The 58,653-nt window shown below is 47.8% G+C and overlaps 1 protein-coding gene and 1 long non-coding RNA gene across 2 annotated transcripts; one reads left to right on the top strand and one right to left on the bottom strand.

Moving 5' to 3' along the window:
• Positions 1-23,973: 23,973 nt before the first annotated feature.
• Positions 23,974-47,795, bottom strand: Bag3 (BAG cochaperone 3). Its single transcript, NM_001011936.1, has 4 exons — positions 47,509-47,795; positions 30,745-31,074; positions 28,851-29,252; positions 23,974-25,282 (listed from the first exon to the last, which is right to left on the bottom strand). The coding sequence occupies exons 1-4, from the start codon at positions 47,692-47,694 to the stop codon at positions 24,476-24,478; spliced, it is 1,725 nt and encodes a 574-aa protein (NP_001011936.1). The 5' UTR covers positions 47,695-47,795; the 3' UTR covers positions 23,974-24,475.
• A 542-nt stretch (positions 47,796-48,337) lies between these two features.
• LOC134483924 (uncharacterized) lies at positions 48,338-51,583 on the top strand. The gene is made up of 2 exons (XR_010061127.1): positions 48,338-48,660; positions 51,214-51,583. It is a non-coding gene; the product is annotated as an uncharacterized LOC134483924 (long non-coding RNA).
• The last annotated feature ends 7,070 nt before the right edge of the window (positions 51,584-58,653 follow it).

The following is a 58,653-nucleotide window of genomic DNA, read 5'->3' as shown; positions in this document are numbered from 1 at the left end:
CCTAAGAAACTCACCCAACCCTTATTTTTTTCTTTCTCGTCCTGGGGAAAATTGTGATCTCATAGAAGGAGTCATATTTTTCCTGTTTTGCTCTTTTTTTTTTTGGTTCTTTTTTTTCGGAGCTGGGGACTGAACCCAGGGCCTTGCTCTTCCTAGGCAAGCGCTCTACCACTGAGCTAAATCCCCAACCCCCTGTTTTGCTCTTATTCCTTAGAAAAGAACGCAGTCAAAACTAAAGCATGGAGAACAATCACCTTTCCCCCAAAGTCTGGCTTACTTTGCTGGAAAACCTTACAAGTTGTAAGTGTTCCCATGTTGGTATGGTCAATGTCTATTATCAGAATAGATCACTTGCCAGTTTGTGGATTAGATTATTTCTAATCCATTAGTCTGTCCAGCTTTAAAAAATAACAATGTCTCATTGTTCCTGGGTCCTGGAAGTCCTAATAAGCCAGGCTGGGCAACCAGTTCTCAGCTGGCCACTTACGAAAACAAATTAGTAGTGAAAAACAGAAAAAGGAGATTTAGTCAATGTGGTCACCATGGCAAAAGGAACAAGGAGGTCCAGCTCAGTCCAGAACAAGGAGGACCTCCCTGCTCAGTCTGTCTTGGGGGTCCTAGCACCAGGTTATGGCTTAAATAGAGAGCTAGAGGTACACGCCGCTAAGCAGTCCTGGTCAAAGTGTGACTCTTCATCCACCCTTCATCCTTGCCTCAACTTAAGTCGCTCTCGAAAGGTGGTCTGACAGGTTGTCCGTTCCGTGTGAAATTTCCCTCCAGCAGACAAGGTCCCACTCTGGCTGGCGCCATGTTTCATCAGCCTCTTCCTTTTCCCAGCGTGAGATCGCGGAGGAAATCTGCTTGGTGATAGGAGGCATTGTTTCAGTTGTCTGATAACTGGAGGGACTTCTATCTCTTCATTCCTGTAAGGATGGCTATCTCATGTGTTCGTGGACCAAACGAGTGAATGATGCCTGAGTGGGCTGATAGGTCGCCGCTGCATCCTGTGCTTGCTTCCCCTACTTGGTATTCCAGTAAGGTCCTGCTCCTGAGTCACCTCCACTGTGAAAAACACAAAGTGTTTGGGCGATTCATCTGAAATGGAGCCCACCATCACAAGGGTAACGGGGAAAGGGAAGGCAAAGGCTGGATTCGCCCCCTACTGGCAGGTGCGTGGCAATCCCTGGCCTCCAACCTTCATGGTTGAAGTTCTTTACTGAGACTGACAGAACTAAAGAGATTTCATGAACCTAGGGGGAAGCCATCTTCCTGAAACCACGAAGTGAGCTCCGGACAGCAGGGCTCTCCAGGACTCCAGGGCCTAACTTAGCAGTCAAGATTGATCAAGGTCACAGGGACCCTTAATCTATATTCCTAAATCAGTCCACATGGAGACTTCAAGCCTTCAAGTAGCTTTGGTAAAGCCTTAGATGATAGGAAGATGATGACAATGACGATGACAACAATGACGACAACAACGACGACGACGACGACGACACTGCTGCTGTTACTAGTGGATCATAGAAAGAGTATAGTTATCGAAAGGCTGACATTTATCTTTTATACTAATTAATGCTATTTTGAGGACCCAAGCACCATTTTTTTACATCTCTTATATACCCTTTCTGTCATCCTAGATTCTTTAAAATTGTCCATAAAATGGTAAAGATATTTTATTTGTTTGTTTTGATTTGTTCTATTTTTTTATTAGACAGTATTTCTCACATGTAGTCCTCGCTGGCTTAGGACTTGCTTAGACCAAACGGGCCTCAGACTCACAGAGATCCACCTGTTTTTGCTTCCTGTGTGCTGGGATTAAAAGCATGCACCCCTACACCCAACTTTGCCATTTGGAGACAAAGTCTCCCTATGTAGACTAGGCTACCTTCAAACTCCCAATCTATAGGCTGGGTTTTTAGGAGGAAGCCACCACACTCAGCTTCATTTTTTTTAAACATTATTTGCTTTCTAATATCTTGATTATTAAAGTGAAACATAATGAGCAAAAAGTCAAAGTGGAGGGGTTGCAATGTTTTCAGTAGTTTTATATTTTTGCAGGTTTAAAATGTATGTATTTAGGACATTTGTAGATGGTGGGAGGTCCTCCTACTCACACACAGCACTAGGGGAAAATAGGAACATTAAACTCACAGGCTTTCCTCGTCAATGGAAGGGATTTACATCTTTTTCTACCCAGAGAGCTGGGATTGGATATTGTTAATAACCTGGCGATGTTTTGTCTATCTGTAGTGTTGGTATTCTAAGCTCCATCCTCACAGCTACCTGGCAACAGCCAGGTATCCTCCACCCTGCAGTTGCCTGGCAACAGCCAGCTGTGCCTGGCATTATATAAGGGGCTGCTTGCCCCCTCCTCATTCTCTTTGTTCTTCTCTTCTCTGCTTTCTTGCCCTCTCCCCTTTGTCCCTTCTCTCCCCATTCCCCTCCCTGCCTTCCCTCCATGTACCCATGGCCGGCCTCCTTTGCTTCTCCCCTCTTCTACTCTTCTCTCATTAAACCTCTCCACGTGGAACCATGTTGGTTTGGTGTGTTCTGTCTGGGAAGTGAGCCGAGATTTCTACTCCAACATTGGTGGCCCATACCTGACTACCTGGCCTGCCGCCCCGCGGCTATGTGCCATAGGCCACAGCAGCGGCCAACAGCATCGTCTACCTGTGCTGTCTGAGTCGTGATCACTTGCCAAGGGCTGTGCGCTCACACAATGCCACAGCCGGGAGGGAATGAACCGCGTGCACCCACAGCCCACCCTGGGCCCGGGGTGCCGTCGAGGTTGCTGGCCATGGGCCTTGCACTGGTGCAAGGCTATGGCGAGGAGGGATGCCCACGTGCACCATCTGATCTTCGTGCATCCTGCTGTTACATCTACCGCATCGATGCACACCACCCAAATTGGATCGCCCCATCTTCTAGGCCTCCACCGCGCCATTGGACACCCCCAACCTCTGGCTGCTGTGGGACTCAGGACTTCTACCACATGAGTTACTGTTTCAGCTGGCCCACATGCGGACTTCTGTGTGAGCTGCTGCCCACCACGGTTCAACACGTGATGCCATCTCTTGCTGCTTAGACGAGCCCTCCTCAACCACACGGTTCCACTTTTCCTGCTACCAGACTGCAGCTACAATTTCCGCACAAATACCAGCAGATTGGTAAATCTATTCCGCTTGGCAAGGAGGACCCTGATTTCCCAAATAAGGCCTGGCTAACTTTTCTGAGATTTCAGAAATCCCCGTAGCTAACAGACTAGATAGGATCTTGATCATTGGGCATAGTTTCTCTCGAAAGTTCCTCCTTCCCTTCCCTCTCCAGGCTCTTGCAGCAATCACAAAATCCCAGGCCTGGGTAGGAACGCTTTCTGGCAGGTCCGGGACCCATTATTTATAGCCTCCAGGAGTCTAAGTGACAACTCAGACACCTGGCCTGGCAGAGCACTACTGTTATCATTAATTCCTCCTGGGATGCTGGTGCGATTTAATTGGTGACTTCCCCCAATGGATATTTCGAGGTCTCTGAACATACTCCCAAATTCACTGTTAGGATGTCTTTTGGAGAATTTCAAAACTTTAAAATTAACACCTCACCTGAGGACATCAAAACGGATACACCTATGCAATAATGTTTGGACTCGGTACAATGGTTCAAAATGACCACACAATGGCACATTAAATTCCTCAATTTTATGGTATCTTCAAAATTACTGCCAGCAGTCTGGTAAATGGAAGGGGGTTCTTTATACCCAAACATTCATATACCTTTGCTCTAACCCCTCTCTGTATTTCACTTCCCATGACATCCCACTGAGGTAACCTACATCCCAGGTGCTGACTGGCCAATCCAGTAGGCCTCCCCATCGCTATAATGCCCTGCTTGCCGCTGCCTGCCAAGGAGAGCACCCACCTTCTTTAAGCATGAGTTGGTGAGCGGTCCTCTGTGCACTCTCTTTACCTCAGAATTTGACTTTCCATGGTGTACACATGGTGTCAGGGGAGTGTTCTTGAGCTTGGAGCTACCCGTGCTGCCCCTGGGGATGGATCCTCTCACTGACCCTCGTTCTAGGATCTTTTCCCTTGGGTGAGATTTTCCCTTCGTTCTCGTTCTCTCTCTCTCTCTCTCTCTCTCTCTCTCTCTCTCTCTCTCTCTCTCTGTCTCTCTCTCTCTGTCTCTCTCTCTCTCTCTTTCTATCTCTCCAGTTTAAAATGCCAGGCTGGGCCTGGATAAACTGCTCTCTGTCCCAGGAGCACCGATTCTGATAGGGGCAATCAATAATTCCTATTCTCACCCACGGGTCTATCGGTCTTCGCCACCTGTCCCCATTTCCGGGGATGTTTTGGTCTAATTTACACTAAGCAGAAGACAGTATCTCTGTCTGGCCCCAGCCCCAGCCCCCCTCCTCCCTTCCCCATTGCTGCTGCACTGCTGCAGCCCCTGGTTCACAGCAACAGGAAAAGCAGGTCTGTCCCTGTCCTTGTGTCCATCAGGGACTTTGTCTGTGAGACCTGCTTTCCAACATGTGTGTGACCCCTAGGCCTCCCTCTCCTCCTTTCCTCGTTTCTGCTGTACTGCCCCCTGGTCCGTGCTCTGTGAAAAGCAGGTCTGGCTCCATCCCTTGCATCCGCCAGGGAGTCTGTCTGTGAGACCTGCTTTCTCACACTCATGCAACCCTTATACTTAGCGCACTCTGGTGTGGGTCTTCTGTGCTCTGCCTGCCGCTGCAGCCCCTGGTTCTGCAGCTCCTGGTTTTCAGCAGCAGGAAAAGCTAGTCTGACCCTGCCCCTTGCCTCCTGCCAGGTATTATACTTGCTAAGACCCGAGTGCAAGCGAGCTCTCTTTCTGTATGGGACTTTATTCCTGTGCTCAGCCTGCCACAGCCTTGAGGAAAACAGCTTTCACACTCTCTTTTCTAGTGTGCTCACACTGCCACTGCTCACCAGTGCCTCAGCTGCTCAGACACTGCCCAGAACTCCTGGTCTTCTAAGGCTAAGGGACCACCAGGCTCCTGCTACAGATGTGGTCAACAAGGTTACTGGGCGAGGGCTTGCCCTAATCCCTGCAAACCAAGGGGAACATGTCCTAGATGCCATCAAGAGGGACACCGGGCTGTTGATTGCCCTCATGTTGCACAGGACAGGGGGACATCACATCCAGAAAACCCTCCAGTGGATCTCCTAGGCTTGGCTATGGACAATTGAAGGGGCCTGAGTTCCCTGGACCTGACCACTGCCATCACCAGCAGGAAGCCCTGGGTAACCATCATGGTATGTGGGCAAACCATCTCTTTCCTCTTGAACACTAGGGCCACTTACTCAGCTCTAAGAGAGTTTTGGGAACCCACTTCTCTCTCCCGTTTCCCCATTGTTGGGGTAGGGAGTAACCTTACCTTCCTCACCAAACCCCACTACTTGGTTACATTTTTTAGGGGTGTGCCTCTCACCCATTCCTTTTTGGTAGTGCCAGCATGCCCTGTCCCCTTATTGGGAAGGGATCTTCTAGCTAAGTTGGAAGCCTCTATTTACTCCACCCATTTGCCTAAACCCAAGCTCTCCTGCAGCCCTTCTGCTCCTTCTAGCCAACCAACCTATCACATGGACATGTGGCTTCCTTTACCAGCTTTTCAGGTAGACACCTGGGTCTGGGAGGTCCAGAACCCCTCTGTTGCTAAACAGTCTTTCCAAATAGGATCTGGAAACTGCTTCCTCTATCTGTCATTTTTGTCATGGAAAACTGTTTTAAGACATTCAGGACATGTTCTGTAGGACAAATTCTTCCTTTTGCTCCACAAAAAGTTTATCTTAAAGAATTCATGTTGTTAACTCATGTAATCTCTTTTGTAAGCTTACAAGCTACAGGAAACCTCTCATGGACCAAATAGACTCCACCCAGATAAGTACATCTGCCTAAAGTTCCCACTTACTACCTATTCCAAAGGGTGGGATTCCTCTGGGTTTCAAATGTACATCTAAGAAAAAAAATTTCTTTTCCCACAAATGCGCTTAATCTTATTCTCTGCCTATAATAAATATATATGTGTGTGTTTCAGCATCTTGTCAAGTCACTTACTACACCCGGGACAGCTCCAGAGAAGCAACCTCCAATGTTCCAATCTACTCTCACAGACACAGACGCTTCTATTGGACCTGTTCCTTCTGACCTATCCTCAGATGGTTCCACAGGTCCTGGACAACAGGAAACAGTCAGTTCTAAGACTGAACAAACATCCCAGACCCATTTTTCTAGGTTCCCTAGAGTCACATCGCAGAAAGTAGTCAGAGATCACGATGGCTCTATTCCTGCTCCACCATCGCCTCTAATTTTTCTTTTTAATTAAACCAAAATGGGAGAATGTTGGTATTCTGTCTAAGCTCCACCCCCACAGCTACTTGGCAACAGCCAGGTATGCTCCGCCCCACAGTTGTCTGGCAACAGCCAGCTGTGCCTGACTATATAAGGGGCTGCTTGCCCCCTCCTCATTCTCTTTGTTCTTCTGTCTCTGCTCTCTTGCCCTCTCCCCTTTGCCCTTCTCTCCCCATTCCCCTCCCTGCCTTCCCTCCATGTACCCATGGCCGGCCTCCTTTGCTTCTCCCCTCTTCTACTCTTCTTCTCTCATTAAACCTCTCCACGTGGAACCATGTTGGTTTGGTGTGTTGTGTTCGGTCTGGGAAGTGAGCCGAGATTTCTACCCCAACATGTAGAGCCAGGCCTCACCCCAGACTCCTGAGCATTATTTCGCAGTCATTAGAACTCATTTTTACTAAAAAGGTCCCATGTGCTTTGAAAAAGAGTCTACTTTATTGTGCTTATTCCAGACCCTTCCTCCCTAGACCCTTATCCTGAGTATTGGTTTTCAGTCAATAGAACCCATTTTTGTTTGGTTGGTTGGTTTGGGTTTTTTTGAGACAAGGTTTCTCTGTGTAGCTTGGTTGTCCTGGAACTTACTCTGTAAACCCGGCTGGCCTCTAACTCATAGAGATCCACCTGCTCCTGCCTCCCACGTGTTGGGATAAAAGGCATGCATCACCACTGCCTGGCTCAATAGGACCCCTTTTTATGGAAGATATCACAAGTACTTTGCAAAAGGTAAACACTTTGTGAAGGAGTTTGATGTATTCATGCCGTAAGCTTTGTTATGATAGATGACATGAGAAAACTTTTTTCCAAAACTGTAGTGGGCTTAAATATGTTGAAAATAAACTGCTCACACCACCCACACCAGCCAAGTGACGTTGAACTGGATTTCCTTCTCGCCTGATGGAGATCATTTCTCTGAGGTCCATAGCACTTGCAAGGATCCCATTTTTTTTTTTTTTTTTAGTTTTATTTTGTTTTTGCTAAAGGAATTTTATGACTTGATAATTAAGAAAAATTCTCTCCAAAAATGTAATGTTGCTAGGAATGGACTGGGAGTTAATTTTTTTTTTTTTCAGAGCTGGGGACCGAACCCAGGGCCTTGCGCTTGCTAGGCAAGCGCTCTACCACTGAGCTAAATCCCCAACCCCTGGGAGTTAATTTTAAATTGTGCCAACTACTTCTATGTCAGAGGGTGGTGTGACGGCTTATCTTGGTTGTCAAATTGGTTACATCTGGAATCATGCAGAACTCAAGCAGCTGAGCACACCTGTGATGGTTTGAATGCGAATGACCTCCATAGTCCAATATGTTTGAATACTTAATCCCAGTTGCTGCTAGAACTGTTTGGGAAAGATGAGGAGATGTATCAATGGGGGTGAGCTTTTAAGGTTTCAAAAACCCATGCCATTCCCAGTTAGCGCTCTCTCTCTCTCTCTCTCTCTCTCTCTCTCTCTCTCTCTCTCTCTCTCTGTGTGTGTGTGTGTGTGTGTGTGTGTGTGTGTGTGTGTGTGTTTGCAAACCTCATTGCTGCTGTGTCAACATGTAAGCTCTTAGTTATTGTGCCACTGATATTCCTGCCTGCTGCCATGCTCCCTACCATAATGGGCATGGATTCTAACCACCTGGAACCATGAGACCCAAGTTAAATGTTTGTTTGCTTTCTTTTTTGTTTTGTTTTGTTTTGCTTTTGAGAAAGTGTTTCTCTGTATAGCCTTGACTGTCTTGGAACTCATTCTGTAGACCAGGCATTCTGACCTTGAGCTCAGAGATCTGCCTGCCTCTCCCTCCCAAGTGCTGGGATTAAAAGCCAAATGCTTTCTTTTATTAGTTGTCTTGGTCATGGTGTTTTATCACAGCAAAAGAAGTAACCAAGACAATTTTTGTGAGTTATTATTCTGGATTGGATCATTTGAAGTCAGAAATCTGGGTCACATCTTCTGGTGTCAGCCTACATAAAAGGACATGGATGAAGGAAACATTGGCTTTTTGCCTGCTTGCTCTCACTCTCGCTGATAAGGACATCTATTCTGCTGCAGAGGCATTTCTTCACTGGTATTAGAACCTATTTCTTCAGGATTCCAACTTATACTGAAGACCCCTGGGATCTCAGTATAGCAGACTGAGCAACTACTGGATGTTGTAGAAAATTTTAATCCTAATCTGAGGTTTCTACCTTTGACCATTTAGTTCCTGGATAATACACACAAACAGCCTCTATATTTACAATTAAGCCTAAACAGCACAGGAGCTGGGCTGATATCTACCCACTGTGCTGTTAGAATCTACTTTCCTATTGATAACCCTGAGTTATTACTGTGTTTCATCTGGGATGCTCTTAAATCCAATTGGCCAGCCTTCAGGGCTATGTTTTCATGACTCACCTAACCCATGGTGGCTTCTCCTCCATTCATCTTCTTTTCTCCCTCCTGATTCTCCTCCAATTCCCAAAGCCTGGGGACCCTAAAACCCACCTGTGTCTCTTCTGCCTAGCTATTGGCTGTTGGCATCTAGATATCTGATTATTCACCAATCAGAAATAACTTAGTGGCAGGGTCACTTAGCATCACTTGAGTCTATGTGCAGACTCTCTGTCTCTGGGGTAACCACATCTTGAGAAACCAGTATTAGCACTAAAATACAAGCAGCATCAGGTCAACCCACTACAACTGAATTGCCTTTCTATTAGGAGAAAGCCATTGTTCAACTAGTCATATCATAGCCTGTAAGCCACTCTAATAAATTCCCATATATTACTATCAGTTCTGTTCCTCTAGATAAGCCTGACTAATATGGTGCATATAAAGTCATCTTGGAATTTTCATTATCCAGGGGCTGGAGAGGTGACTCAGTGGTTAAGGGTGATTGTTGCTTTTTCAGAGGACCAGAGTTTGGTTCCCAAAACTCATCTCAGACAGCTCACAACTGTCTGCAATTCCAGCTCCAGGGTATCCATTGCCCTCCTCTGATCTCCATGCACAACCCATCCACAGTTGCAATATACTTACAGATACACATAAAATAAATACATAAATTAAATAAATTAAATATTGAAAATAGAATCTGTCTTAATTATTTTATTTTATTTTTGAAAAAGGGTCTCAAGTCTCTCTGTGTAGTCCTGGCTGTCCTAGAACTCATTATGTAGAACAGGCAGGCTTCAAACTCATAGAAACCACCTTCCCCAGCCTCCTGAGGACTGGGATTAAGTTGTGTGCCACTAGGCCAAGCTAAAAGGAAAAAAAAATAAGTGTATGACTCAGTTAAAGGATGTATGGATTCATCCAGTTTTGAAAACAGCGGACAAGTAGATACTCAATTTCTTAGTGAAAAGTCATATTCAAATTTTATGACAGGCTGCTGAAGCCGTCTGTCCCCAGTACTACCCAATGAGTGAGCAAAGCCAGTTGCTGAGGAGGACAATCTGTCTTCTGTCTAGAAAACTCTGGTGAGCAGTCTCCAGACCCTAGCCCTTGTTCTTTGGGACTCTAAGACAGGAAAGCCTGGTGGGGTAGTCAAAGAGTAGAATGCTAGTGGTCCCAATGGAAACCATGATCATGTCTGAACTGGAGTCCAGAGACATGGAAGTGTGGGGATGAAGAGAGGGCAGGGAGGTTAATGGAGATTCATGGGAAGCCATATTGGCCCAAGGGTGGACATTAGTCCACAGGTAAACATTAGTGAGCTATATTCTGTTATGTTATATGAAGATAGCTGTTGCTGGAGCAGATATCTAGCCCAAAACAGAGAGAAGATCTGTGAACTAAACAGTGAACTCCAGCAGCATCTATGAAGAGATGAGCCATCAGTTGAATCTACACTCTTAAGATATAAGAATGAGATGGAGAGAAACGGAAACATCTGTGCTGTTGGTGAGGATGAAAAATTGACCAATCACTTTGGGAAATCGACTAGTAGCTCCTCAAAAGGTTAGATACAGTTCTCACAGGAGCCCACGGTTCTATCCCTCGGTATACCGAAGACACAGAGAAATACGTGACCCCATGAAAACTTGTACAGGAAGCCAGGCATGGGGGTGCACACCTCTGATTCCAGACCTCTGGAGGCAGGGGGTCCAGATCACTGTGAGTTCAAGGCCAGTGTGATCTATAGAGAGAGTTTCAAACCAGACAGAGCTCTGTGTGTGTGTGTGTGTTTGTGTGTGTGTGTGTGTGTGTGTGTGTATGTGTGTGTGTGTGTGCGTGTACTAACAAACGGCTGAAGGATGGAATCAATCCAAATGTCCATCATCCAATGAGTGAACAGAAAAGATGCAATATATCCACACAACACCTGTTACTCAGCAAATACAAGAATAGGATACATTTTAACCAAATGTGAACCTGGAAAATTAAGACTGGATGTGAATGATAATGGCCCCCATAGGCTCCTATATTTGAATACTTGGTCACCCGGCAGTGGAACTATTTGAGGATGGCCTTGACAGAGGGGTGTTGTGGTTGGCCCTGGAGTTATCTGTATTTTGATGCTAATTCCGCTATCTCAAGGATGGCTGCCTGGTGACATACTCAGGACTCACATGACTTCACCAGAACCTTCTCCCCATTTAATTTGTAAAATACAGGTGAGGGCAGGAACAGGATAGAGGGAGGCCTGTCATTGGATGAGAAGGAAGGATGGGCAGGAGAAAAGTTTGAAGGAAGAGGAGGAGACTGGAACGGAAAGAGAGAGAGAGAGGGGGGAGAGAGAGAGTAGCTAGTAGACAACATGGCAGGTGATGTTAAGATTCTGCTCTGTGTATTTACAGATTGTTATTAATGTTCTTAAGGGATGGATGTGTATTGGGCTTTGTATTTTTAGGTGGGCAATTATATCTTATCAATTGGATCTAAGGTTATTGTGTTGTGTGTTCTTTCATGTGTAGATTTAAATGTAATGGAGTGTGGGGCGGCTGGTCTGGGCCCCATGGAGTTGGGATGTGTGTTTCTGGCATGGAAACCTGCCTTGGGAACTAGATAGGTAGAGAAGATTACAGACGGCTCAGAGAGAGGCCTTCGGCAGTGTGATATGGGATGGAGCAAAGCGGGTGAGAGGCTTTGCTGAATGAGACTTAAGATATCTAGCAGATATCTTGGGGCACTGAGGTGCTGGATCTAGAGGGGGATAAAAGAAAGGCAGTTTTATTTTTTATGTTTTTACAACAACAGAGGAGGTATGTTTTGTAGAGCTTTTTGTGGCTTTTTGTCAAAAGGCCATGACAAGCCCAGCCCCCCCCCATACCCCCACCCCTGTCTGCTGCCTTTGAATCAGGATGTAAACCTCTAAGCCACTTCTCCAGCACCATGCATGCCTGCCACCGTGCCTCACACCTTGATGATAATGGACTAATCCTGTGAAACTGTAAGCAAGCCCTCACTTACATGCTTTTTTAAAAAAAATAAGTGTTTCCTTGGCCATGGTCTCTTCACAGCAATAGAACAATAACTAAGACAGAAGTTGGTACCAGAAGTGGGGTATTGCTGTGATAGGCCTGGCCATACTTTTATTTGGATAACTGTAGAACACTTTGGGACTTTGTTCTAGAAAAATGATTGGATGCTTTCAGCAGGGTTAAGAGGTGATACCAGTAGGAAGAGGAAGACAGTGGTGCTGAGGGTGATGTGGTCTGGGGACTTAGCTCTACAAGTTTCAAGTGGAAGAATATTAGTAAATGGCAGAGAGATCATTCTTGTGATATTTTGGCAAAGAACGTGGCTGCTTTATACCTTCATTCTAAAAATCTACCTGAAGCTACACTGATAAGTCATGGATTAATGTCATTGGCAGAGAAGGTTTCAAGGCAACCAAATATTGAGCAGGTCACATGGTATTAGTGGCCACTCTTATGAAGAGCTACAGTGAAAAGGAGTAAGTAGGGTAAAGAGAAATAAAAATGTGCAGTTTGAGGAGAAGGGGAACTAGGAAATGCAATGATGGAGCCAAGTCCTGTGTTCAAAGAGATAAAATAAATAAAAGGAAGGCCCAATTCAAAATAGAATAAAAGGAATAGTGCCCTCCAGACAAGACTCCACACAGCTTTTGGAATGGAATTAAAGGAAACCTTCAGTAGTGACATAAACCAGCAACAATGGGAAGCTGATGCAGATACAGTGGGAGAGGGGTAAGAAGATTCTATATAGAGATGAGGGTTGGAGTGTAACCCAGCAACAGAGCTCTTGCCTAGAACTGGCAGTGCCCTCAGGAGTGAGGATGGGAGGCAGACCGTAGGGAAGGAGAACACTGGTCAAGGAGGGCCTATGCAAGGTGTGAGTGCAGGAGGACTGGTGGAGGTAAGGGATGGGGAGTAGACCAGGATAGCCACTATCATCTCTACAAGTCTAGAACATTCTACCTCATACAGCCACAGGGAAATACACACTTGCCCTCCAGAACTAAAAACAAACACAAAGCAACATCATCAGCACAGTTAATGAGCCACCTCTGCTCTCCACCTTAGTCCCGTGGTGATCATTTGAACCTAAGTGGGAATGTGTGGCTCAAACAGGGGCAAGGTGCAGACATACATGAACTTTCTCTGTGTGCTTCCCATGGAGCAGATCCTGATGACCTCATCCTTTCTGCTTCACTTGCCCAGGAACAGGCTCTGGAACGGTGTATACCTTCCCCATAACACCAGAAGAATGACAGAAAGACACCAAAGCATACCGAGGTTTCTGAGACTAAGTGCATGCATGTGTGTGTGCATGTGTGCATGTGCACGTGTGTGCATGTGTATGTGCATTGTGCATGTGTGCATGTATGCATGTGTTTGAGTGTATACCTATGTGTATATACGTGTGCATGTGTGTGTATATGCTTGCATGTGTTTGAGTGTGTGTGTGTATACCTATGTGTGTATATACGTGTGTGTGTGTGTGTGTGTGTGTGTGTGTGTGCGCGCGCGCGCGCGCGCGCTTGCGCTTGCGCTTTTAAGGTCTTTGGGCAGGAGCTGGCCCTCACAACTTCTCCTTTTAGTTCGACTTTGCACTCAGCTTTGGACTTGATTGAATTTTATTTGGAAATGTGAAGAGGAGTATGTTTGTGCCCTGGCACCCTTAATCATTACCCTCTGGGATGTTAATGTTGTGGCCCCTCACAAGTGACTGATTCTCAGGAGTCACCTGGCCAGGGTTGCTGCTCTTCCAACCCCTGTTACCATGGTCTTCTGTTTACCAATAGTGAGTTCCAGATGCTGGAAGCTGCTGCTTCCCAGGATCCCTTGGCTGAGGTCATTCTTCCAAAAGACACGTCTCTGAAACGGCCAGTGGTGCCAACCTGAGTGCCTCCTCAATGACATCATGCATGCACCCTGGGTCTCTTGTCTTCAGTACTGGTGGAGAAAGAAGCACAGCTCAGGGGAAGTCAGAAGGGCATTTCTTTCTCCTCTTAAGTTCGGGCCTGCCTGCTTCTTGGGCTCCACAGCTGAGACCTTTAAAATAAATAAAATAAAATTAGGTCCTTTAGAGAGGTAATGGTTCCTGTTTCTTGCTTCTGCAAAATCCTTGCCTAGATTACATTCTGATAACATGCCTAGTCAGGTGTGGTGGTGCATACCTGTAATCCCAGCTCTTGGAAGGCAGAATCAGGACAATTAGGAGTTCGCAGTCTTCCTTGATGTCTTGGTCACTGTTCTATTGCTGTGAAGAGACACCATGACCACAGCAATTCTTATAAAGAGAAGCATTTAGCTGGGGTTGGCTTACAGTTTGAGAGGTTTGGTCCATTGTCATCATGGTGGGAAGCATGGCAGTGTGCAGGCAGACACGGTGCTGGAGAAGTAGCCCAAGAATTCTATACTGGGGTCCATAGGCAGCAGGAAGAGACAGACATTTGGACTTGCACATTTTAAACTCCAGAGCCCACCCCCAGTGACACACTTCCTCCAACAAGGCCACACCTCCTAATCCCTGTTAAGTACTGTTACTCCATGATGACCAATCATTCAAACATAAGAGCTATTTAAACCACCACATTAGTTTTGGTTTTTTTTTTTTTTTTTGGTTCTTTTTTTCGGAGCTGGGGACCGAACCCAGGGCCTTGCGCTTCCTAGGTAAGCGCTCTACCACTGAGCTAAATCCCCAGCCCCATAGTTTACAGAGCAAGTTCGAAGTTGGCCTGGACTCCAGCAGACTCTGTTTTATTATGCTTGCGCGCGCCTGTGCATGCACACGCGCACACACACACACACACGCATGCACGCATGCACGCACGCACACACAGGGCCAAAGGCTGTATCTCGGCTGGTAGAGAGCTTGACTAGCATGCAGGATATCCTGGGTTCAATCTCAACCATTGCATAAACTGGGCATGATGTCACACCTGTAATCTTAGTGTTTGGGAGGTGGAACCTTGGTGTGGTAGCTAATCTTGGTTATCAACTTGACACCTGGGAAGAGTGACCCTCAGTTGAGGAATTGCCTTTATCAGATTGGCCTGTGGAGGATCTCTGTGGGACATTTTCTTGATTGCTAACTAGTGTAGGGGTGTCAAGCCCACTGTGGGCAGCACCATCCCTAGGCAGTTCTGCCTGGACATTTAAGAAAGATGGCTGAGCGTGACTCAGGGAGAAGCTAGTAAGGAGAGCTCCTTTGTCATTGTTACTTCAAGCTCTTGCCTTCAGTTCTTGCCTTGGTGTCCTTCCATGATGAATTTTAACCTGTAAGAAAAAATAAACCCCTTTGTCTACAAGTTGCTTTTTTATCATGATGTATATCACAACAACAGAAAACAAACTAGAACGCTAGGAGGTCCATACATTTAAGACCATCCTCAGCTATATAGGGAATTTGAGCCCAGCTTGGGGTACATGAGCCACTGTCTCTAAAAAAATGTTGTCTACTAGACATGAGAGGGAAGGCTATAGACAGGGATGGGCAATAATGACTAGAAGAGGAGAAACAGAGTGCTATGAAGTTGCTCCTGGTCTGAAGCCTGCTGAGATTTGTAGTTGAGCTTCAAAGCAGAAGGATCGACATGTGGGGCCAGCAAGGTGGCTCATGGGTGAAGGCGCTTGCCACCAAGCCTGACCACTTGAGTTTGATTTCTGGACCACACATGGTAGGAGAGAACTGACTCCCACAAATGATCCTCTGAGTTCCTCACAAGCACTGCGAGGCTTACACACACACACACACACACACACACACACACACACTAAATAAAAATCAACAAGGTGTTTGCTTGTTTGTTTTGTTGTGTTTGTGCCTTCTTTCTCCTTGGTCAGTGGCACTGGAAGAGCACAGGCACTAAGACATTCTATTTAACGTTTTTGACCACATGGGCAACTTGTCCTCAGCATGAAATAAGACTTCCTGAAGAGTCACGAGGACTTACTACAAATTGACTAGGGGTGGGGGAACTGAGGCTCTAGAAGGTTAGGCAGGACTGGCTGTTGGGTGAGGAGCTGGCACCAGAGTCCAGGCCACACGACTGTCAGAGCCAACTCTGCCATCAGCCTGTGAGCACTGCTGCTGTGCAGTAAGGGCCAGTGAGGAGAGGATGGCCGGGCTGAGAGAGGTTCAATTTACGTGTAGGATCCTGAGGGCAGCTACAGATACCTGTGGCTATCAAGGGTGTGATGGGGCAGGAGGAGGGGCTAGATTTTAAAAAGGTGTTTGGCAAAGTAGAGAAAACAGTTGAGAGCTAAGTAAACGCCCCCCACTGCCACCGCTCTAGGTTGCTGTCCCACCTCAAGTTGGTGCATGAGAGTCCAAGTTACAGGCTTTGCTCTCAACACTTTCAGGGCTGGGGGCAAACAGTGAGGAATGGAGACAATTAAATATTTACAGAATAGTGGAGCTTGGAACTTGTTTGCTGGCAGCCTCAGGGCCGAATCTGGCTTGCAGACTGATTTTGTTGGGTCTAACTAGTTCTTTTAAAACATTTAAAAAATATTTTTAAACAGAAATCTTACAGAACAGATTTCTTGTCTTTCTCGGAAACTAGAAATCTCTCACAACCCTGGACCATGTTCCCCTTGGCAGTAACCGAGCATCGGTCTCTTCCTCCCCCAACCTGTGGCAGCTGGCGCTGCCTCTCCTCCACCTGGCTGGCCTCTGTGGCCTTGACACTGTCCCCACCGAACGCTGCTGGCCTAAAGCTGGCTTAGTGTGGACCCAGAAGGGCACTCAGGATTTGAACTCTGGGACCCCCGAAGGATGCACCCTCTTGACTGAAGGTATTTGAAATACTGACCAGAGGTGGCTGGGAGCTGAGGAGGCTGGGCACCAGAGTTCCCACTGTCTCTAGAGAAATAAACATCTGTGTTCGTTTGTCACAGGGTCTCATGTAGCCCAGCCTACTGGAGAGCTGAGGATGACTTTAAACTTCTCAGCTCCTCCTTGAACCTCCTGACTTCTGGGATTACAGGTACATACAACTACACCCAATTTTATGTGATTCCGAGGTCAAACCTAGGGCTTCATTTATCCTGGGCAAGTACTTTTATACACAGGGCTGTGTCCTAAGCCCCATCTTACTACATTAGGCACAACGGCATCTTGGGCTTGGTTGAATATGGGCTCTACCTTCCAGCTAAGCTGACACAAAACTCATCTTCTGCCCTGTGGTGAGAGGAAGGGTGCTAGGCAGACTCCGTGGTTCAGAGGGTGGGGAAGACAGTGAGTCACAGTCCACTGGGGAGGATGGTGAGTCACAGTCGAGCGGAGAAGATCTGCAATGATGGCTCAGACGTGCCCACAAGGAGAGGTTTCGGTGGAGTGGGAAGGAGGAATAAGTGGATTGCAGAGGACTGTACGGGTCCTGGGAGTCCAACTAGGGACTGACTTTCAAGATATTCGCTGCTAAAGGGAAGTGAGCTGGGCATGGAGGATTATTCCTCTTGAGGTTGCACTTCTTCTCAACTAAGGAGAAGAAGCAGGAAGCTGAGAGACACGGAAAAGGAGAGAGTGAGAGAAGGATTAGGGATAGAACTTCTCTTGAGGCTAGAAAAGGAGGCCTTCCCTAGCAGCAAGTCTGTAAGAAAAAATGCAGTCTCCATGAGGTCTGCCAGTTCATCAGGGCTGGCACAAGTCGGAACAGCCAAGGAAGAAAACAAATGTTCTAGACACTTCTAGAAAATATTTTTTAGTTTGCTTTGTTTGTTTGTTTGTTTGTTTGTTTGTTTGTTTGTATCATCTTTACTTTGTGGCCTTGTCTGACTTCAAACTCTAGCTTCAGCTTCCTAAGAGCTCAGACTGTAGACACGAGCTCCTTTGGCCAGCTGTTTTCCCAGCCGCTGCACGGCCCTCAGGCTAGCTTCTATTTGCACCTGAAACTTTGCCCCACTGGTCCTAGGCTGCCAGGTCCCAGCACCTGTGACTGCCATACTTGCTATTAGGTACAGAATGGGCACCATGGTGTCCACCTGCCTCTCTATCCCAGGATTCTCCCCCAGCTCAGCACTCTCCCCTGGGGCTGAAGCAGCTCTTCTCAGTTGCTACTGGTTCCAACAATTCGGGTGAGTCTCTGAAGTCCCAGGAAATAGGGACATGCGCTATCATGTGTGTGCGTGCGTCGCTCTCCACCGTGCACAGTCAAGAGTGTGTGCGCGCGCGCACACACACACACACACACACACACACACACACACACACACACACGTACATACCTGGAGAAATATTTTAATTTTGTTAAAGTCAATAAACTTTAACCTGGGAAGCTGAGATCTTTATCCTTCCATTGTTATTACTGTTGTGTTTATTTTGAATTATGTATCGAGGGAGGCCTTTTCCCCATTCCCACTCCGCCCCCATGCTCAGGGCTTCCCAGAGCTAAATGGAGTCCTGTTTCTACACCCTGAGCCAGAGCAGTTTCAGAGCCAGGAGGATGTGGTAGGAGGCACGGGCCCAGCCGCAGGCAGAGCAGTGCAGAAGGGCATGCCACTGGGGAGTGTGTCTGCCCGGGCCTTTTCCACGTTCTCAGAAAGTTCAGAACGTGCTGGAACTTGGGAAGAAAGAAAGGTATTTGCCCTAGTGATTAAGACATGTTCAAGCATTTTCCCACAGACTCCTGCCCAACCCAAAATAAACTGCAGGCCTGGATCTTGGCCACCGGCATGGGATTATATCTGTATAATGTTACAGAGTAGCAGGCAGGCAGGTGGGTTACACTCAGGGGCTTGTAGGGAATGCTCTGCCCACAACGGAGTTCCTGCCTAAGCTTCCAGGCTGGAGCAAAAGGACAAATGGTATAGGCAAATGGCACAGCAGTAACAAGTGTACCCTATCCATTAGGCCAAGGAAAATGCTCACCTAAAAAAATGATCTGTGTGTGTAGGTGTGCACCCTCAAATGTGTGTATAAGTGCCACCTTTCATAGTGGGGAAAGGTCCAGGGAGAGAGAGAGAGAGAGAGAGAGAGAGAGAGAGAGAGAGAGAGAGAAGAGGAGACACATCTGGAGATTGCAAGAACAAGCTGATGAATCAACTATGGTAGCCCAGGCCTGTAGTTCTTGGAAGGTTAAGTCGGGAGGATCGAGTTTAAGGCCAGCCTGCGCTATATAGGGAGACTAAAGGGTTGGTAGTGGGATGGCCCAGTCAGTATAGATGCTCAAAATTAAGGCTGATCACCTGAGTTCCATTCGTTGAACCCACTTGGTGGAAGAAGGGAACAGACTCCCTTAGGTTGTTCTCTGACCTCTACATGTATGCTGCATACACATTTGTGCACACACACAATAAATTAATTTTTTTAAAACTCCACAAACCCAAAGAAATGTACAAAAGGAAGGGATGGAATTTACTTCTGCAGAAATATCTACTTTACCTTGGAACCATAAGATCTAAGTCAAAGGATGTGTGTGTGTGTGTGTGTGTGTGTGTGTGTGTGTGGTCACACATGCACGAGTGCACATTTGTGTTAGCATAGCTGTACCTACAGCCTTGCACATGCTAGGCAGGTTCTCAGGGCCATTGCGTCTGTGTCAGGCTGGGACCACACTTGGAATAAGGAGGTGTCGAGATGGACCTGCCTCCCGTTAGGGAATTAGTCCTACAGTGGATACGAGTAAAGATGTAAATAACTAGTAAATAGTAACTAGTAAGTAACTAGTAAATCTAGATGAAAATAACTAGAAAACCACACCAGGTGATGGCAATTAGGCCAACAGACAAGAGGGGTTTGGAGAAAGCTGGAAAAGGAATGTTAAGGTCCACAAGAGGAGAGATTCATAATGAACTGGGCCTCAGGAGGGGCAAAAGAGCATATGGGTGCAAGGTAGGGAAGGCTGAAGGAAAGAGTGGGAGCAAAGAGGTGAAAGGAAGGAGGGACACAATGAAGCATAGAGCCACACTCACGAGTTCCCATTCAAGCTATCTGTGGCTTTCAGTGTAGACACCATTACTAAAAGATGCTCAACTTAGTACCAGTTACATTCCAGAACACCCATCACATGCTATGTCATGAGCTGAAAACCCAGGGGTTGAAGAGATGACTCAGTAGTTAGGAACACCCATGTCTTGTAGCCTTGCAGCACGCTCTCTCTCTCTCTCTCTCTCTCTCTCTCTCTCTCTCTCTCTCTCTCACTCTCGTTCTCGTGTGTGTGTGTGTGTGTGTGTGTGTGTGTGTGTGTGTGTGTGTTGATATGGGGGGTATGGAGAGACAAGATTGCTGTTTAAATTTTGATTTTCCTTATATGGGTGTTTGCCTGCATTCCTATGTGTAGGGCACTTGCGTGCCTGGTGCCCTGGATTGGATTGCACTGACTTCCCTGGAACTGGAGTGACAGACAGTTTTGAGCCATCACGCATACAGATGCTGGGAATCAAAGCTGGCTCCTCTTAACCTGAGAGCCACCTCCCCAGCCCCCAGATAAATATCTAAAAAGAAAGCATGTTTACATCATCTAGCCTTCTGAACATCATTGCCTAACAACAATATAGAGTGCAGGGCTGACCGGTTTCCTCTTGTGACGGAGTGGCTGACTGGAGCTGTGGCTTCCTAAAGCTGGATCATATCACTGCCAACAACACACCAAATTTGCACCACACACCACTAAGCCAGGAAAAGATCCAGATTCAATATCTGAAGTATATAGCTTCTGCTCAGAGCATCCTGCATCCTAACACTGACTCAGACCACGGTAAGCCAGGGACCGTCTGCAGCCCCGGTTGCTTGCTGCAACTGGGAGATAGGGAAGAATCCCGTAAAATTTCGATGTTATAGATTGAAAAAAAAATAAATCAAATGCTCTGAATTTGGAAGAGGTTAAGAGCTTCTCAAAATTCTGCGGCCCTTAGGAAGTCCTTTGCTGCTTGATTACCGTGATGATTAATCTTGTCAGCTTGAGGAGATTAGAATCACCATGGCAACCAGCCTCCGAGGATGCCTGTGAGGGTTTCTAGGCTCTTTTCACTGAAGTAAGAAACCTACTCTGAAATTGGGTGGCACTATTCCCCGGATTTAAAACCACAAAATGGAGCTCAAATCATCATTAATTATATTTTTTTCTTCCTGATCAACCACCTCAAGAGCCTGCCACCATGCCTTCTCCACCAAGAAAGATTGTATCCCGAATGTGTGAACTAATAGATCCTTCCTTCCTTAAGTCGCTTGTGTATTCCATCAGAGCAGTGAGGAAACTAATCCACCACTGAACCCACTTGGCACCAGATTCTGAGATGCGATGACCTGGATCTCTCTGCAAATCCTGCCTGCTCCTTGCTGCATGGCAGGCATTTGTTCCCTGAATCGAATGAGGGCGTTAATTACAATCAACCTTGTCCTCAGCCGGACATCGCTTGCTGTTCTTTGCAAGTCTGAATCCATTTAACCATTTCCCTATTTTGTAAATGGGGGGCCTGGAGAAGGAAAGCTTCCCTGTAACTGGTCACTGTCTCAAAGCTTTGCACAGACCGCAAAGCTGTGATTTTTTTAGCTTGGAGAGATTCGAGCCTGTTCTCTTAACTACAGTGCTTTCTAACTGGCACCGGGGTTTAGATGAACTGAGCCAAGGTCCCCTGATACCAGATACTCAGCAGTGCTACTGTCCCCCAACTCCTCCTACAGGGCCAAGATAGCTCTATTTCCTTGCAGCCAGCAGAATGCTTGGTCTCCTGCAAGATCCAGGGCTAGAAACCCCTTCCCTGTCTTGATGTGACCATTGTATTTGGTTTGGATGGGCCAAAGTAGGCAACTGTGCTGGAGATCAGCTCACCATGACTTGTGGTAAAGTGAAATACAATAAAAAGGATCCAAGCCAGTTAAAAGTGGAGGCACCTAAATGTCTAGATAAATAATGCAGAAATGACCTTCTCTGTCTCTGGTTCATTCAACCACACGGTCAAACCAGGACTCTCACGCAGTGGAAGGGGCATGTATGACCTCCAGTCCTGGGAGTCGGGTTGGGATGGCGCTCAGCAGGTTTCTTTTCTCTGTTTACATTTGAGTTTCTAGAGTCCCTAGCTTGCTGGCTCCCTCCCTGGGTGAGTTCACTCAGGAATTATGTTGGCTGAATCCCATCAGGATGACTGCAGCCTTTTTCAGCGTGCTAAGAGCGGCAAGTATGGCAGTGGGTATTTTTGTGTAGCATCGTCAGGCACCAATATTAAACTTAGGAGCGTCGTGAGGAATTCGGCTCGGGGCTCTTACGTCAGCACACTTGCACGTTTTGTCTCAGGTCCCTCTCTTCCTTCCCATCCTCATTTGGCAAGGGGCGGGGTGCATGAAGAGAGGAGGTCAGAAATTGGGTGAGGGAGGGGTTGCCTATGGCCTTTCCCAAGATCTTTCAATCGTATAACCTGCTTTTCATTGTTATTACATGCATTCATGCATACACATATACATATGCATTAAATATAAGCTGCCCTGTCTGTGTATTAATGGATAGCAAATTGATGTGCTCTGCCTGTCTCTCTCAGCACTCCTTAGTTGTAGGGTCCAGGCCTCGTGGGCTTTTCCCTGTCTACTTTGTCTGAGTTTGGATCGTCCTGGTGAGACTTCATGGGTACAGCTTCTGACATTACTAAGAGGCACAATGTCACATAAAATTTCCTGATCCTCCGGTTCACACAATCTTTCTGTTCCTCTTCTGCAACAACCATTGAGCCTCAGGTGTGGGAGTGTTCTGTAGATGTAGCCGTTGGGACTGGGCTCCGAAACTGTTCGTTATAATCAACTGAGGTTCTCTGTGGCTGTCTCCTGTTGCAAAGTTTCCTTGCTAATGGGCGAAGACTACACTTACCTATGGGTAAAAGGACAGATATTTAGAACACAGTGCTCTTGTTGGTTTAATGAAACAGTTGTAGATTCTCCTCCAATAACCATGACTTCACTAGTACTGAAGAGTTGGCTGGATTGCCAGTACTGGGCATGGTTTCTCTCTTGTTGAACAGGTCTTAAATTCAGCTAGAGAGCTGTTGGTTATCACCCAGATATGTGTACCACTAACTCACCCTTAGGGTTGTTGTGCTGTGATGATGGTTGATGTGGTTCATGCATCACAGCTGGGTAGGGCTGTTGATGGATGGCCCTGCTACTTTAGACGCTTGCCTTCTGTTTCCATGGAAGCCAGTCCTCTGGGAGGGGGCATTCAGGTCAGTTCCAGCTTAGGGGTCTCTGGGCCCTGTCTCTGAAATGCATGGTGCATTTAGCAATAGGAACTTACCTTCCATTCTGGGGACAACAAAGGGTAATAGCAGTAGATCATATGTTTAGTGAGTCTCTTGGACAGTCAAATCTATTTGGGACTTGTTGTGGTAGATCAGGCTGGCCCGACTCACAAAGATTCACTTGCTTCTGACTCCTGAGTGCTGAAAGGCATGCACCACCATGCCCACCTAATTTTATTACATTATGTGTGCATATGTAAATGTGTATGCACATGTGCCACAGCCTGTGTGTAGAAAGAGAACAGTTTTCTTCTTTAACCTGGGTCCCAGGGGTGGAACTCAGGCTGTCAGACTTAGTGGCAAGTGCCTTTACACACTGAGCCATCTCTACAGCCCCTCCAGAGCTTTAAATTCACTAGCACAGAAACAATAGCATACTCAGTATCCTCTGAGTACACATGACCCCGAATTCTAAAGGCTTCTAAGAACCCAGTATAAGGGGACCCGGTCCTATCCAGCTTGGTGACTCAGAAGTGTCAGATAAAGATACCCCCAAGACTCTCAAGGAACATTTCCAACTCCCAGTGACCCGGACTGCACCCAGCACTTCGGCAGCAATGGGAATTTGCTTCCTCGTGCTCTTGTGAACTATCTCAGCACCGTGGTGAGGCCTGATGCCAGGGATCAGCAGAAGTTCAGCTGATGTAGCATTTGGCTGTTGACAGGGTGAGGTGAAGGGGCAAACAGCAAGCACACTCCAGTACCTAAGTCCACAGCCCCGAGTCCTCTCCTGTTCCAGATAAAAACTGCCTTGCGACTGTGTCTACCATTTGACTAAAGTCGGGGACAATCTATTGCTGTGCTTTCCCGTGTGCACATACAGAGGCCAAGAGGTCAACGTGGGCCGTCGCCCTCGATTGTTCTTTACCTCATATTTTGAGACAAGAACACTCTCACCGAGCTCCTTGATGGGTTATTTGTGCCCAGTTTGTTATATGGGGTCCCCCACTGGAACAACCTTGATGCTATTTGTCACTCTTCAAACTCTTAGAAACCACAAAAACCACTGAGACTTATACAATCGCTTTATTTTCTGTCCCCCTCCCCGAAATGTAACAACATTAAAGCCATTCCAACGTAGATCTATTTCTACGGCTCCTTGCATATCTCATTGTAGCTGAAGTTAGATGTTTCAGTAACGAAATGAAGGTTATCTCATCAAAATGGTGGCACATCTCAAAGACGGGTTTCTTGTTCCTGTAACTCTCTGCCTATCCCTCAAAACCTAAAACCCCCTACGGTCCAGAGCTAACAGGAAGACAGCCCACAGCCAAGGCTAAATCACCATACCCATGCACAGAAAGGGCTCCCAAACAAGCAGAGGGGTTAGACTTCTGGAACGGGCAACTTGTTTATTTATACGGGTAAGAATAGGGAAGAGAAGCCCCCTTGGTTAGCGCTTTGCCTCCACCCCAAGTTACTGCATACCAAGCGGCTATGAATAAAGACAACCAGCTGACTGCAAGTCCCGCAGTGCATGCATCTTAAAAAGTCTCTACAACGCGGACCCTAGGGAGCCACCGGGTTGCCAGCCGAGTCTGCTGTGCTGCTGGGGTTTGGAGGCGTGGCGGCTTTGGCTTCTAGCTGTTGGCTTTCAGTTTGTGGATCTTCGTTTTCAGGACCTTTCTTATCCTTGTCGGCTGCCACGGCGCCCATGATTTCCTGCAGTGGCTGCTCGGGCTCAAGGTTGCTGGGCTGGAGTTCATAGACTTGGACCTGACCCGGGACATCGATTGCTTTCTGCTCCAGTTTTTCCAAGATGGTCTGAACCTTCCTGACGCCATCTCTCCTGGCCTGACGGACATCAGCTCGTCCTTCGGGGTCTACGGAATCCAGGGCCAGCAGCTCTTTGGTCAAATACTCTTCGATCATCAGGTATTTTTTATCAGTCTTCTTGCCTTCAAAGTTGTCGACGGCCTGCTCCAGCCCCTGCACCTTCTCCAAGATGGCTTCCACTTTCAGCACGCCTGGATGCTTATGGGGCGCTTCGGCGTCTCCTGACTTGAGGGATGCAGCCTCTGCAGGGGCAGGGCTGGGGGCTGCCTTCGGTTCTGCAGCCACATTCTTCGGGGAAGAAGGGACAGCCGAAGGGGCGGGGCCGGGAGAAGGACAAGGAATTGGGGCAGAGGAGACCTTCACTTCCACTTTCTCAGCAGGAGGAGGTGGTTTCTGAGAAACAGGCTTAGAGTCGGCCTCCCTGCGGATCACTTGAATGGGGATGTGTCCAGGAGGGAGATCTGGTCCAGCTAGGCCTGGCTTGCTTTCTGGTTTGTTTTCGGGTTGGGTGACAGGGGGAGGCTCTCGATGGGTCATGGGCTGTTGAGAAAGGAGGACACAAACTTTTTGTAACAGCCTAAAGCAATAATTCACAGTTAATAGCAAGCAAAGAAATAAAAAAAAAGGAAATTGGAAATAACTCTTTTAATTGTGTGTTTGCAGGCACTTGTGACCCGTGTACACGTGGATCTCAGGGGACAGCTTCCATTCTACCCTTCCACCTCTCCGTGGGTTCTGGGAACCGAGCTCAGACTGTCAGGCTTGCAAGCTCTTTATCCACAGAGCCTAGAAAATGACGTTCATTAAAAAAAAAAGATTTTTAAAAAATTTTATTTGTATTTATGTATATGCGATCTGTATGTATGTCAATGCCCTTGGAAGGCAGAAGAGGGAGTCAGATCTCCTGGAACTGGAGCTACAGGAAGTTGTGAGGCACCCACACAGGTACTGGGAACCATACTTAATCAAGAGCCGAGCCATTTCTCTATGCCCATATTGAGATCTTTTTGAGGGCAGCCACCAACCAAAATGCAAACTGGATGTTGATCATGAATGTGACCAAATTATCTGCTAAGCTTCCAGTGATTGGCTCACTACCTGCTTGTTCTGTCTTACAGGCAAGGAAAGCCAGCCACTGTCATTTTCAAAAATGAAACAGCATGCTGGCTGCTCAGTGGGGTTTGCTCAGAGTAATTTCTAACTGACTCCACTTCAGCCCTGGGCCGGAGATGCTGCCTCGGGTCTTGCTGTAAAAAGTCTCACTTCCTGGGTACCCTTTCAAGGTGACTTGTAACAGCCTAGTGCTTTCTGCTCGGACCAGTTTGTTTTTTTTAAAATAAAGCAAGATGCTCGAAATAGTTAACCCTGGAAGAATTCAGGCCCTGCATATTGATGCAATGCTGTGATATGATGCTTTACACTGGCATCCGGCTGCAAAGTCCTTCCAGGGGACTGAGGTCAAGGTCATATTTTAAAATACAAACCATGCTCCAAATGGGAACCGAGTGGGGCTCTTCTAGCATCTAAATGATTACCCGGACTCCAAACCCTCTCATGCCCCAGTTTCATCAACTGAGAAGAAATGCTATACTACTCCATCCCAGGTAGAGCTTTAATTCTTTCTACTTTCATGTTCAGATAAGCTAAATCCTTCAACACTCTAAAAAAACGGTTCTTTGAACAAGAAGTAAAAGAAAGGCTACCAAACTCAAGGTCAGTAGAGGTCGAACTAGGATTAAAGGCTCCCTCACTCACTACAGGAAACACGGGGCAGTCCCCAGGGGAATTCTCACCACTCCTTCCGGGATTACTGAATCCCGAGTGGGTGGCTATCTCGCTGGTGTGCTCCATTCCCACCAAGTGCTTCCTGCCCAACATCAACCCTCACCGCTCAGCCCGCCTCCTCGCAGCCATCCCACCGTGGGTTTTAAAAGCAATGGAAAGGCTGTGTAAGGATAAACTTAGGAAAGGGTGTCCTCTGCTCTTCAGAAATGTCAAGGTCATGAAGCATCGAGAGGCTGAGGAACCGTGCCAGAGACTAAAGGGAAGTGACAGCTAAAGTCAGTGTTTGCACTCCTGGATCAGACCCCCAAAGGGGAAAGTGCTGGGTAGGAAATTTGAAAGTGGGTGGTAAACTGGATAATATGCTATTGGAAGAATATTAAATTTCCAGAATCTGGCCATTCTACTCTGGTTGTATTTCTTAGGGAAAATATTTGCTCACGTATCCAGAAAGGCGTGTTAGTTGCAAGCAATTCTCAAGCAATAGTTAGAGTGAGTAGATGATACAGAGAAAGAAGTGACAGGAAGTGAGAGCGGCAAGCATTACTGGGGGTGGCAGGGGCCACTGGGGCTGTAAGTCAACTGCCAGTGTTTGAGCAGTGTGTAAAAGACCTTGGGTTTGACACCAGCACATGAACCCAACTCAGGGGTGCACCGCATAACCCCAGCACCAGGGAAACAAAAGCAGGAGGGTCAGAAGTTCAAAGTCATCCTCAGGCATACAGCAACTTTGGAGCCAGCCTGGGTGCATAAGAGACTGTCTCAACAAAGCAGTGAACTCGGGTGAAGGGCACATGGGACTTCTTCATACGAGTCTTACAGCTCTTCAGAAAGGCTGAAATTGTTTCCAAATAGAAAAGCTAAAGACAGTGCAGGGGAGATGACTCAGCAGGTCAAACACGTGAGTGACGGCCAGAGTTTGGACCTCCAGGGCACACAGGACAGATGCATGGGTGTGGCAGTCCACCTGTAAGCCCAGCACTCAGGAAGCAGAGATAAGATATTCCCCGAAGGGGCTGGAGAGATGGCTCAGCGGTTAAGAGCACCCGACTACTCTTCCAGAGGTCCTGAGTTCAATTCTCAGCAACCACATGGTGGCTCACAACCATCTGTAAAGAGATCCAATGCCCTCTTCTGGTGTATCTGAAGACAGCTACAGTGTACTTATATATGATAAATGAATAAAAAAAAATATTAAAAAAAAAGATATCCCCCGAAGCAAGCTAGCCAGCTGGGTAGACTAGTTGTACCGGCAAGCACTGGGTTCAAGTGAGAGACCCTGCTTCAGTGTAAAAGGTGGTGACAGATCAAGAAAGACTCCCATTGACCATGGGCCTTCATAAGGATGTGCGTGTACATGCACAAAACATGTATCACAGACACATATGCACAATGCATGCAAAAACAAACAAAAGTTGAGGATTTCCTGTTTCCAGGACTGAGATAATATCACTGTAAGAGAAAGACATTCTACATTTGGATCTTTGGAAATATCTCATAGGGAGAGTTCACTTTTAAAACCGTGATAAGGAGTAATTCAGCTGCTCAATGTTACAGCCGGGAGTGAGTGTCCTTTCCTGTCTCTGAGCTGCAGGTGTCTGGTTTCAGTAACATCTCTAGCTTCACTGGAGGATGCGCAGGGCCGTGACCATGATGTCCACCAGACCACAATGGCTTTCCACTACTGTCCACCAATGTGGCCAAGGACCACAATACCCTACTGCAAAAGGGGAATGTCTCAGACAAGGTCCCTTGCTGTCAGGCTCGGAGCTTATGAGATAAGAGGACCATCTGGATTGCACAAGATAATCACGGACTGAACCCGAAGGAACTCGTGCAAGGCATGAAGGGAAAGGAGTTGCTTTTAGAGGAGAGACTAGGTGGGCATCCCTTAGAAGGCAAAGGGATGGGGGACTGCACTGGTCTTTTATTTTATAGAACAGGTCCAGCCTGAGCAAATGCCCCAGAGGGATCAAGAGAATGGCTTGTAGAACAGAAATAGAGAAAGAGAAACAATGCCCCTCTTAAACTGAAGTGCACAGTGTGGTTAGAGTATGTGTTGGGGGGGATGGGGAGAGGAAAGGTGTGGTGCACACTAAGGAACATGGCCATAGAGGTGAGAGTGATAGCACTGAGTGACAGCCTTACCATAGGCTCTCCCTCCCCCTCTGTCCCTGAGCATCAAAGACCAGCAGCTTCTAGAATTCCATTTGTCTCTAGTTGTGCTATGCTGACAAGGCAGGGCTTTGAGGAATCCCAGGGCATCTGCAGAACCTCTCGGCTTGCCTCAGCCACCTGTGTTTCTGTGAACCATGACTCTCCGTACCTGAGGCCTGTCAACCACCGTGTGCACACGGATGGGTGATGGGCAGTGAACCGGTGTGCCGCTTCTGGCTGGAGAGCCCTCCCGGCTGGATGCACCTCTGACAGGTGACCTGAATGGAGATGTGGCCCGAAGAGGCCGGGGCTCCCAGTCGTCCCCCTGGATCTTGTGGTACACAGGCTGCTGGGGCTGGTATTCACCCTGCTGAGCTGGGTAGTGGGTCTTCTGGGCTTGGTGGAAGGAGGGCTGGGCTGCTGGCCGGGTGATGTTCTGCTCATGTATCACGGGGATGGGTATGTAACCCCTGGGGAGCTGATGGCTACCCAGACTGCTCCTGCCAGAGGACGGCAGGCTGGCCGAGGAGGACGAGGATGAGCAGTCAGAGGCAGCTGGAGACTGAGATCGCTGCAAGAGACAAAGGGCAGAGGCACGGTGCCATGAATGAATGACCCTGCTGCCCTGGCACTCCAAATATTCCAGACACCACCTGGCCAGGACAACACATCCCCAAAGCCCAAAGCCACACATTTTCAAAGTGTGAGGATAAGGGCTGTGTGGACTTCTGTGAGGGAGGGAGCAAGTGCTCAGTGTGCTTGAGACCCTGGTTTCACTCTCCAGCACACTCTACTTAACAAATAGAGTATTAAGAACACTGGGACATTGGGAGAGCACCTGCCCAGCATACACAAGGCTCCCAGAGCTCTGAAATAAAAGGGCCAGGGTTTAAATACTTGGAAGCTCGACAGTTCTCGGCACCTTGCCTGAAATATGGGGAAAGGACAGCCTGCCTGCCCACCTCATGGGTTGCTCTGAGGATTAACTGGATGCTCTGTGCCTGTGCGTTGGCAGGCAGCGGCGTGCACAGGAAGGGTGTGGGCCGCTGGGTCTGTTTGTTGTTACTGAATGTCTCCTTTCCGCTTAACCTCTCATTGGAGAATGCAGTGAAGCATCTGGGAGCTGCCTGTGTCTGGGTGCAGGCCAGGTCCCTTGCTCTTCTGATCTATCTTCTAGTCACCTAGAAGGTGAGGAAGATGGCTGCCTAGGTGGTTCCCCACTAACGGCCTTGTTGGCTTACATTTTCTAAGATCTCTGACCGATGTGTTGTTTTGACTTGTACTGGAGAAACATTACCTACATAGGAAACACATCTCCAAGAAAGGAGAGAGATTTCCAGTATCCCACATTAACTACAGTGAAAGTGAACACAAGTAGAGGTCAAAAACAATCAGGACTCTGACGCAGGCAGGAAATGTGGACTCATCCTCAAGAACAATGCCAGTGACCCAGGGGACGAGCTGCCGAGAGGACGACGACGAAAAAGGAAGGCATAACTACTTAGCAACCCTACCCAGTCTGTTGGCCACAACCTCAGCTCAGAACCGAGTGAGCAACACACTTTCACTAGTAACAAACCTCAAAATGGCAAACGTCAGGGTTCAAGCCTAAAGCTGTTGCCCTTCTGACTTAATGCTGGATTCCCTTTAACGGCACACCTGAAGACAGAGATCTATGGCACCCTGATTTCATTCCCAGCATAGGTCCAAATGGTTGCTGTCCATCTGAAGGGACCAGAGTAACTCAGCTCTCTCTGAAGCAGAGAGCCCAGTGTGCATAGGAACACTGATATAGGAAGCCAGGCAGTTGCTCCAAGCTGTGAGGCCTCTACCTCTATGCACTTTGGTCACTCAGTTACCCTGTTGGTGCCAATTCTTCTACTACAAAAATAAGTCATGTGCTCTCTGGCCATCTGAAAAAAATCTTACACCTACAGGTGTAAGATACAGGGACCATGTGAGGCTGCCAACCATCTCTGCAGCAAGAACCCCTGAGGCTGCAGGCCGTGAACCCCGTGTACTACCAGGTCGGTTTCTGGCCCAGCATGAACTGGGTCTCTTACCTCAGGTCCGTGGGCAGTCGGGGGCTGGGCTGTTGCAGCTGCCGGCACCTGTCCACACTGTTTATCTGTCTGAGTGGTTTCTGTCACGCCCCCACGCAAAGGAGACTGGGACCTCTGCGGGGCGGCGGCTGCTGCCTCGGTTCGAAATCGCTGCACCCCAGGCTGGGAGTAGGCATGGAAAAGGTGCGGCTGCCGGTTTTCCGAGCCTTCATGGTGGACGGGAATGGGAATGTAACCTGGTCGGAGCTGGGGGTATATGGGGTGGCCTTCCCTAGCGGGCAGCAGCCTGGAGCCATCACGGGAAGGGCCGTTGGCAGATGATGCAGTTTCCTAACGTGAAGGAAGGAGAAACAAAGACTGGTTAAAAACAGGGCTGAGAAGGAGGGTGGTGCTGAGGGGCTCTGATCTTCCTGAATGACTTGGGCCTCACAGTTCAACCAAGCTAGCTGAGCACAGGGGACCAGAACTCTTCACTGTCTCTGCTTTCTCCAGATTTCCAGTCTACTGTGTGAGCGACACTTTAAGATTTAGGGGGACAGGGAATGGTGGTCATGCCTTTAATCCCAGGACTGAGAAGTAGAAGCGGGTGGGTTTCTGTGACTCTGAGGCCGTTCTGGTCTACAAAGTGAGTTCCAGGCTGGCTGGTCAGGGTTATATAATAAAACCTGTCGCCGGGCACACCAAGAAGTCAAAGTATCAGTTTGAAGTACAAGAGAGGTTTGCTTCCCACAGTGGTGAGACAGGTGTTTCTTTTTTCTGGTTGACGGCAGTGTAGACAGCAGACAGTGGCCAATGGCCCCTGCACATCTTCAGAGACTGAAGCCAGTGATCCCTGGAAGACTCAACTCCAGTTACTAAACGTCAGCAGCAAACTTCCTTCTGGAAAAGCATGTGTGTTTGTGTGCTGTGTGTGTGTTGTCTGTGCTCCGTTCTGTGTGTTCTATGTGCTCTGTGTGTGTGTGTGTGTGTGTGTGTGTGTGTGTGTGTGTGTGTGTGTGTGAGTGCGGCGCGAGCATGTGTGCGCACGCACGCTGTAGCTGTCTGTGCTGTGTTGTGTGTGTTTGAGTGCTCTGTTCTGTGTTGTGTATGCTCTGTGTGTGTTGTCTGTGCCCTGTTTTGTGTGTTGTATGTGCTTTGTGTGTGTGTGTCATTTATGTGCTATGTGTGTGCTGTGTGTGTTGTCTGTGCCCTGTTTTGTGTGTTGTATGTGCTTTGTGTGTGTGTGTCATTTATGTGCTATGTGTGTGCTGTGTGTGTTGTCTGTGCCCTGTTTTGTGTGTTGTATGTGCTTTCTGGGTGCTCTGTTCTCTGTGTTGTGCTCTCTCTCTTCTCTCTCTCTCTCTCTCTCTCTCTCTCTCTCTCTCTCTGTGTGTGTGTGTGTGTGTGTGTGTGTGTGTGTGTGTGTGTGTGTGTGTTTCAGAGGCTAGCTCCTTGGAATTATTTTTAGAACAAGCTGCAAGAAAGGGAGATACCCTGGAATGCAGAAGTGGTGTAAGAAGAGAACAAAGCCCAGGGATTACGCGTGCCAGTCTTAGACGGCCAACTCCTAAGAGTCTCCGCCTGGCTAAACTTTACAGCAAGGCTACTGGGCTTTCTCCTAGGCCCATCTGTGTGTTTCCTTGTAAAATCCAGCTATTGCAAAAGAGCAGCTAAATCAAGTCAACCAGAACCCCTTATTCCAAGCCCACCATCATGGACACCCCAGCTCTATCCACCTCCCATCCTCCCCAGATGTCTGTCCACCGCCCTTGGCTTGTCAGAATCCCGTTAGGTTAGCTTGGTTAGAACCCCTTTTGCCTTTGATCAGTTTTTCCCTTTAAATACTATCCACACGTCCCACACTGTGCTTTGTCTGTGCTCAACAGGGAGCTGAGCTCCTCTCCTTACACTAGCAGCAGTATTCTGTCTCAGTGGTTCCAGTAAACTTTTCCTTGACTCGAAGGAAGAGTCACAGAGCCTCTCCCCCTTCAATACAATAAACCCTGTTTAGGCCAAGAACAGTTGGGGGGTCCTTCTTGTGTCCTCTCATGAAGTTGTTCCTTTAGAGGCCTGGCTATTTTGGGACCCTTGAGAAGGCCAAGTTCCAGATGTACCTCTGGGCAGATCTTATTTCAGACACCGAGGCCAGTCAGCCATTCACTGGGCAATGACATATCTCTCCAACCAGAGGCTGTGCACTCAGCCTCCAACTGTCTCCTGAACAGGAGTCCTCTCACAGACGAGGGGATATCTGACTAGGCTGGTGTTTAGGAGAGTAAGCCTTCTTTAGTGAGGTAGCTCTCCAAATGGCAAACAAATGTCAAAAGCTGGGAATCTGTGAGTCCAGAGTGTTAATTTCTCCAGCTGCTGAACTGGGCAAAGGTTAAGGACAGACCCTGAGAGTTGGTTTGCATTTTGAGTGAAAATAATCATTAATTCTGCCATGTTTTATATTTATGTATAGGTCTGGACACCAGGTGGCTGGCCCTGCAATGCAACCCTTTCAGGCTTATGTGCTGCCTACCTCCTGCTGAGACCTCACCCCTGGAGGGCCTCCAAAACACAGGAAAGGCAAGGGTGTCACTGTGTCCTTGGGGAGAGGGGCAGACAGGCACTTGGTACTCTCAGATTAGAATGTCCACGTGCTCAGGACATCAGCATTATTTTAGCTTGCTCAACTCTCAGGTCACCCAAGAGCTGGGAGTGGATCCAGGCCTCACACAGAGAAAAGAAACCCAGTTCTAGCCATGAGACGTGCACCATAGGGAAATGGCAGGAGACAACAAAGAATCCTGTCATAACATATGTTCTACGCAATGTGCCTACACTTGGGGACAGGGCCCTTCTTTCCAGTTGAAATCAGATTTTGCACAGTGCTGTCATATGTTTTGGGGGAACTGCCTGGAGTTTGCTGTTTGTTCTGGCTATGAACAAAGCCTCAGCCACTACCTACTCTTCAGAGCTGGGCACTTAGTAGGTCTGAGCTAGCCTCACCTACAGTTCCCGGCGAACATCAAGCTACTACTCAGACAGGCCCAGGGGTCATCAAACCAACAAGATATGAGCCTTGCAAATAAGGAGTTTATAAGACAAGGTAAGGGGTGGGGACGTAGCTCACTTGGTAGACTGCGCACCTAGCATGCAAGGACATCCTGGGTCCAACTCCAACTATCGTATGAAACCAGACACAGTGGTGCACATGTACATCCCAGCACTTAGTACGTAGCAGCCGGAGGATCACAAGTTCAAGGTTATCTCCAGCTACATACTGAGTTTGAGGTCAGCCTGGACTTCATGAGACCCTGTTCAAAAACTAGACAAGTCAATGCCTGGGACAAACAGGAAACACCTGAAAAGCGGGGGTGGCTGAGGTACAAGGAATATGGGGGACTGTCCCTCAGGGGAGGCTAACCCAGAGGACCCAAGCTTATTTCTACTACCATTAATTAACAGTGGGCATGGATAATCCCTTACCCCTATAAACCTTCATTTCCTTTTCCATAAAACAAAACAGGCCACAAGCACCCTGTAGAACCATGGGGAGGCTGTTTGTGACAGGGTCTCACATGTAGCCCAGGCTGACCTCAAATTTCTGATCTCCTTGCTTGAGCCACCAGGGTACAGAATTTCAGGTGTGACTCCAGGCCTGACTTTCTGATTTTTTTTTTCCATTTAAAAAAAATGTTTCAGAATTTATACTTCTCGCATGAATGTGCACCATGTGTACACGGCTCTCAGAGACCAGAGGAAAGCACTGGATACGCAGGGACTGAGGTCACACACAGTTGTGGGCCACCATGTGGGGCGCTGGGAATTAATGACTATTCTCTGAAAGTGTATCCGGTGCTCTTAACTGCACAGCCATCTCTCCAGGCCTGAAGATTTTTGTTGTTTTTGTTTGTTTGAGATAAGATTTCTTAATGTTGCCCTGGCTGTCCTCGAATTCAGAACTCAGAGATCTGATTGCCTTGCCTCTTGAGTCCTGGGATTAAAGGTGTGCACTGTTTTTAAAAAAATGTGGGAGGCCCGAAGAAGGCATCGGATCCCATTGAGCTGTAGTACAGGCAGTTGTAAGCCGCCCTACATAGGTGCTGGGAACTGAATGTGGGTCCTCCCCAAAAGCAGTAGGTGGTCATAACTCCCGAGCCATCTCTGCAGCCCTTGGGGGAAGGTTTATAAGACACACTTAAGAGAGACACACAGAAGGCCTGGAACAAATTAAGAATTCCCTTCCCAAAGAGACACAAGAGACCCCAAAGCGACAAAGGAACCCAGAGTGAAGGACAAAACTAACCAATGGGGACAGAAATCTGCACGGTCATCTATGAAAGTGGCTTGGGAGATTATGGAAGGAGCCTTGAGTTAATGAAATCTTCTCTGTATCTGGGTGGTGTCTATTCCTGGGTATGTAAACACCCCCCCCCCCAATGCTACACTCTTCTGCAGGCCCTTACTGCTCACCCCGTCACCGCATACCCACTCCACCAGCCTTATGCCCCTCACAGTCAGACCTGATGGCGGGAGCCTCTCCTAGGGCAGCCTATATATCAAAGGCACTGAAGACCTTGCATCTTCCACAGCTCACTTGTGCTTTGTACCTCAGCTGAAAAAGCACAGGGAAAGGGGAGGAAGCCCCATCCAACTCACACAGGGACCACACAGGAGAGGCAAGACACAACCTGAGTCTAGAAGTGCTGGGTCTGAGTCCGGGGAGGAAGGCCTATTATCATAGCAAGAGCAGATGCTAAACTGCAGAAGACGAGGGCTGGAGGAACAGGCTTATGAGCAGACGCCTTCACAGGATAGGAGGAACCGAACAGGAGAAATGAAGGTGTGGACGAAAAGGAGAAACTAAGGCACACCAAGCCTCATAGGAAGAAGTCAGAGACCAGTGAGGACTGAAAGTAGGCAGGGCAGGGGTGGGAAAGAGAAGCGAACAGGAGTCAGGAAGCCCTCTGTGGTCGAAAGGACATGAGCAGAGTGGGGGCCTCCCCCAGATGCTGGTCTTCAGCTTGGAGTCAGTTGAAAATGGCGGGGCTGGGGCTGCTTTTCCTTCCAGTCCTGAGTCTCTTGGATCTGTACGGAGTCACCTACATATCCCAAATGATAGAGAACCATCATCACTGAGAGCCCTGGGCTCCCCTTTATCCCTCTGTTGGGTTTTGTTTGGGGGGAAATAGTGTTTTGAAAAGCCAACTGAATTCACAGGACAGGTCAATAATAAATCCACTTCAGCAATAATTACAGCCATAGCAGGGTCCGCACTGAGTGCCCTCTTTGGTCTTGTGTGTGTGTGTGTGTGTGTGTGTGTGTGTGTGTGTGTGTGTGTGTCTGTGTCTGTGTCTGTGTCTGTGTGTGTGTGTGTGTTGTATCTGTTGTCTGTGCATGAAACTGGGGACCCCAGGAATCTCCTCTCTCTGGGTTGGGAGAAGTGGCCGGTACTTGTGACATCACACGACAGGGACAGGGCACTCAGCACAGCTACCAAGCAGGTGCCTGTGAATCTCCCCCTCTTTCTGGTGATTTCCATGCAGACCAAGCTAATTATTCTTATCTTGGCTGAGGACGTCAGGAAGACACACAAAGTCTGATTAGGTAATGAGAGCCTCAGGGTCCGACTTTCTTATCTGACTGCATTAACTGATAAATGAGTGTTGTTAATTTCACTGGTGTTTGCATACTGCATTAAAATCCCGAGGCTATCTGAGGGCACCAAACAACTCGGAGAGAAAGCCAGAATAATCAGGGGGGGGAATCAATACCAAGTGAGTCAAAATGCGCCATTTTAGGCACAAGGCATTATCACTAGAGGATAAGTCTGGAGATAAGGCCAGGTTCTGTGAGTCTTGTTCAGCTTGTCTGCAGGTCTGCAGTAAGTGCAAAATTACTGACAAGAAGACTGCCCTTGGTCTGCCTCCTGCCCCACCCATGTGCTACATGAGCAGTTCACACCCTCCTAGACACCTGCTTTCTTAGCTATAAAACTCAGGGGCAGCCCGGGAATAGTCTACAGACTATTGGTTCTCAGACTGTAGGAGACAATGGAGCACCCAGGAAAAAGTAAAAATAATGGAGGTTCTACCTCCATCCCAAGCACGTCTTACTTGACTGGGATGAGAGGGCTTAGGGGGCTGGCATGAAGAAGTAAGGATCTGAGGTGAGCACCGAAATTGCTAGAACTCGTCTATGGCCATGCCACCATGAGCATGCCTGAATTTGTCAGAAATCGCAAGAACTCAAAGTTCCCCAAAGGTTTATACCCCAAATAAAGACGACGCCCAACCCCAGCCCCGCCCCCATATCTTAGAAGCATGCTGGGGAACAGCTCTTGGGTACCCCTTAGGAAGGTGTTCAGCAAACCCTGAGCTGGTGCACTCCCTTTTACAGACAACAGGAAGAGTTGACCTTTGAACCAGCTGTAACTGGTTCCCTAAATGCAGAGTAGGTGGCCCTCCAAACCCTGGGAATGGGCTTAATAACCCTCTGGCTCTTTAAAAAAGTGGGCTTGAAAAAAAAAGCAAAAAACAAAACAGAACAAAAGCTGGCTTGATGGCTACAAACCACAGCTCCCGTTACCATGGTAACGGTAGCAATGGCGGTGATCAGCACTTCCAACTCGAGCCCTGGAGTTTTAAGTGGAACACCGATTCCATTAACTGGGTTTTTAGGCCAGAAGAGCTCTCACCCAGGTCAGCTGTTGAGTTTCACTAACAATACTTCGAAACTTCTAACACCGACGGGAGTGACAGAGCCTTGAAAGAGAGGCTGTGTAACTCCCGGTGGAGTCAGGAGCAGGGCAGAAATGAAGCAGCTTGGCGTGCGCCTCTATCAGGCAGGAGTCACAGAACAAAACTTTCACCTCCACAGACACTCGAGCTTCAATAACCCAGCCCAGCCTTTTGTTTGGTCCAAGAGGCTACATAAATGACTCATTACCAATGTGATCCATAAGCAGCCATGCAGTCCCCACAACCAAGCTCAGGATAATTCCTGAGTTGTTACACTGGCTCTCTACCACTTCTGGGGGGTTTAAGAGATTTGGGACAGATTCGGAATAAGAAGCCAGACCCACACGCCCCTCAAGTCCACTCACAGCACTTCCAGTCAGATAGGTTTTGTCCTGGGACTCTTGGTAAGTCAAAGAAGGTCACGGGACTGAAGAGATGACTTGGCAGTTAGAGTCCTTACCGCTACCGAGGACCAGGGTCCAGTTCCCAGCAGCCTCAGCTAGCATCACATAATAGCCTGTAATTCCAGCCCCGAGGGATCCAGTGCCCTCTTACGGCCTCTGCAAGTGAGTGGACTCACACGCACCAACACACACTCACACACATGTATAATTAAAACCAACAAGTATGAATGAATCTTTTAAAAAATAAGACAGCAGGTCTGTGTTGGCCACAAAACTGCGAGTCACGGGTCACCATGAGTCCCAAGTGATTAGAGGCCTGCTCTGATGTGCCAGTTATTCAAACAGAAACACTTTATCCTGGGATTAATAAAAGGGATGTCCCTGTGTTTTAGAACACGAAACCCACAGTGCTTATCTTTGCAGCTGTGTCTACATAAACAGAAATGAATGGGCATGAGCCCTGGTCTACAAGCTGCCATCCCGGGCTCCAACACTTCCCTGTGGCTCACCAGCCTTGGGCAGAGTTTGCTATAACAGACTCAGCTTCCCAGCCACGAAATTCCCTCACCTTCCAAGGGGTTCTGATGGTTTGTGTTATGTTTTAAGTAGATTCTCACATAGTTCGGGTTGCCCTCCTGAACTCAACATCTTCCTGCCTCTTATCTCCCGAGCCGCCTCAACTGGCTGTTTTTGAAAGACGTGGTGAAATAAGGCATGAGAAAGTTTTTGTAAACACTGAACTACTCCCTGCCCCACACCATCACGTGCCTTCATTCCACAGCTATTGGTGGACTAAGAGGTTGGGCCTAGCATTGCAAAACCCAGTGCCTTGGTGGCTCTTATCAGATTGGTAATGAGTCTGTTAAGAGTTAGAAGCCCTTTTGTCTCAGCCTTTAGGGAACCAACTGGGAAGTAAACAGGGCCAACTAAGTACCCTAAAAACCTAAGCCCTGAACTCTCCTCTTTCAAAGAGGCTAGTCAGCTACTGGGCGGGGAGGAGCTTGCTACTTGGGGGAGGAGCTTACACACAGAAAACCTCCCTGCTGGGCAACAGCATGTAGATGCATGGACCAGGCTGCCTCGCACATCCTGAAACTGAGGGAAGGTTGTCTTGGATGCATCTGCTGGCATCCTCAACGCCCTTACTCTATCCCTCAGCGGAGCCCACGCATGGTCCTAGGACAAGGATAAGCATTAGCAGCTGCTGGAGGGAGTGCTGGGGATCCACAGCCTCCAGCCTCTTTACTCTCCCAACCCTGGCCCTCTCCCCTGGCATTCCATCTGGCAGATACAGGAATGAGATGGACCTCAAGTCACAGGGGAAGCTGGGGCACAGCTGTGTGGAGAAGCCCAATCAAGGGGCACTTGGCTCCTAAACTCACAGCTTCAGGGGAAAAAAACCAAAAATCAGGTACTTACTTCCTGTTAGGGAAAAAAAGGAAAAGAAAGACCACTTGCTTTAGTCAATGCAGATGGAAAAGTATCTGAATCTCCAGGCTGGGAGCAAATTGAATTTAAAGAGATCAATAACGGCCCCTCCTTGTGCCTGGAACATTTCCACAGCCTTCCCTTGGTCTTGTTCCAGACAAAAAGAAAACACAGTAGTCTCTGTCACAGAGCCTTTAGCCTCATCTGACACTAACACCCCCAGCCCCTTATTCCCAGCCATCAACTGGGCCCCTGGTTCCTGCCTGACGACTGCAGACGACCTCTTCTTAAGGAACTAGGGCTGAGCAATGGAGAGTCCCATGCAGCACACGATTGTGCCCTCCTCTTGTCCGTCCCTGGCGTAAATCAACATGTCTGTCCCTGGTGTAGATCAACATGCCTACCTATTAAGCAAAGGGGCCCGATGAAGGCTCCAGAAAGTCCAGAAGCCTTCACCTGATCCCCTACTGTGTTCCAAGTCACTGTGCACCTGAATACAACCCTCACAGGGACAGGAAGTCCGGGTCAGGCTTCTGAAGGCTATCTGGACACCAAGGGAGAATCAGCTAAATTTGGGACAAGCTTGTCAGAGACAGGACTTCAGGCCTATCTGCTGTCCGAGTCATGCATGGCCAGGTCTGCTGTAAGGTCAGCTGGATGCCTATCTACAAAGACCTTCCTACTTCATGGTAAGCATCTCTAGGAATGATACGTGGGCTTCAGGTCAAGCTTTGAAAGAAGCGCTCTCCACGCACACTCTATCTCCGGTGAGTCTCTCAACCCTGCAAGGGTGGCACTTGCTGTGCCCACTAACAGAAGAAACATGCCCGTGGGGGCATGCAGTCTGCTCAAGATCTCCAGAGCCCAGGTCTGTCAGGCGAGGCTGGCCACATAACTCTTTCCCTAGCATTTGCCTGCCACTCCTGGGATGCTGTGTGTTGACATTTGTGTGTGACCTCTCCAAACCCTTCATCTTCCCCAGGAGAAAAAGCAAGAGGAACAGCATCTGTCTCTTCCTGGGCTGAAGCTCAGACCTGAAACATCCAGTTTGGATGTGCTCCAAGTCAGGGAAGCGACAGCTCAGTGCTGAGTCACTGGCCCAGCCAAGGCAGGACCAGCAAGCAAAGACCTCTGGCTCCACTCTGAGTCACCCTGGCCTGAAGACTTCACCATCACCAGGCACAGGGGTGCTATGGAAGGAGACGTCCCAGCTGCACCTCAGATGAGGGGGCCTTGCTTGGATGTAAACAGAATGACAACCCAACCTGGAAGGCGAAACCATACCCCAATGACTTTGTTCCCCACACTCAGCTTGCCTTCCCATTCTCCCACCATTTGCCTTCCAAAACTATCTATTCCTTACTTACTCAGTGACCAAGAAAAAATTTCCTAAATAACAAGAGGGATGTGTGTGTGGGGTGGGGGTACCACACTGCTACTCTGACAAATACTGATTAAGTTCCTTTGGTGTAGGGAGAACTGCTTTTCAAGGAAATGCTAAGGAATTTTCAGTAGGAAGCTTTAGTTCAAAGGACCCACCCAGCCTTGTGCTGGGAACTCAGGAAAACTGATGGGGTATACAGGCTTCCTCTGATGCAGACAGGTAGAAATCTGTGATTCTCGGTGGTTCTGGGAGACAGTAAAGAATTTCTGTAGGCAGGGTGTCTGCTCTTACTGCCAGCCACAAGAGAAAATAATTAGACTCCTTTGCCAGGGCCATGGATGCTGTCTGCTCAGCTCCAGACCTGCAGTGTCTGGCTGCTGCCGGCTCCCAGCCCCCTCCTAGAGAGCTGATGAAGATGCTGTGTCACGGATAGGAACAAAACAGCCTCCCCAGAGCGGTAAGGATGGACTCGGGGAGTCAAGCACTGACCTCTGTACAGAAAAGGCCATTCAGAAAGTGACTAACAGGACAAGCCTCTGGGGGACATCTGGGAGCCTCGGGACAACACGGCTGTGCTGAGGGACTGCCGAAGAGCTTCTAAAGATCCACTTTGTGTTTATACTCATTGAGACATTGCCCTGTGCCTACAGATTCTGCTAGGCAAAAAAGCAAGGCTGCTGAGAAGAAACAGACTCTACCTGGAACGATCAACAGGGTTGTGAGTCAAAAGGGCAAAGCCAGAGAGCCCACCACTTAGAAAAGATCCAAACTAGAGCAGCATCGAGTCTATCCAGAGCAGGGACACACTGCTTCTAGTCTGAGAAAGGCGAGGCAAGTAAATATGCCGGACGCTTCTACAGGACCAGGAGCAGGAACACCAGGTCAGCCTTTCTAAGGAGCCAGAGGCTAGGGACATCCTTCTGCAACATGAAATCGTTTTTACCTCTGAGAGCTACCTGGGGTATTTAAAGACATACACACACACACACACACACACACACACACACACACACACACACACACACACACGGCACTACCTGGCTTCCTCCAAAGCTACCAAAGCCCTAAAGATTTTTTTTTTATATATAAATAAGGTCGGACTTTGTAACATTGGCTATCAAAAAAAAAAATCACATGTGTCAGATGATGGACAGACCTCAGCTTCTGTAAGTGCCAAGATCGGATGCCTGGCTACGGAGGAGTCCCTCAGGTCTGAGGCAGTGGTCGATTTATGTTCAAAGCAAGGGGAGAGGGTTGAAGAACAGTACAATCAGGCCTACAAGGATACTCAGTGTCTGTCAATACTAAAGAGTCACCAAGGCTCTTGAGAAGCAAGACCTGTGTTTAGCTCTCAGCTCTTCTACCTAAGGCCTCATATATTTTATGATCAAATTAAAACATGAAGGAAAAAAAAGAGAGAGAGAACAGCCTCGATCATGTATGGTTTCCTATTTTGGATGGAAGATAGATACTAGAATAAAAAAATAAATTAATTAATTAAATGTCGATAAACAGTAATAAACATGTAGAGTGGTTTATATAAGGAAACCTTGTGCCGTTCCAGAAACCAGGACGGCGCTAATCAGGCCTCACGGGTGGTATGAAGCTTTCTGACTCACCACCAGCCCTGACAGCATCCAACATTTTAAGTTTTCCCAGTCCTGGCTAACGTCAACCACAGCCACAGTTCTCCTGTGTACGTGGTCTTCCCTCGTAAAGGGCAAATCTACTTCACAAAATGGGGGACAAATTGTGTCCTGGGAGGCACAGTTAGTTCTTGTGCAAGCCAAATACACAGGCTGTTCTTCAGAGGGAAAGCGACGGTCTTGGATGAGCACCCTTCTGAGGCACGTGGCTGTGCTCCTGATCCTCTCCCACCAAACCACTTCCCAGCCCTGACTGCAGCTTGCTGCAAAGGAGGGGAAGGAGCCACTCAGCCCCTGAGTCTGCTAAGAGGCACAATGGCAGGTGATCGATGTAGAAAGAGCAAAATGACCTAATCTTTTGAGAGCTAACAGGAGGCTCTGCTGGGTCTGAAGCAGAATAAATGGGTCTTTCCACTTCAATCATAACTCAAAAAATCTCCAATTTTCTGTGAAAAGGACAGTTCTCCTCACAGAATTAAGAACAAAGTGGTTGTGAGATGCTGGAAGACAAAAGGGAAAGGCTCCAGCCTGGGGTGGAGGGCAGTCTCCTCACGCTGCCACTGTGCACAGGGTATCTAGGCTCCCTAGGCATACCACACCCAGTTCAGCTCCAGCAGGCAGGCACCTTGAGGGTGTTGACAGGCCAGATGTGAAGCAGGAGGCTCCCTGTGCGCCAAATGGGATCAAGGGCCACTGTGGCTTTCAAGGCCCATGTGGCTAAACCAAAATCACCAGAAAGACCCCTGAACTTATATATTTCTGGGTCTCCTTCTAGACAATTCGATTTAACATGAAGTGGGAACAGAATGGGTCAAGTAACTACAATGTACACTCTTTTAAAGATTTATTATGTTTATTTTATGTGCGAGTATCCACACATGTCCGTGCCTCAGGTTCCCTGGCACTGGGGTGAGCCGCCTGACTTGGGTGCTGGGAGGTGAGCTCAGGTCCCCTACAAGAGCAGCAAGTGTAATTAACTGTCGAGCTGCCTCGCCAGCCCCTCAGTGTATATTCTTCAAAGGTTCCCCTAGAGGGCATTCAAAATGGCTTAGTGGGTTAGGACACCTACCACTACCTCTGATGACCATATTTTGCCCAAAAATCCACATGGTAGACACTCCTGCCAAGATGTCCCCTCAACTCTACATATATGCTATGATGAGTGCATAGACACAAAATTGAACTGAATTAAAAACCAAAACCCTGAGGACTGCCAGGATGGTGAGTCCCCAGATCCACAGAGGTGAGGAGCTCTGTTCCAGGACCGTCTGCCTCGTAAGGAACCAGCACTCTGGAGTACCTGACCTGTTTATTCATGGAAGAGATACACTGGGAAGGGGCTGCAAGGGCTCATGCATCTCCAGACTCCACAGTGAACACTGACCTCTCTACAGGAGGGATCTCAGTTGGTATGGACCTCCCTGATTGGTAGAAAGGCCAAGTGTGGAGAAAAATCAGATGGAGGCATAGCATGGCTGCTTGCAGAGGTGTCTGCATGAGGACATCATTGCCTCCAGTTGGGACAGGCTAAGGGACAATAAGGGCCACTTGTTTGCCATAAAAACAGTGGTAGGAGATTTGCTATAATCACGTGAGAGAAAACTAAAGTCAACTCGGAGAGTTTAGGACTGAATACAACACAAAGGGTTGGTGATTTTCCTCTTTCCGAGAAGGGGTCCTCTTTGTCAGTTCTGACTGTAAACATCCAGATGCCTTCTCAGACTTCCCAACTCAGCCAAGGGCTCTTTATTGACTGACAGCATCTCCTAGGCAATGGGGGATAATCTGAGGGTCTCTTAGTTCCTCCCAGAAAGGCCTTTGTTTTAGGCAGAGGCTTTCTCCTTATGCTTCAAAAGACCTATTTCAGGGACTAGAGAGATAGCTCAGCATTTGGGAGTGCTTTTGGTTCTCCAAAGTTGAGTGAGTTCAAGTTCCAACATTCACAAGTTGGCTCACAGCCCCCTATAACTCCAGCTCCTGGGAATCTAACACCCTTGTGGGCCCTAAGTACACACGGGCATACATAGACATAAAAATAAAGAAGGTTGGGGATTTAGCTCAGTGGTAGAGCACTTGCCTAGCAAGCACAAGGCCCTGGGTTGAGTCCCTAGCTCGAAATAAAGAAAGAAAGAAAGAAGGAAGGAAAGAAAGAAGGAAGGAAGGAAGGAAGGAAGGAAGGAAGGAAAGAAAGAAAGAAAGAAAGAAAGAAAGAAAGAAAGAGAGAGAGAGAGAGAAAGGAAGAAAGAAAGGGAAGAAAGAAGACTATTTCTAATATAAACTATTAAAGGTCACCAGGCAGTGGTGACAGACGCCTTTAATCCCAGCACTCGGAAGGCACAGTTCAAGGCCAGCCTGGTCTACAGAGTGAGTTCCTGGATAGCTACAGCTACACAGAGAAATCTTGTCCCAACAAACAAACAAACAAACAAACATCCAAAAATATTAAAGGTCTTCCAAGTTGGTAGCCTGCAGTAAGGGAAACAGCCCCAGTCACATGGATGTTTTGTGACAGCCAACGCATGGGTTTAAAAGCAGCGAAGTCCAGACTCAAAGCAACCAACAGCTTGAGGCTTTGATTCTTCCACTGAAATGCTCATTTTCTTGTTGGGTTTCTGTACCAAGCTGGCAAGTTTATCTCAAGTAATTAATCTGGTAAAGGAAACCCTTCTCCCGAGTTAGTCACAACCATCAAAACTCAGACTAGCACAGCACAGAGGTCAGCACACTTCGGTTTCATACAAATTCAAGCCACTTCTGAACAAACTCAGCCTCTTCTAACTGGTCCGTCCACTTGCCCCTCTCTCTCTATTGGGGTTGGCGGGTGACCTTCAGAAACACACGTGAATTCTCTGCGTTTCCTTATGCAGAAGGGAGGGGGACACTGTTAAGGACCTTTCAAGTTTAAAACTATAATGATGAAACTTTCATTTTTTTTCAAGCCCAAAACATCTGATTTAACGTTTTGCACTCTCTGCTTCATAAGAGCAGAAAGTTAATTTCTTTTGTTTGTTTTTTTATCTCACACAGATTTATGAAAATCCAGCCTAAAGCATCCACCTAGTGTCTACAGCAAATCCTGACACATTGGCTAAGCAGTAGCATGATGTGCTCAAACTTGATCTTCACTCCCAACGAAGGGTGCCAGAGGGTTGAGATCCTGCCTGTAGCTATAGGAAGGAGGCCTCAAAATACACACTGGGGGGCTTCTACTCCCCATGCAGTCTGAAGACGGCTAGTTTCAAGAGAACCTTTTACCCAATAATGGATGAAACGGACACACACACACACACACACACACACACACATGCACACACACATGCACACACACACGTGCACACGCACAGAGATACACGAAATTATGTCCATCCCAAATTATAGCCTCTTATAGTAATAATTTCCAGAAATATACAATTAATTTCTTGTAAATGTAAACTGCCAAGTATGTGGCTCACTGCTGGATAGTAAAGTTGTAGCAATAGTTGTAAGGAAAATGCTTGACTGAAGTTCTCAAGGCCCTGGGTTCAGTCCCTATCACCATACACATAAAAACCAAACTAGATTTTTTGTAAGATAATGATTTATAAAGCATTTTTAATTGGGTGAGTTTTTTAAAATACCAAATAATAAATAAACTCTTTACTGCTTTTATTTTTTTCCAGAAAGCAGTAAGTTTGTATTTCTTCTTGTTTGGTTTTGTTTTGTTTTGTTTGAGGCAATGTTTTTCTATAGACCAGGCTGGACTTGAACTCAAGAGATCCACCTGCCTCTGCCTCCCAGTGCTGGGATTAAAGCTGTGCACCACCAGGTCAGGGCCAGGTTAGAGTCTTTTAAAAAGTGTACTTATTTTTCAAAACTTTTCATTTTGAAAAGACCAAATTTACATAAATCATTACTGAACGGTATACTAAATATGACTTCTGTTAATTTTATTATTTTCAAAGATCCTACCTAGTCAGGTGGCGGTGGCTCATGCCTCAGGAGGCAGAGGCAGGAGGATCTCTGTGAGTTCCAGGACAGCTTGGTCAGAGTGAGTTCCAGGATAGCCAACACTACACAGAGAAACCCTGTCTCGAAAACTAAAACAAACAAACAAAAATCTTACCTAAGTTTGTGTTTTTAGCTCTTTTCAAAATTTAATTGATTTTTTTTTTAAGATGGGAGGGTCTTATTTCACAACACAGGCTAGTTTCATTCCAAATTTAATTACTAAATAACTTTTAGGATAGATTCTGGTTATATAGCCTAAGCTAGACTTGAACTCAAGATCCTCCCGCCTCAGCCTCCTGGGTGCTGGGATGACAAGCCTGAACCAGGTCAGGCTTATTTCCAAATTTGTATTTTCAAATTTTTTTGCTCTTGACACTGAGGCACACAAGCCTGAATATATATGTAAATGAAGCATACACCTGCTGTTCACAAGACTCCTCAGCTGCTTCTGGCAACAATCTCCAGTATTTGAAAACTACAATAACAAGGAATCACGCCATTAAAAATACATTCTCTTTCTCTCCAGTGTGAGGCAATGTCTTAAGCCAACGGCTAAGTATGGATATAATATCTGATTCTCTAGTTTTGAAACTGCCAGAAACAATATCTTTATTTAAAAAAAAAAGGAGTAGTATCAGAATACCTCTAACTGAAAGCAGTTTCAACCAGTAATAAGTTTAGTGGAGGAAAATAAGTTACTTACTCGAGCCTCCTCCTGAGTCACTCTATGCCTAAGATCCAATAAAGTCAGGATAACCCTCAACTAAGTTCTGAACTTGAAGGCGAAATCCACACAGGACTCCACTCAGCAGCCTTGCAAACCTGGCCGTGCGCCACCAGCACCGGAGGGAGCCGAGGGTCTCAGTACCGGACCAGACAGTCGCGGCGGAGCCTGGCCTGGGCCTCAGCCGCTCATCAGGCCCGTCGCCCTTCCATAGGACCCGGCGCACCGCAGCTCAGGCCACCACCTGCCCTTCGCCCCTCGCAAGAGGCTGTGGAAAACCACCCGATGTCACCGAGCGGGTCGCACCTCGCTGGCTACCCTCCAAGGCCACCCCGCCCAAGGTTCTCCGGGGCCCGACGCCGGTCCAGGGCCGGTACGGTTAGGGACTCTCCTGGCGCAGCAGGGCGCCGAGTGAAGTGACTCGCGTAGCCCTGGCTCGACCAGGCCCCTTCACCGTCGAGGTGGGACGTCTAGTTCCACTCACCTTAGGGCCCTCGGGGGGCACACGCGGGTCGTTCCACGTCGTGGTGCGGCTGTTGTGGTCCACGAAGAAGGGCCAGCCGGTCTGCGGGTCGATCTTGATCTCCCAGCCCGGGGGCAGGGGGTCTCGGTCGCTGGCTCCGTTGCCGGACGCCATCTGCATCACCGGCGACTGGGTGGCGGCGCTCATGCTTAGTTGGGGTCCGCCCGGGGCGCAGAGCTAGGGCGCGGGTCACGAGGTCGTGGAGTGCGGGCACCTCTGTGTAGCCGATGTGTCCGGGAAGCCGGTGCGGGCACCTTTATGAATTAAAGGACTGGGTGACGTGGCCGAAGAGGGGTGGAAGTGTCTGGAAATAGCCTCCTAGCTGCCAAAGGGGAAGGAGGAGATAAAGAGAAGGCAGCAACTGGCCGGCTAGAAACTTCTGGTCCCATCCAGAGAACTTGGCGGCCGCCGTGGGTTGGATGCGGAACTCCGCCCTGAGTCATCGGCTATAATCGCGGCGGGGCGGGACCGTGGGAGGGATTGGAGGCGGGGATTTGTCACCCGTCCCTCCTTCTAGTCTTCTCTGGCTGTCCCTCCCTACCCCTGTCCTGAGTGCGTCCCGGGGCCTGTGCGCCTCGCGCCCGGTGGACGCGCACCGGTGTCCTTGTGATCCTTGGCTAGTTTCGGTCTCTGGACTCCTCAACACTTATTCGTTGCCGCGTGGGGTGTCCCGGGGCTGGCAGTCCAAGGGCTGACGCCTAGGGCCCCACCTCTGCGTAAGGACTAAATCATCTTTAAACTCGGAAAGTCTAGATCTTCCCCACTCCCAAGTACGCTAATATTCAGTGACGCTGGCGTCCTGCAGTGACGTTTTTAATAACTTTTTCTCAAGGGCCTTAGGACTTCTCCCTAGGAGTTCTGGAATGCTGATCTGACGTCACAACAAAAAGAAAGTACTGTGGAAACTCACCTGCCTGCTTTGGGAAACTGAAGAACTAAGGACTGATAGGACAGCTTTGTGCTCTTGGCTTACTCTATGATATAGACACATTCGCATAGTGACTAGCCTTAAAATTTATAATCCCTGGGGTTTGTTTGGTTTTGTTTTTAATGATAAAGGTGGACTCTGATTTGGAAAATAAGGATCACACCACACCCTGCAATTTTGTTTGTGTAAGTGACAATCGACTTCTAATCCCATTACCCATCTGGTTCCCAGTGCCCTCCAGAGAGAGAATGTTCGGGGGATCCAGCTCAGGTTCTTAGCGTGCAAACTCATTCCCTCACTTCAGAACCTCCTGGAACTAATACTGAGCCCAATTTCCCAACGCAGATTCAGAGAATATCCTGGGACCTTCAAAGATACCATCTCTGGCCTCGTCCCCTCAGATTTTTATTCTGTAGCAAATACTCTGCCAGACATCGTCAAAGAGCTGATTTTTTTTTTTTTAAACTTCCAAAGACCTTCTTACTGACTCTAAAGTCTCAAAGCTTCGGTATAAATATTAACATAGCTAGCCTTCAGGGACTGACTGGCGTCACCAAACACATCTGTGTAAGCCCGAATGTGGGCTTATCATTTGATAGTCACATTGAAAGGTCTGGACTCTTAGATTCATTCACTGACCAGCGTCTGTCTTTTGCTTCTTTATACCTGAACCCACCCAGCACACGGCTAGGTCCAGGTCCAGAGTCCATCTTCAATAAAGAAATATTGATATTTTTTGAAGACTGAATACAAAGTGAAACAAAAAAATTTTGTTTGTTTTTCAAGACAAGGTTTCTTTGTGTAGCTCTAGCTGTTCTAGAACTAGCTAGCTATGTAGACCAGGCTGACCTTGAACTCACAGAGATCCACCTCTCTCTGCCTCCCAAGTACTGGGATCAAGGGGGTGTGCCACCACTGCCCAGCTGTGATTTTATTTTACTTTTTAAAGATACCATCTATCTATATATTTCTGCCTCCCAAGTACCAAGATTAAAGGTGTGCACAACCATGCACACCTATGTGCACAACTATGTCCTTTTTTTTTTAAAAGAAAGAATTATTTGACATGTGTGAGACTGCTTGTATGTATGTACACTATGTGTGTGCAATGCCTGCAGAGGTTTGACGAGCGTATTGGATGCCCTGAAACTGTAGTTAAGATATTTAGAGCTTCCTTGTAGGAACTTCCTGGTCCTCTGTAAGAGTAGCAAATGCTCTTAAATCATCTCTCTAGCACCCCCTCTTTGTCCTTGAGTTGCCCCTTCATTCCTACCATCCTTTTGTATCTTCCTAAGTATGGTTTGACTCTGTGACTCTTGTCTTTGTTCAGTCCCACCAACCTGTCCAGGCCATCCTACCCTCTCGTCTGATCCTTGCACAGCCTCCTAATGGGTTCCCAGCCTTTGAGCTTGTCTCTAAACCTCTTCCCCATAAGGCAACCAGAGAGGCCTTTTCATGCACCCACCAAGTCCACTCTCCTTGGTCTGGTGCACAAAGGAGTCTTCCTCGCTTTCCCTGGTACACACTTAAGCTGACCCTGCTGAACTGTGTGTCTTGCACACACTGCTTCCTCCACCAAGGAGGAAACCCCTCTGTCTGCTCCAACCACCATCTTCTGGGCAGCTTGGCTTTTCCCAGAATTGCCTTTGGCACACTCTCCTTCACACGTACCCCCTCCCACCACTGCTCCCTCCCCCACACTAGTCCTGTGACCATCCACATCCTGTCCCACCCTACCAATTGCTTTACACTGTAAATGCTTGTTTGTTTGATTTACTTAATGGGCTGAGTTTTTGAGAGCAGGAGCAGGATCTTGATCACCACTGTGTCCCTATCCTCCGGCACAGTGTGTGGTAAATAATAATTATTAAAAACAACAGTCGTGATGGGTAGTGCTTATTGGGGAATCACTGTCAGGTGCTATGTTTTTTACTTTACATGGGCTCGGTGGACATTTGATCTTTGTGGTGGAAGCTATGATATGCTGCTTTGATCTCCTACGCACGAGAAGTGGGTTCTACCCACTGTCGAGAATGCTGGAGAAACACTGAGGACCTGTCACATTCCTCTGTCAACAGTGCCAAAAGAACAGACTTTTTGTTGTCATTGCTGTTTTGAGATAGAGTCTCTCTATGTAGCCCCGGCTGTTCTAGAATGTGATACACAGACCATGCTGTCCTCAAACCCAGTGAGATCCGACTGCCCCTGCCTCTTGAGTGACGGGATTAAAGTTCTGTACCACCACACCCAACGAGCTAGAAATTTTTATTAAAATCTGTGTGGATGAGGAAATGGGCTTAGAAATGTTTAGTAAAGTGCTCACCATCCTGTAGACCACGTCTTCAGGGACTAGCCTCAGTGACAGAAACCACTTTGTTCAAGGCCAACCTTTCTTCCAAGACCTCCTGAATCCAATGAACCAATCCCCTGAGGGTCATTCTCCCCAGCCCCTGGATCCAAACCCCAGGATCTAATAGGCCATCCCAGCAACTCACCTTCCGGATTTGCCTACTGTTTTCTTTGAAACCATCGGATAGCTCAGCCTAGTCTCTGTGTTGTTCCTAGGAGCCCAAGTCAGGCCAGACCTAGCAAGGGAGAGACCTTCCATCCCAGGTATGTAGAAGGCTGAGGCAGGAGGATCAAAAGCTCAAGGTCTGCCAGGGTTACAGAGGGACACAAATTGGAATGATGCGCCCAGTGGGTCCTGGGCCAGGCAGCAGGCAATTTCCTTTACACAGGTGGGACAGCTTGACCTGAGAGATGTGTGCTCGAGGAGCTTTGCCTGGTGGAGGTGGGATCCGGACTTCAGCAGCAGTTGACTCGCGCTCACACTAGTAATCTGGCATTCAGCAATAAGGTAAATGAGTCAACAGCACAATCTCACTAGTCACACACACACACAAAAAAAAAAAGCTGTAATTGAGAAGCAAAGCTTTGTGTCCACGATTTTTCTCAGTGCCAAGACAATGAGCAGCAGGCAGCTACAATGAAAGATTCTAAATCAGCCCAGCAGTGACAGGTCCCAGCTGGCCTGACTCATTCTTCAGGTCACAGACAAGCGGGCTCGAGCCCAGCTATGATTTTTAAATGAAAATGTCACCCAAAAGATTTCAGTGCCTGGAATGATTTAATACACTTCTAATGGAACACGAGCTGGCATAGAGACCAGCCAGTTGTCTCAGATCTTTGCCGAACATTGATCATTTCAAATTATATTTGTTTGCCTTCGAGATGCTATCTGAGAGAATGAGCACAGGCAGCGAGGCACGCCTACTCCAGCCACTCCCTCCCAGGAGCCCCTTCTACAGTGGGCAGCCACGCAGAGGAAGGCGTGGGCAGCCGAAGAATGCGTAGGTGGGAGACAGGGCTTGAGAGAGCTGTGGCACAGGCAGCAGGTGCTGGTGAGGAGTAGGGGGAGGAGATTGCGGTCTGGTTATGCTATGGAGACTCATGATAAGTTCTATAAATACATCCTGATGGAGGTGGCAGGGAAATCAATATGGTTGAGCTGCCGCATTTCAGACTGTCGCTCTAACGTTGCATCTGTTTGTCATTAAAAGTTGACGTCTGTGCGTGCTCCAACACAGCTGCCCTGCACTCCCTGACCTCCGGCGTGGCAGGTATATCCTGTAACGAACATCTGGCCTTTAATCATAGACAATTCTGTTATGCTAGTTCACTCTCTGCATCCCCCCTCCACCGCCACCCTGCCCCCTCCCCAAATGGTAGGAACAAGGGAATAGGTGCTGTAACTGTAAACGATGGATTGGGTTTGTTTTTGTTTTTTTTTCAATAATTTATTATTTTTATTATTTAATCTTTTTCGGCTTTGTTTATTTGTACCAATTGATTGTGTTTTGTTTTCTTTGAGACAGGGTCTCACACTTTGTAGCCTTGGCTAACCTGGAGCTCTCTTTGTAGACCAGGCTAGTTTCACACTTATTGTAATGTGTTGTGGGGTATTTACCATACACTGTGCCCCTGTTCCCAGAAATAACGACTCTAAGGTTTTATTATATTTACAAACATCTTGGCCATAAGCATTGGTTTGTTCTCCCTCTATCTCTTAATTTAATATCCCACTTATTCTGAGTTCTGCCACGTGGCTGGTTACCTCTGCTTAGCTTTTATGTGTCTGCCCTCCTTCATGTGCAGGGACCAATCCTCCCAAGCTCCCTATCTGAAAATCCTTTCTGCCTCCCAGATGTCCCACCTTCTATTCTATCCTTTCCTATAGGCTGTTGTTTTTTATTGACAGGTGATGCATCCATACACTGCATAAGAGATTCTCTTTACAGAGATCCACATGCCTTGGCCTCCTGAGTGCTGAGATTGAAGTCAGTCACCATCACGTGGGAGCACAGATTTTTATGTGAATGTGTGTATATCCCGTGATAGAGGACAGGGTAGGGCATCCCTGGAGCTGGAGTCATGGACAGTTGCGAGCCATAAGAAATGCGTACCAGGAACTGAATTTGGGTCCTCTGGAATAATCACTCTCAATCACCGAGTCATCTCTCGTTCTGTTTGGTTTTGGGGAAAGGAAAAAGGAAGAAGGGAGTGAGTGTGGACAGAAGAAGGCAAGGCTTGGAGTTTAGAGGGGACAAATTAGAGACACACAATGGCATGGAGGTGACCTCCAGACAAGCTGGGACTGGCAGAAGACAACTGACTGAGCCTTTGAGGGCAGGATTGGGGGAGTGATTGGCGTTGGCTGGGAGGTTAACTATGTGAAGTGTGGTCAGCAGCTCAAGGGCAGGGAGAAGACTGCCCAGTTGGCTTTAACAGACAACACACCAATGTGGAGAGTAATGTATGCCTAAAATCTGCCGGTGGAGCTGGAAAGATGGCTTAGTGGTTGAGAGTGCTTACTGCTCTTCCAGAAGACCTGAGTTTGGTGCCCAGCACAGACACTGGAGTCTTATAAACTCCTGTAACTACAGTTCCAGGGGATCTGATCACAGGCGCGTGCGCGCACACACACACACACACACACACACACACACACACACGCACACACACACATCCTAAGAAAATAAAATCTGCTGGAGGCTGAGTCAGGAGGATGGAGAGTTCATGATGTCCACCCTAGGCAATAAGATCCTCACTTCAAAATATAACCTTCCCTCCAAAAAGCAAGACTAAGCATCTCCTTTACCAGGGGGCCTTAGATACAACATAGCCAAACCTGTTCCCCTCACCCCCATTTTCCAGCCTTAGGAACATTGAGGGAGCTGAGTGGAGATGGTGCATGCCTTTAACCCCAGAACTCAGGGAGCAGAAGCAGGTGAATTTCTGTGAGTTCAAGACCAGCTTAGTCTACAGAGCTAATTCCAAAGTAGCTAGGGCTACACAAAAGAAACCCTGTCTCTGGGGGGAAAAAGTTGAGGAAACATATTAAACATGTTAATTACTCTTCTCGTTGCTGTGACTAAATACCTCACAAAATCAATTTAAGGAAGGGTTAATCTGGCTCACGGTTTTGAGGGTAACGGTCTATGACAATGGGGAAGGCATGGCAGCCGGACAGTGAGGCAGCAGCTCAGGGCAACCTTGGCCAGGGAGCAGAGATAGGAACACTAGTATTTGCCTCCTTTCTTCTGTTCAGCCTAGGACCCCAGCCCTTGGTGCCGCTCACAGGCAGAGTGGGCCTCTCCTCCTCAGTCAATTAGAGGTGTGTTTGAATGGGAACTCTGAGTCCAGTGGAGCTGACAATGGCCACTAGCCACCTCAGATACTGTGCTAGGATCGTCAGTGTCCAAGTTATTTATCTCTCAGCAGCCCTAGGACACGTGACCGCTATTGAGCAGATTAGAGGTAGTAGGGGTAGTCGTACAACTGCTGAGAGAACTGTCGAGTATCTGCTCAGGGCTACATTCCCGAAGAGTAAAGGATTTGAAAGCAGATTAGTCTAATCCCGTGGCCTGTACATGTGCAACACACAGCTATGCGCTTCTTCTTCCGATGTGAAGCTTTACTGGGTTGGACTGTATGTCACCCAAAGTCTTGTCTACTAGCAAAGGTGTCCACATCGAATGAGGATTCACTGAATTAGGGTGGACCCCAATCCGGCCTGGCAACCTTATGAGTAGAAAGAAATGACGGCCACAGAGACAGACAGACCAATGGGAAGAGCAGCACATGATATCAGATAACCTGAATGATGCAGTGATGAACCAGGGGTTCCAATGACACTTGGCAACTATCAGTGAAGACAGAAGAAGCAAGCAGGATTCTCTCCTAGAACCTTCCAGAGAGGGAGAGGGACAGGGACAGGGAGAAGAAGAGGGACAGGGAGAGGGACAGGGAGTGGGGAGGGACAGGGACAGGGACAGGGAGAGGGACAGGGAGAGGGACAGGGAGAAGAAGAGGGACAGGGACAGGGACAGGGACAGGGAGAAGAAGAGGGAGAGGGACAGGGACAGGGAGAGGGAGAGGGAGAGAGGGAGGGAGGTACAGGGAAGAGGGGGAGGGGGAGAGGGGGGAAAGGGGGAGAGGGGGAAACGGTGTGTGTGTATGTGTGTGTGTATGTGTGTGTGTGTATGTGTGTGTATGTGTGTGTATGTATGTGTGTGTGTATGTGTGTGTGTATGTGTGTGTGTGTGTGTGTGTGTGTGTGTGTGTGTGTGTGTGTGTTAGCCTTGCTGACTCATCCATTTTAGATTTCTGGCCTCCTGTACTGTGAAGTCAATCACTTTAAGCCCTGAGACCCGTCAGTCATTTATTAGGGTGACCCTAGAAAATAAAGACAGCAGACAGCCACACCATGAATCTTTATTGCTGGACTTCGGAGTGACACTCAGAACTATCACTTCTGTCCTCACAGAGGAGTCCCTTTTAAGCACAAGCACACATTGTTCCTTATTAGGCATGGAAATCCACCAAGGAAGATCTGCCCAGCACTGAGGTTGCAGGCACCCCACTGACACGCCTTACCTTTTATATGAGTCCTGGGAGTGTAAAGTCAGTTCCTATGCATGCACAGCAAGTACCTCACCCACCGAGCCTTCTCCCCGCCCCCACTGCACTACATCTGAGCTCTTAACAGTATCCCTGTGAGATATTGCATTGGCCATACGCATCTTCCTCATCTCGCAGGCAAAAGCAGACAGAAACAACGCTCCTGGCTGCTCTCCACTTAGCTCTTTAGAAACGCAGCACTTTAATATGGTTACGAGTGCTTTGATTTTCTTCCGTCACAGGGACTTAAACCTTAGTCAGTCTTCAACTGTCACCCTGACTAAACATAAATGAATGGACATTTTTACCAGTTCTGCCCTCAAACCCAGTAATTAGTGATAGGATTATCACTATATAGAAAGGGAGTGGGAAATATACAGCTACTCAGCAGGCTTTGTGACTCTGAGGATGACTGGACTGTGGACTCGGCTCCTGACCAGCGCTCACTCCCTAAGGCTGCTGTAATGGAACCTCGCAAGCTGGCATTTGAGAACTGGAGAAAGACGCTGCCCCGCCGCTCTGAAGGACAGAAGTCCAGGACCAAATCATTCAAAGCAGGGGCCAAGAGCACTGACTCTTCCAGGGGGCATGGGTTTGATTTCCAGCACCCACATACAGACTCACAGCTATCTGTAACTCCAGTCCAGGGAATCTGACACCTTTTTTTTTTCTTCTTTCTTTTTGGAGCTGGGAACCGTACCCAGGGCCTTGCGCTTGCTAGGCAAGCACCCTACCACTGAGCTAAATCCCCAACCCCCTGACACCTTTTTTGTTTTTTGTTTTTTTCTTAATTTTGTGGGCACCAAGCATACATGTGGTGCACATACATATGTGCAAGCAAAACATTCATACACATAAAAAAAATCCTTAAAAAGAATGTTCTAAAAAACTCAAGTTGCGGGGTTGGGGATTTAGCTCAGTGGTAGAGCGCTTGCCTAGCAAGCACAAGGCCCTGGGTTCGGTCCCCAGCTCCGGAAAAAAAAAGAAAAGAAAAGAAAAGAAAAGAAAAGAAAAGAAAAGAAAAAAAACAAGTTGTGTGTGGCGGCACAGGCCTTTAATCCCAGCACTCAGAAGGTACAAGCAGGTGGGGCTTGCTGGGGGTGTGTGTGTCACTGGGCGTACCTGCTGCCTGTGGATCCGGATGTAAGGCTCTCAACTACGGCCCCAGCACCTTGAACTCTGAGTTCGAGGCCAACCTGGTCTATACAGTGAGTTTCAGGACAACCAGAGCTGCATAGTAAGACTCTGTCTAAGGGGGAAAAAGGTCAAAGTATCCGGCAGGTTGGTCACTTCTAAGGGCCAAGGAGGTGAAAACTTGTTCTGTGCCTTTCTTCTCGCTAGGTATCTTATACTCTATTCTAGTGCTGTGAAAAGTCACCATGACCAAGGCAACTCTTGTAAAAGAAAGTGTTTAACCGGGGGCTTTCTTTTTTAACAGTTTCAGAGGGTTAGTCTGTTGTCATCATGGTGCAAAGCAGACAAGCATGGTGTTGGGGCAGAGGTGAGAGCACGCACACAAAACCAGGCCAAGTTGACATCTGGTGTTTGACCTTCACCTTGCTTTTGAGACAAAGTTTCTCCTCCATTGGCTGGACTGGCTGCCCAGCAAGTTCTGAAGAATCTTCTGGCTCCATCGCCCCAGCACTGTGATTATAGCCATTGGCTCCTCTGGTGTTTTACACAGGGCCTAGGGATTGGCTTTCATTCTCCTCAGCCATCTCCCTGACCTCCACTTCATTCTTCCCCTCTTAACAACCTCCCCGTGAAACGTTCTGTATTGGCCACACATATCGTCCTCACCCCTGCCGGCACTTGTAATCTCTGTTTATTTAACTGCACAATGGTTGGTAGACATTTCAAGTCTTCTGCGCTGTCTATTCCTATGTGATAGGTTATTTCTCTGCCGGTGAAATGAGCCAATTTAAACCAGATTAGAGTGTATTACATGTGGGTTTATTGGGAAGCTGCTCTCAGGTTGAGTTCACTGCACCCAGCCAGGGAAGTCAGCATGGGAAGAGTGAGAGCAGAGAAAGAAGGAAAGAGAAGGAGAAGAAGACAGAGAGAAGGAGAGCCCAAAGTCTCTGGATCATAGAGGGAAGAACCTCTGGGGGAAGTTCAAGGGGTGGGGGCAGGGTATGCCAGGAATGCTGGGAGACTCTGGAGGCCAGGTCTGCTTTGATTCACGTAAAATATGCACCTCAGTCCCTTCTCCCCAGGTCTGAAACCAAGCACTATTGAGTGATAGTTTGTTTTGTTTTGTTTTGTTTTGTTTTTTGTTTTGTTTTGTTTTGTTTTTGGTGGTACACCCTTTAATTCGAACACTCGGGAGGGAGAGGCAGGCAGACCTCTGTGAGTTTTAAGCCAGCCTAGTCTACAGAGTGCGTTCTAGGATAGCCAGGGCTATACAAGGAAACTGAAAAACAGAAGTTCTTTCTAGTTACACAATAACCAAGGATATCAGATTTGTAAATCTCTTACTACTCTGTTTTATGCATCTTTCTGCTAAGTAAAAATATCCAACTCTTGGAAGTTCTCAATAACATCTCATGAAGTTGGTGCCTCAGAAACATCTCTGAAGCCAGGTGTAGTGGCACATGCCTTTAATCCTAAAACTTGGAGTGCAGAGGCAGAAGGATCAGGAGTTCCAGTCCAGTCTGGGCTATATAATAACCTTTGGGTTCTGTACATAAGATATCAATAAAACATCAATGTTTAAACTTAGATCCTATCCCATGGTAACCCATTATGTGTATGCAGGCATTCCAGGAGCCAAAACACTTCAGGGCATCTCAGAGACAGATGCTCAAACTGTCAGCTTCATCGTCAGTCAGGTTACAGTGAGCATTGTGTATGGATGGTGGCTAGACTGGCCACTCGAGTGATAGTTTTTTGCATGACTGTGCAAACCAGACCAATCGACACCTGGAAGTACGAGTGCTTTGTCGTCTGGACGATGCATTTTAAATTTCCAGGTATTTTGCTAAATCCCTCAGAAGATCAGGGAAGGTCAGCTTTGTGCAGACAGAAAAACTGAAGCAAGTCTCTGACTTGCTGGACCGTGCAAGCTAAGGGTCTGATCTGGGCTGAGCGGCTGCCTTCCCCAGTGCTCGAATTTGCTTTGCCGCTCTGCCCAGTGCTATTGGCTGGCTTTTCCCTTTTGGATTCCTTTACTGTGAACAGTCTGTCCCTACGCTGCCTGTTTTTCTTTTAGGATTGAG

This window comes from Rattus norvegicus, chromosome 1, assembly GCF_036323735.1.
Source record: "Rattus norvegicus strain BN/NHsdMcwi chromosome 1, GRCr8, whole genome shotgun sequence".
Lineage (NCBI taxonomy): Eukaryota > Metazoa > Chordata > Mammalia > Rodentia > Muridae > Rattus > Rattus norvegicus.
This window is presented reverse-complemented; position numbering and strand designations above follow the sequence as displayed.

Coding starts and splice junctions, on each gene's coding strand:
- Bag3 (NM_001011936.1), bottom strand. CDS start 47,694: ATGAGCGCCGCCACCCAGTCGCCGGTGATGCAGATGGCGTCCGGCAAC. Junction 29,253..30,744: donor CGACTGCCCACGGACCTGAG/GTAAGAGACCCA, acceptor TGTCTCTTGCAG/CGATCTCAGTCTCCAGCTGC. Junction 25,283..28,850: donor CGGTGGTTGACAGGCCTCAG/GTACGGAGAGTC, acceptor CTTTCTCAACAG/CCCATGACCCATCGAGAGCC.